Here is a 60,948-nt window from a genome sequence, read left to right as displayed (position 1 = left end):
AGCTTTAATAAATGATTTGGCACAGGTGAGTTAAAAAGTTATGTCAGCATTAGGCAGAGTTTAATCTTGATGGATGCGTTCGCGGCGGAGCGTGAGGCTAATTGACAGATGTTAAATGATGCTTTCTGTTTCTGGCCACGCACAAACAGGAGCTCCTTTTTGTTAGGGCTGATTAAAACCCTGTGCTTCCATTGGCTGGGTGGAATTTTCGTTTTCCCTATGAATCAAGGGGCTGGTTGTCACCAGGAAACCTGCCATGGTGTTCCCATTGGGGTTGGTGCTTGGATACTCTTGGGTTATTTGGTCATCAAAAGATTACAGCCCTATAGGATGAGAAGTAAGTGGCCTTAAGCTGTGGCAGGGGAGGTTCAGGAGTCACCGTCCCTGGAGGTGTTCAGGAAACATGGAGATGTGACACTTGGGGACGTGGTTATTGGGCATGGTGGGGGTGGGTTGGGGTTGGGGTTGGACTCAGGGATGATCTTAGAGGTCTTTTCCAACCACAATCCTGTGGTTCTATGGGCATAGAGGGGGTGAGCTGATGGTTGGAGCTGATGACCATACTGGTCTTTTCCAACCTTAATGGTTCTATGATTCCTAGAGTTTGTCTTCGTGCTAAGAAAGGATAAAGCCCAACTGCAAGACTTGGGCATCTCCCTGGCATCGCTTTGGGCTCTTAGGGCAGAAAGCAAACCTGGGAGCAGTGCTCTGGGCAGTGCTTTAGGACCAAAATTTGGAGGCCATGGTGACTGAGATTAAACTGTGGGATTGCAGGAAGATTAGGGGTGATAAGAACGTGTTTCGCTCTTCCTTTTGGGGGAATGGTCACTTGTATCATGCTCACCAGATGAAGAGCAGTTAACGGGATGATGGATGAGTGATGTGGGAGTGCTTGGTGCTGGGGACGTAGGAACAGTGATGAGCAGTGATTTGCTAATGGTGACATTGGTGCAACATTCACAGTAGATATTTGTTTGAGAAGATGGTGGTGATTTCATGGCAGAAATAGGAACTAGTGAGAAAAACCAAACCCAGAGCAAGGAACCGACTGAGGCAGCTTGTTCTTAACAAAGGTTCTGAGCTGTTTATTCCAGAGGACAGCACGCATCGGATAAAACAGTATCAAAACATATGTACAAAAAATAGCAACTATTTGCACTGGGCTTTGTATCAGCAAAGTTAAGTATGGAGCATTTGGGTGCTGAAGCAACAAAGGGATGTTTTAAGGGGCTGAAACCACACGTGGAAAAAAAGCTATGGCACAAGGAGGACAAAGTTTTTCGCAATGAGCCATTCAAGAAGTTGAGTTGAAATCTACGTTTCCCATCGATGACAAATGGGTTCAATTTGGTCCCTCCCAACACAGCAGTAGATTTTTTGCAGCATCAACCCCATCCCATTCTTTCTAAGGGTGCAAGCATCGTGTCCCTGCGTTCAGCAGCACCCCAGGGTGGATTCTGCAGGGTGTCCTCCCCTCGAGGAGCACAAGGACTCCTTTGTTCCAAGCAAAGTGGATGAGAGCAGGGCTGTGCAGGAGCCACATTGCAACACAGCCTGAGAGCAGGAGCTGGGAGAAAGCGTTATCAGCAGGTAGGAGTGACTTTGGGATGGTTCAGACCGCTGTCCTCCAAGCAGAGCCAACAGCTTTTACGGCGTTGGCAACTGAGTATCCACCTCAAGTTTTGCTTTGCACATTCCCTGCCCCATCCTCCTACCCCGCAGCTCCATATTTGCTACGTGCGTGCGTGAGCTTTGCAAGCAGAATTGTCACCCTGCAGCCTTGGCCCTGGGAGGTTTGTGGAAGCTGAACTCTTTGAGCTGTTGCTATTTTAACCAGACTGTATGTGAGCGTTCCAGCAGCGGCAGCACCCGGATATGCAAAACCCATCTGTCACTGTGCTATTGTCCCCATTCCTGGAGCCTGCTGGCACGGATTCCCACTCTGCAATGGCACTGGTGGCATCGGGCAGCCCCAGCAGCACCTCTGTGCCCATTGGGAACCTGAGGGGCTTTATTGCTTGCAGCAAGGTGGGGCTGAATGCCCCCTAAAACCCAACACATATAGAAACCTTGGAGAAAATATGCAATGGATGGATTGGAGATGGAAATGCAGATTTTTTTTTTTAAAGATAACAACTAAAAATCACATGATGGAAGAGCTGGTGCATGGGGTGAGCTGTTGTGCTTCCCCCAGTTGGTGGGGGGGAGGGGGAGGGAGCAAAGAATTGCTTACAGAGGGATGGATGGGGAATTATTTCTTTACAGGCATACACCATTTCTGGCTTTCTGCCCCCAAAATCATGCAGTGTTTGATCACTGCAGGTGCTGTTAAAAGCTTTGGGGACGTTTAGTTTGTAGGGCTTGTTGTTGCTCTGGCTGAAAGCTGGCAGTGAGAAAGGATGGTGATGCAGTGAGAGGGAGCTGGGCATCGCGTGGGATTCTTTGCTGCAGATCGAGCCTTTTAAAAGCTTTGGGGTTTTATTATTAATAATAGCAACAATAATAATGGCAATAATAATAATCTGGATTTTTAATTTTTGATAACTTCTGATTCTTTGGCTAAAACCCTCGCGATGACAGAGGCTGGTGCTGTACTAGAGGACACAGAGCATCACTTGGACTTGACGGCGCATCTCTGAATCAACACGGCCAAGGGCAACATGGCAAGAGGGGGTGGGGAAAAAAAACACAACAGCATTTGAGGGGAAAACACAGCAAGCACGGCGCTCACCAGGCGGCAGGGCTCCAGTAACACAAGCAGGGCAGGCAGCGAGCGGCCAGCAGTGGGGCTGGGGGCAGCACGGATGCTTTGTGAGTGGTCCCAACCTCCAACCCGGAGCCCCCCGCTCTCCTCTTGGTCTTGTAGCGGCGGTTCTGGAACCAGATCTTCACCTGCGTCTCGCTCAGCTGCAGGTTCTGGGCCAGGTGGGCTCGCTCAGGGGCTGACAGGTATTTCTGGCGGCTGAAGTTCCTCTCCAACTCCAACACTTGGCTGTGGGTGAAGGCTGCCCGCGAGCGCTTTGCTGGCCGGGGGGGTCGGGGCAGCACCTTCTGGGGGGGGTCACGGCTGCATGGTGGGGTCTCAGCATCTGTAAGGGGAGAGGACTGAGCGTCGCCCGCTGGGAACTGCCCTGACCGCTGGGTTCTTTGGGTTTCCATCACCCAAATTGCTTCTTTCCTCAATATTTTCACCACCCAGACCGCCAATTTCCTCCTTTCTTTCCTATCTCTCCCCATAGAGTGAAGCATTCATGAGCCACTTTCCTCCTTGCTTTCTAGTTGCCCAAACCCCTCATCTCCTTGCTTTCAATCGCCCAAAATCATTCATTACCTCCATTTTCATCACCCAAGTCACTTGTTCTGTCATTTTTCCATCACTGATTTTCTCACCTTTCTTGTTTTCCATTCCCTTCCATAGAGCAAAATATTCACAAATCACGTTTTCTCTTGCTTTTCACCACCCGTATCACTCATTTCCTCTGTTTTCGTCGCCCAAATAACTTGTTTTCTCATTTTTCCATCACCCAAATCTTCATCACCCCACTTTTTTCCTTTCCTATCCCTTCCACAGAGCAAAACATCCCCACTGCCCCGGAGATCCTCCAATTTAACACAGTGAACTCTCTGCTTGATGGAATTACTCTCATCCATTTGGGAGCTGTTTTCTCCCAAACACCCCCCTCTCTTAGTTCCTACAAGGAAAAACCAACCCCCAAAAGGGCCATTTTGCACTGCTGGTGACATCTTGAGGCGCTGCTGTTGCATACAACGTGCTATTGGGATTTTTACAGCATCACCTGTAGCTGTGCAAACCTCTCCAGCCCTTTATTTACACCGTAATTCTTTTCCTCCCAATGGATTGCAGCCAGTTTTTGTGTTGGTTTTTTGCTTTTTTTCCCCCTCCTTTTGTCACTTCTGAGTCTATTTTCTTAAGAAGTGAACATAACACTCGAGATGGAAAAACAAAGGGCTGAATTCCAGCCCCATTGAAATCCCCAAGCTGCATTCTGGGTGATTTCCAATGGCTTTTAATGATTTTTCTTAATAGCCACCTGGGAGGATGTTTCAGAACTCACTTTTGTAGGAGCTTCTTTTAATAGAGGCGACACAGAAAGCCCAAATTCCCCTGGCAAGGTCTCCCTTAGCAAGCTCCATTTTGCTCTTTGCTCCCATTGCACAGCTCAAAGCTGCATTGCATCTGACTTTTCATGCAATTGCATGCAATTTGCAGCACCCTGCTTCTGCAAATTTAGCCACTGCATGCTAAAAGGAGGTGCTGCTGGGGTTGCTTCTGTAGTAAGGCTGATATGCATAATGCACAGTATGTGCAATGCAGCAGAAAAGAGCAGAGCATTGCAACTGGAGCTGAGAACCAGCATATACAAACAGTCTGCAATGCAACAGCTAGGAGCAGAGCATTGCAACTGGTGCTGAGCATGCAGGAAAGCAAACAGCAAGCACAGCAGAGCCCTGCAATCAGTGCACGGCGAGTGCAGCTGCAGCAGCACCACCCAACAGCAGCACCAAGGGTTGCATTTGCATTAAAGGGAATCTTAAGCTTGATATTGCAGAAATGCACCCTCTGGGCTTTTTATTAACCAAAGGTGCAGGCAGCTCCTGTGCTTTGAGTTATCTGAAGTGCCTGAAGAAAGCCTTGCATGCAGTCGCCATTTCTCTCAAATGCTCCTTGCATTTGAAGCCTGGGTAACTTGGTTATGCGTGGGTTATTGAGGTTAAGGGACTTCAAAACTGAACCTTCATCCTGCCCTGAGGCTGAGCATCCCACAACACCCCCCCTTACCTGGATTTGCATCGTGGGGCTGTGCTGGGGATACTGCAGGGCCATCCTGCTGCTCCCCATCCTCTGGTATCCCGCCTCGATCCATCTGTGCTCCCCTCTCAACCCCATCCCATAGGATGTCCTGGATGAGGAAGGACGTCCGAGGTCTGGATGAGGTCTGTTGGGGGCTGCTGGAAGCTCTGTGCCCCCCAGGGCTCAGCACCCCGGTGCTCATCCTCCTTCTCCTCCTCCTCCTCCTCCTGCTGCCCGCGGGCTCAGTGCCTCCCCACCCTCCAGCTCAGCATTTATTGGGCCCATGGCCAAACCTCCGGGGCCTGATTGGAGACTGGGACGTGTCTACGCCCTTTGCTGGTGTCCCAGCTCTGCAGGATTTCTGCTCAAGCATGGCAAAAAATCCCTTCTGCTGCCTTGCTCAGGACGCCCATCCCCATCGAACCCTGCTGGGATAACCCCAGGGCTTTTATTCTCCTCTTAATTCTAAAGTGCCCAAAGGGAATTCATCTTTTTGGGGTGAAAGCAGGGTTTTGGGGTTTCAAAATAGAGTTGTTAGGATATGATGGTGCCGCCTTGGATGGGTGAGCAGAACACTTTTTGCATCCCCACCCCAATCCCAGTGGGATGATGCTCCATGTGCTTCGCTTCTGGATGCGGTTTACATCCAGGGCAAACCCTGGAATGCTGGAGAATGGGGAATGCTGGTTGTGTATTTTGAGAGTTTTCTTCAAAGCCCTTTGGAAAAAATGGCAAACAATGTATTTTAATCAGCTTTGCAAAGCGGAGGTGCAACGGAGAGATCAAATCGTTGTGCAGGAAGGTGGGGAAAATCAACCCAAAACCCCAGGCTGATTCCTCATGGGTGTGGACCATGAGTTGCAGAGCAATGCTGATGTGAAATAAATGTAATGATGGTAATGATCATAGTAATTAAAAAAAAAAAGAGCAAAAAGCTCAAGAATAAAAACTCAGTAGGTTTGCAGAATACTGTTATGTGATGTTATGTGTTATCATGATTGCATTCTGTTGTTGGGTGGCTCCTTGAGTTGGACCCAAGGAGCTGCATGGGTTCCTTACAACTTGAGATATTCTGTGATGTGATGGTGTGACATTGAAGAACATGCATCTTCTCATTTTGGGCTCTTGCACACACGAACAAAACCCACGAACCACCCAAAAGCTGGGCAATGTCCCACTTTCCAGTGAGTCCTTTTGTTCCAGTGATGCTCATTGCGTTTTCCTGCAGCCGGACCATAAATCCTGGTGATGTTGGAGCTGTTCATGTGCTCAACTCATCTGTCCATAGGTCTGTCCTCATTGCCTGGCTCAATCCTCTTTTCCTTTCACTGCTGACTGCAGAATAACCCATAACACTGGTCCAAAACCAGAGGTTTCGGGTTTGCAGTGACAGGGACCCCCTCATGGCCATTTATTGCATTAAATTTTGGCTGATTTGGGTTTTGTGGGAGAGATCTGCCTCATTTTGCAGTTGAGCAGTTTCTAATTTGGGCAAGAAACAGGAGACATTCAAAGCAATGCTGGATGTACAGAGCAGAGCAATCCCACAAACATTGGGATTTTAAGCATCTCCTGACCTCAGCCTTTGGGAAAACCACGATACACAGGACTATAAAAGACATCTTAATACTTCATAAGTCTCATTCCCAGGCTTAAATACATGTAAAGAGAGATGTACATAGAAATGTACATATTATGGTCCTTTGGTCCAGCAAAGCATTCAGTGCTGGTCGGTTTGGGTCCCTGCTGGCTCAGCACCAACACTTTTTTTGCTTCAGATGTGATTCTCAGATGCAAATTGTGGATGGAGAGGTTAAAATGCTGAAAGGGAAAAGCTGAGAGATGGGAAACACGTATTCCCACCTTTTTTTTTTCTTTTTAATTGCAAATAATAATCATCATCAAGACAAAAATGAACACCTGCGCTGGTAAGTCATTAAGAAATACGGATATCCCAAAAGATGAGAGGAACTCAAAGCCTTAAATAGAGCGTTCATGGAAAAGCAAAGGCACGGTGGTGTGCCTTGTTTCCTTAGGAAGAAGAGCAGCATCCCATCCCTAAGCACCCCACAGGAGCATCCCTATAGGGTGGGATGGGATAGAATCTGTGTTTGTGTCCTAATAAATAAATGCCTCTGGCCCTGAGGTCCCCGGATCTGAAGCACCAGAAATCCCTTTCCTTGGGCTGGTTGGTGGGGATGGAGGCCCCACATCCTGCTGTCCATTATGGCTCCAGATGCCCCCATCCTTTTCCTGGGCCACATCCCAACTGGTGCTGAGCCCAATCTCACGGTGTGAGCACCCCAGCGTAGCCCACCCCATAGCTCACCCCATAGGCACCATAGTAGGTGCTATAGGAGTAGGGGCTGACGGTGACCCCATAAGGAGCCAGGTGGGGTTGGGATCCCCCAAAACAAGGATTGCCATCTCTGACCAGCACCGGAACAGCCACCCTACGTGCTGGCAGTGGGTAGGTGGCCATCTCCAGGGATCTATCCTGCCTCTGCCTCTTGCATTTGTAACGCCGGTTCTGGAACCAGATTTTCACCTGGGTGGATGTGAGCTGGAGCACGTTGGCCAGGTGTTCCCTTTCCAGAGCAGAGAGGTATTTCTGCTGCTTGAATCGTCGCTCCAATTCCGACACCTGAGTTTGGGAGAACAAAACACGGGGTTTGCGCCGCTGCGGTTGCTTGGGGTGGTGGCAGGGCTCAGTTTGCTGCTGGTCTGTCTGCAAGGGTTGGGAGAGCAGATGTTGTCCTGCAGAGGGAAAAGCCCGAAGCAAAGTGAGACCCCAGCATGATTTTGCTGCCAACAGGGAAATAAATTGGGAACGGGGCCCCGAAAACCCAAAACGTGATGAGATTCCAACCCAGTCCTGCTGCCTCTGAGTTTCCAAAGAGGGAGTCAAATGGGGAAAGGGGCCCCCATTTAAATGAGTTTCTCCTATGATATTTAGTGGAAATTCAAGAAAAAAAACCCTTTATTTTTGGGATCTGTTGCATGAATTTTGGGTAATGCCTCATTTCTGTCTTTCTCACCAATGGGTGCTGCACCCGTGGCAATCACAGCCTAGAGAGGCACAGGGAACATTGGGTTTGCTGTAGGACAATGTACCCCAAACCTCAAATCCTCTTCCCCACATCTTACCCATGGGCATGGAAGCACCCACAGGGGTGGGAACACCCCGAGGGATGGAATCACCCACACACAGCCTTCACCTCCAGCACCCCAACCACGTGGATCTCCGAATTTAAGCAAAAAAAAAAGGATCTGGGAATGAAGGAAGAAAACCTCAAAGATCTAGAAGAAAGTGGAATTGAGGAGGTTTGACTGGTATTATTATTGCTGATGTTATTATTCTTATTATTTTGCTGCTCAGTGATTGCTGTGCAGTGATTCCTCGCTGCTAAGATGCGCTCAGATCTCTTGGAAACCGTATTATGTTTTGGGGAGATTTGGGGGGTCTATGGGCAAATGTGATGCTGGAAGGCTCCGAAGTCCTTCCCTGCATGTTCCCACCCTTCCCATCTCTCTGCTGCCTCATCCCAGTGCCTCCCAGTCCTCGAGCTCCTCTCTTAATGGTTTTCCCGTTAATTCCACTCCGCAGCCGCCGGGCTTTAGGGAAACACGAGCAAAGGAATCCTTGCCCGATTTAGCCAGAAGGGAAAGAGGGTCCCCATCCGATTCACCCCCTGAGCTCTCAACCTCCGAACACCACAGGACGGAAGGGGGGAGGGGGGGGGTGTCCCTTAGCGCAGTTTTCCTTTTCTCCCCTCGGGGACAATTTAGAGCGCATCGAAATAAAGCGTTGTGTCAGCACGAACCGCTCCGAATTGGGATTGTTAGGCAGGATCAGCCTCAGCGCTGCCCGTCCGGGGGGGTCGGGTAGATCTGGGCATGCGGGGGTCCGGGGGCGACGCTGCAGTGGGGGAACGGGACAGGGAGAGGGGAGAAAAGGGTGCTTACGGCTCCCCCAGGGGAATGGGATGGAAATGGGATGGAGATGGGGCTGCTTTGTGCCCCCTCCCCGTGGTGAGTGGGGTGGGAAAAAGCCCTGAAAGAAAACCCGAAAGAAAACGGAAGGGGGAATAAGGGGGAAAAAAAAGGAAAAAGAGGGAGGGGAAAAAAAAGGGGGGGGGGGGGGGGAAAGAAGGGAGGGGACGAAATGAAAAGGGAGGGGGAAAAAGGAGAAAAAAGGGGGAAAAAAAGGTAAAAAGGAAGGGGGAAAAAATCGGGGGGGGGGGGGGGGGGGGGGGGAAGAAGGGGCAGAAAACGCCGTTATCTCCCACCGGCAGCACGGAGAGGTGCCACCTCGTCGGGGCTGAGGTTCCACTGCCCTCAGTTTGTCCGCTCCGGCGGTGTGTGGGGGCTTCGAGGGTCCCGCGGCTTCCACTCACCCGACTGCGGTTCCTCCTCCCCGGAGGGGCTGCGGCGGACCCCGGGGGCTCCGGGAGCGCTGCTCTGCTCCAGGCTGAGGATATCCTCGACGGAGAAAGGGGTGGGCAGCATCCTCCGGGGGGGGATCGGTGTGAGCTCCCTGCCTCTGCCCTCCTGTTGCTGCGGCTCTACCTGGGGGTCCCGAGGCTGAGGGGGGGGTTAAGGGAGGGCGGGTCGAACCCTTCGGGGGGGGTCAGGATGATTTACCCTAAGCTGGGCCGTCCTATAACCCCTTTTTACACTCCCCACTCAGCTGGGTGGGAAGGAGCTGGCCCCCTTCCCCTCTGTATTTCCAAAACAAGGGGAAGCGGGGAGGAGGCAGAGCTGCAATAAAACAAATCGAGGCGATTTGAGCTCCATTAAGGTCACATTAGCGAGTGGCTCGGGGAGATAAGGGCTGATAAGGCGGCGGGGCGCAGACCACCTCGATCCTGCTGGTGGTGAAGGGAGGGGGATGCTGTGTGAGCCTCAACCGCTGCCGAATTCCCATGCACAGCCCCAGTGCCTCCCAGTCCATTCCAGTGCTGCCCTGATGGGACTGGGCTGGCAGCCCTGCCATGGGTCCAACACGAGCAGCCCCAGTGTGGGGAGCGAGGCCAAACCCTGCCCCATGTGGCAACGGGGTGATGCTGGGCCTTATCTGGGCGTCCGACTCTTTCAATTAAAATTCCTGGGGCTGGTGTTTGCTGATAGCCCTGACAGAGAGGGTGGCTGGGCTGGGCCGGTATCTCCCACACCCAAACCCGTCTGTTTGGAGGGGCTGGACAAAGAGCAGCCCCAGTGCAGGGCTGGAATAGGAGGGAAAATAAATGCGGTGGGCTGGGGAGAGAGAGGTGCTGCAGGTTCGTCCTCAGCCCTGTGTAACACAGGGGTTTGTTCCATCCCTCATTCAGAGCTTGGCATGCATCCATCACTGTGGGACAGCCCCACCACTGCTCTATTTCCCAGTGCAATGGAAAGGTTTGAACTGGAACTATTGGGCTTGCCTTCTTGTGAGGATTTGACAGTGATAAACACCGGGAAATACCTGGAAATGCTTCTCCCTCCTTTTTGTTTCCCTGCATCCCAAATGTTGCAGTCCATTCCAGAGAATCACAGAATCATTAAGGTTAGAAAGACCACTAAGGTCATCCAGTCTAACCATCAACCCATGCCTACAAGCACTCTAAATCATTTAAACCAACTGAACCTCCTCTGGCTGGGGGCATCCCTGGATTGTCCTACCCACGGTACCCCGTGGCCAAGTTTGCTGCTGCCCCATCCCCTTTAACCCAAGGAACCTCAGCCCCACTGCGCTCATTGCCACGTCGAAATGGGACCCAAAGAACACCACCAGGCAGAGCAAACAGGCAGTAACATTACACCTTGCCTTGTTGATGGCAGGAGGCAGCCGGCGCCAAGGTAAAATGCTTGGCTGAGAGCGAGACGAGCAGGAAGGAATTGGGGTGAGAGCCTTTATCCGCCCCCAGCGAAGGCACCCAGCAGAGATTGATGGCACTTGGCTGGATGTGCTCTCAGGGCTGCTGGCCTGGAGGAGAAGAAAGGAAAACAGCAGGGTCCCTGCTCCTCATCCCATTCCATGCTGAATTTTATTGCATCCACTCAGGGATATTGATATTGCCTCTTGCTCTAACTAGATTAAGTGAAAGCAGGAAGAGGATCCTTCTGGCTCATCTGAACTGGGTTCCTGTGGAGCTTGCTCATGTGGTTTCTGCTTTCTGGTGTTATCATCGGGCTCATCGAGGTGCTGTTGTGCTGCCGGAGCGTCTGAGGCTCTGGAAATGAGGCTCTGGAATGAGGCAGGAGGGTCTGCGCTCAGAGCAACGTGGGGATGAAACTGCAGAAGGCTTTCAGTGGGCTGAAACCACAGCCGGGCAGCGCCGGGTGGTGAAATGTGGGCAGGAGGGGTGCAGGGCTGAATGCCCTCTATTTATCTCTCCCCAACCCCCAATTTTAGCCAAGTTGCTGAGCCAAACCAGAGCTTCTCTGCTGCTCCACGGTGCCATCACTCAGCGGCTGCGGGGCTGCTTCTCATCACCACCCTTTATCTATTCCTTCCGGATTTTGGGGGGTGGGAGGGGAAAGAGGGGGGGAACCTGTTGAAATCAGCGCGATTACGCAGACGGATGAGATCCCAGAGCCGAGGAGCGGCGTTGCCCGAACTTTTGGGCAGCAGTGCCCTCTGCTTGGCCGCTGGAGAGATGCAGCTCCAGCCCTGCGAGAGCTGAGCAGCGAAGGGAGAAGGGACCAAAAATCCTTCCCTCCCTCTCCTCCGGTGCTCTTTTCCCCATAGGAAATGAGGCTGCGGGGTTTGGGAATCACTGAGCTGCACTCAGGAGATAAAAGCACTGCTTGCTGATGGAGAGCAGCGAGTTCTATTTAAACGGGAGGTTTTGGTGTTAGCATGAATAATTCGGTGTGCTGCTGGATGGGAAGACTTCAAATTCCCCTCTCCAAAAATGACATTTTCAGTGCTTGGGAGATGAGCAGAGAGCAGAGCTTTCTCATCTTTGCTTTTGCTGTGATTAAACCCCGTTCCCGAGGACGCTTGCAGTGCAATGCAATGCAGTGCAAGGAGGGGAGGAGGGATGGGAGCTGCAGGAGGCAGTGCTGGGTGCGAGCGCTGCTGCTTGTTGCAGGCGGCCTTCAGTCGGCAGATGGCACAAGAGCTGTGGTGGAGCGAGTGCGGCAGCTCGGGGAGAGCCTGATGCAAAGGGGGGAAAATGGGGGAAAAAGGGGTAAAAAAAATTGGGACAAATAGGGAAAATGGGAAAAAGAAAGGGAAGAAATGGGGAAAAATAAGGAAAATGGGGAAACGATAGGAAAAAAAATGGGAGGAGATGGGGGGAAATGGGAGAAGATGAGGAAAGTGGGAAAAAATGAGGAAAAATGGGGAAAAATGAGGGAAATGGGGAAAAAAAGGGAGGAAAGGGGGAAACAATGGGAGGATATGGGAGAAGATGGGGAAAGTGGGAAAAATTGGGGAAAAAATGTGCGTGTCCCCACAGCTTGCTGGAATTCAGCTGGGATGCTGGGATGATCTCCATCCATGACTTATCCATGATACAAAGCCTTTCAATTGTATCTCCTTGGGACTGAAATCTCTGCATCCTCACTTATGAACCTGTGGTACAGATTTACCCCAGTTGTCCCCTTGCGTTCCCATTGCTCCCAATGCTGTGGTTGGCAAACAGTGAGTGTTGTACAAGTGTTTGTCACTGGGGTTTGCTCTCTGCATTGGGACAACGAGGGGTTCATCACATGTGTTTGGTTTGCAGGACGTTTTGTTTTATTTTTTCTTCTTTTGGTAACCGGAGATATTTATTTAAATCCAGAAGAGAGCATTTGGGTGCTGAGCCAAAAAGCAGCTGAACGAAGGAGAATTGCTTAATTCTCTCTCTGATGTCATCCGCGGAGCCTCCAGGAATGACAGCACTGAAGTGAAACTCTGCTTCTTGTAACTCACAGGGCAGGGGGAAATGCATCATGCATTATCAGCTACTACATGTCAGAGATTTCCTCTCTGTCGCCCTACCCACCCTTAAAGCACACAAAGTGGCTGTGAGCAACTTCCTCCGGCGCTGGGAATGGGTGAATCCCTGCAAAGCGGCTGTGCGGTGCTCTCTCCCTCCTGGCATCTTCTTTGTGATCCCTTTTTAATTGTTCTCATGGTGATTAACAGCTCCACCAGCAGCAGTGCCTCCTTCGTCTCTGCAGCACAAAGGCTGCCAAAAGGAAGATTCTCCTTACGAGCACAAGCGAGTGGATTGTGCACATTGGAAGCTCCTGCATCTGGGACCTCTGGAAGCAGAGGGCCAGGGATGCTGCAGGTCCTTTAGACTGATGCTTCCCACAGCAGTTTCACTGCGTTTAGTTTTGCTTTTCCTATTTCTGTGGCCTGGGGAAAGCAGTGGGGCCAGGTTACGGGATGGATCTTTCAATGTCCCACAGATTTCCCCATCACCCCCCCCAAAAAAGCCCACTGGGCAAACTTCTGAGGGCTCAGCTCACTTAAAAGACTTTTAAAAATATGACCAAAAGTTTCTTTACATTATTTAAAAGCCTCTTTAAAGAGCAGCTGCCTCCTATTAATACCTCTTGGGCCGATAATCTCTGCTCGGATCTATCTTTAGAGCTCTGCCAGCATTAATGGGGGCTGGAGGTGCAGCTGAACACACAGCAGAGGGAGGAGAAGCAAAGAAAACCATGGTTTTTGGGGTGGGTTTGGAGAAATCAGCCCCCTGCTTGCACAAGGAACCCCTGGGAGCAAAGGTGAGCTATGGTTGCCACAACTTCCTCCCCTTTCCCAGGATGGGTTTTTGGCAGGGAGAAGCACCGAGCCAACAGAGCAATGCTCAAATCCCAGACTTCTGAGATCTCATCAATAATTGTCTTAACCCCAAATTTCAGCAGAGCTGGAGGTCTGAAATGCTTTGCAAGCATAGAGCAGAGGCTGAGCCCATCACCCAACAACCAGCCCCCACTGCCCATCGCCCATCACCCATCACCTTATTTTCTTTCCTGCAGTTCCTTAAATGACACCCATCCTTGGCTTGGTTACCTTCATCCCAAGGGCAAATGTGGGGATTCAGGGAGCTCAGATCCCAGCTGGGCTCTGCAGTGCAGGAGGTGGCCAAAAGCTGTCCCGCGTCTCCTAGCGCTGACTTGCACAGCTCATGGACATTCCTCTGTCCGATGGCTTCTCAGCATGGGAAGAGCTCGTTACCGTGTTAAAACAGCATCCACAAACTGTACGACAAGCAGCCAAGCACATCCAGGGGTGCATGTTAACTTAGAAAACCGTGGCATTATTCATCCCTTCGTATCGTGCCCATCAGGGATGCTGGAAAAGCTCAGGCACGTCACGCCAGGTCCCAGCTTTGCCTCCAATGCCTGCTGGAAATACAAGATACAAGAAAGATGTTTTTTTTCTCTCTAGATGGCAAACAATGCAATTTTCCAGCAATTTGAGAGCTATTTGCTATGTTCGTGGCAGATGAAACATTTCAATGGAAGACCTTAAAGATGAGCCAGGTGCCAACACACGCAGCATTTCCATGGCATGATAGTGCTTGGCAGTGATATTTGGGAGGTGCTGGCCCTTGGCAATGCCATTGTGAGCAAATGGGACTGGGGTGATCGTTGCAGTTGGCTTTGGCCAATGGGGGTTTGCTCTTTTAGTCTTGCTGGATACCTGTAGGCTGAGAATTTGCTTTTATCAAGGGGGACAGTGGGAAAAATCCGATGTATTTATGGAAAATTCCTCTGGGTGCTGCCCTTAACCAAAGCACCGATGGTCTCTGAGCAAAAGGTCTCTTGTATTTGACCCTCATTAATGCTTAATGATGGTGCACGATTCAGGCTCCCAAGACAGAATCTGGCTGCACAATGCTGGGAGCAGAGCAGGACACCTTTCCACGCCAAAGAAAAAAACCAACATTGTCCTTCTGGTAATCTCATTTTTTCAGCCAGCCAGTACCACTCCCCATCCTTAAGGGAAGTTTGCTCCTTGACCTGGGAATCCAGCTGCAAGCTGTGCATCCTCAGGGGTGGGTCTGCCCTCAGCTTTTTCCTCTGATGCCATGATACAATTTCTGCTCTCTGTCAATCAGAGGGGCTGCAAGTGTGCCTGGCCCCAGTGACGAAGAGGAAAGGGCTCGTGCGTCGTCGGGATGCTCCTGACTCACCAATGGCAGCTCCACCTACATGGTCTCACATTTTCCCATAGGGATTCGCAATGCTGAGCAAAGAACCAGCGCTCGTCATCGGTTCCTCTTCCTGAGAACAGTGCCTCTGCTCAAAGGAAGGAAAGATTTCCCCCCTTGGACAGGAAAGATCCACAGCTTCATGGCAGGATACGGCAGGCTGAAGGGGGAAGGAAGGGGTTTTCTGTGTGAAAGCAAAGAGAATGTGACAAATCTGAGCTGAAATCATGGCATTTTTGGTCTGCGGTAGAGGTTGGTGGGCAGGTGCATGGGGTCAACCTCAAGTATGGACCTTGGCATGGGAGCAGTGAGTGAGGGCATGGGAGGGGGGATAAACTCCATAAAACACCTCAACTCCTCTCTTTTTGCCCAATAATTGTTTAAAATGGTTATTTTGGGGTGCTTCGATGCAAGGCCATGCTCTACCCTGTGGCTGTAGAGATGTATACTAAGTATATAGGGATAATTCCTATATATAGGAAAGGATACGGAGGACCTCACATAGGTCATTAGCCACAAAACCTGATTTGCCACAAATATGAACTCAAAGCCCACAGATGCCACATTCTCATCAAAGTCATAGCCAGAGAACATAAGTGAGGCTGAGGAGCACATGTGGAGCTTTAAGCAAACACTGCCATATTTTGAAAAAAAAATAATATATATATATATATATAAACTTAATCATACCAGGTTTTATTATGAGCCCATAAATAAGAATAAATAGTCATTTGGACTGCTTAAGTTCCCCAGCAGAGAGGAAAATGGTGTTGGGCTGATGGCTGCATGGAGCCCTGGGCCAAGCATCGCGTCCGGAGAGGAGCAATGATTTTGTTCTGTAGCAAAAACAATTAAGCTCCAAGCCTTGAGATGAAACAAAGCCCTGAAGGAAACTGGTAGGAACCAACATGATTTTTCTCCTGTCTTCCATAAAATGGGGTTTTGCTTTTAAATCATCATTGTGAACAGCTGCCTTTGTGCCCTGAGCTGCAGCATCCATCCCATAGAGGTGTCCCCATGGCCTGGCTCCTCCCCCGGGCTACACTGGCATCTCAATCTGCCAAAAAAATGAGAGCCAAAGGGGAGTGAAATGAGAAAAAAATTCCCATCTGTGTGAAAATAATTACATCTCCCCCATGAGCTCATTCTGGTTTTACGAGTTTTTCCAGCTGTGGGCTGGAATACAGCCTGTGCCTATCTCAGGTATTTTCTGCCTCAGGTTCTTGAACTTGCAGCACGGATCCCTCTGAATCGTGGAGATAAAAGGGGTTCACACCAACTTTATCCCTCATGGCAAAGGCAGTGTTTTCAAGGGAGATGCCAGCATTGGAAAACAGAAATCTGTGGGCTGTCAGCACGGTGAGGAAGAGGCATCTTGGTGGAAAATGCTGATATACTGAAGTAAAGTAATTTGTGTGAACAGCTTATCCTGCTGGATATCTCCATCCATGAGTTAGAAGTGCTGGGTGTCCCTCCCTCAACCACATGTGGGATCCCAAGGGGATGTAATCCCCCAAACCCATCCCCAAGACTCTGGCACTGAAATACATTAAAATATGTTGGGTTTCTATAGCTCAGCGGTGAGTTCCCTACGTTTAACCTGCAAAGCCTGCATCCATTTGCTTTTTTCTGCCTTTTCCTTCTTCATCTAACCTTGCACGATGGGAACAACCAGTGCAGCTCAGTTCGTTTGAACTTTGGTTATATTTTTAGCATCCCACTTCTTTCATATTCCCAGTCGTACCGGCTGAATCACGATGGCAAAGACAATGTCCTTTATTATATTGTGGAAGGGTGGTTTTTTTTTTTCTTCTTTTTTTTTCTGCTCTTTATTTTTCTAAGCTCGCAGGAGGCAGGAAGTTCCCAAATTTCACTCCCAGCCGCTTCATACGGTGTCACTCCAAGTGCCAAAGATCACACTCCTTCTCCTCTGCTCCCAGTCTTTCTTTCTCTCCCCTTTCTCAGAACAGCAAAGCAGGAAGGGTGAGGGCCAGGAAAATCTGAAATGATTTTCCCCTTGTTTTGTAACGAAACTTAAAAAACAACAGCGAAAAAAGAAAAAGGGACAAGACAAGAACATCAGTCAATCATGTACCTTGGGCCTGGGCCAAATCAAATTAACTCCTGGGCAGTTTGTTCCATGCGAAGGTGACAGCAGGACTTCCATGCGCTACGCTCGCCATCGCCGCGCTGAGATTTCCTCTCCTAGGATCCATTTCTGTGCAGAATTTCCACCACGGTGATGACTTGGATCAGACCCCTGTTGCTGGCAGCTCTTAAAATCAAAGCTCTCGTTATTAGCACTGGTCAAAACACATCTTTTTAGGTTTTTTGTTTGTTTGTTTTTTTCTGAGTAACTGGTGAGAAACAGTTGCATTTCAGAAATATTGCTGCAGTTGGGGATAACAAGGTAGAAATGTCCCATGAAATGAAATTTTCAATGGTAATAATGATGATGATAACAGTAATAATAATTATAAAACATCAAAAAGCTTGATTATCTCCTTTATTCTTTGGAAGAACTTCACTTGACTCGTGCTGCCTGCTCTATACACTGTGTGAATGAACTGTAGACATTTTTTACCTATAGGATACGTAGTCCCACCAAGAAGTCAACCTCAAATTGAGGAGAGGAAAGGAAAATCGGTGTTACAGTGCTGCAATCTCTTGTGGAGAACAGAGCATTGTGCTGGAGAGCTGATGTGTAACTCACCTCTTCCATTTGGGGCTGGAGTTCAGCACTGATGACTTCGTGCCCTCATTGCCTGCTTGAAGTCTTCCTGCTGTGGGGGGCAATTATTGCAATAAAAGAGACTTTCAAGCAGAATTTATTGGGTAGGGTGACTCCATCCATTCAGGTGAGGTGCTCTGTCCCTGTAAAACCTCAATTCTCTAGGAACAATTTCATTTTACGGGTGTGGTTTGTGAATGAGAAAGCCTTACGGGCTGAAATCTACGAACACTGCATAAGAGTAGTACTCAGTATTGGACAGAAATCATTTATAATGGTTACTAATTGCAAAATAGCTGTGAAACTCAGCTTTTAAGTGTAGCATCTGTGGTACTCCCAAAGCTTTACTCTTGCAAGAGCAGAAATGGGAGCTTTCTTTTTGGAAACGTATAATTCACTGTTTATCTGCAATTTCTTTTTGGTCAGTTCAAATTGAATGCTGCTTCCTTTGTTGCTTTGGCTCCTAGAAAATGGAGTGGGTGGGTTCATTACTCAGTAGGTGCACGTGTTCAAAGTGCTTTGGGGGATTACTACTTAAACCAAAATGTCAGACAGAATCATTAAGGTTGGAAAAGACCTCTATGATCATCAAGTCCAACCGCTGACCCATCACCGCCATGCCCACTCATAAGTCGCTCAGGTTGGAAATGAACTCTGTGATCAAGTCCAACCATCAACCCCCACCACCACGTCCACTAAATCATGTCCCTAAGATGGTGACACCCAATCTCCACTCCCTCTTAGTGAGACAACCAAAAGGCACTTGGACAGCCAGGTGCAATGGTGTGCTTGTTGGGCATGACCATGATCACAGTGAGGTTCAATGAAAGAGCCAGACACAGAAAAACTCCTTAAATTTGACATTTTATTTCATTGCAGAAGAAAATCCAACATAGGCCTCATTATGTTATGCATCTTCAATTATAAAAATAAGCAAAGAAAATAACTTGCATCTTTCTCATTACTATGATATGTTTCAAATAACCTTTATATGAACACACTGAGCTTTAAAAATGTAATTTAAACAATAAATAATGACATATACCAGATATGCTCACTGTTTATTCCAGTACTCAGCAAAAAAAACAAAAACAAAAAACCAAAACTCTCTCCCCCTTCTAAGTATCTTTAAATTATAAATACATAATGCAAATTTATAATGGCACAAAACATCTAAAGTGCAAACAAATCACAATGAGAATCATGCAAACATTTCTAGATAAGCCCCTCCCCGCCTCCGAGAGAAATCATTTCTGCAGTGAACGCAAGATTAAAAAAATAAAGCATCAGAGATTAAATAAAGTGTGAAATAGCTGGACTTACTGTTGAGAATCATTCCCCATCTCCAGGGGGATTTCTCTCACCTAATTCAGACCATACCCATGGGGCACCGTTCCCAGTCGATGGGAAGTGCCACCACGTCCCCCTCTGCTGATAAGGGAGAGTTTAAGTGACCAGCTTAGGCTGAAAGTTTGGCAAGGTGAACCCCAAGTCTTTGGATTTTTTCTGTGCTTGCAGCTTCCTCACTGAATCATTGATGTTGGAAGACCACTAAGAGCATCTGGTCCAACCACCAACCCATGCCCGTGACCTCGTGACAAAGCCAAACAAGCCTTAGGTTCCCATTGAAAAAAAAAAAGAAAAGTGAGGAGAACCCAAAAAGATTGGGTTTGGGCTCCCAACCTTAAATCAACTTTGTAAAGCTTTGGGTTTTCATAGAAGCGCTGCACAAAGCAGCAGAGAAACCAATTGCCACCAGAGCATCTAGATGAGCTCATTGAGCTCTACTGGCATCAGCCCATGGGGAAGTCAGCTGGGAGCTGCTTTCTATTGCCCAGAGCCATCCTGCTGGGACACTCCAACCAAGTGACATCTTTTTGGAGCCACTGCCCCCCCCAAAATACACGCACTCAATGCACAACCCCAGCAGATCTCCCAGTTGTGGTGTAACGCTGCACAGCGCACAGCCCCAGGGCTAGATCTTCAGCAAGAGCCAAACTTTTAGGGTCACGGTGTTCAAAGGGACTTTGGTTTTCACCTTGCAAAACTTTATGGTGTCGGACTCTATATACACCTGACTTTAAGAACGAGCAATATTGCATCTTGTTTGTCCTGGACTGCACGATTCTGAGTACTCAAAAACAAAACAAAACGAAAACCCCAACCCTCTACCGTCAGCAACATTTTTTGCTGCTTACAATTTCACGACAGCACTTTTGGGCTACATTTAATGAAGACAGCAGTATGAGAAATGCTGCCACTGCATCTGGTTTCAATATATTAGCAGCAAGTTATTGTTTAAAGGCTTTGTGGTTAAAAAAAAAAAAAAAAAAAAAAAAAGGAAAGAAAGAAAAAAAGAGGAAAAGAAAAAAAAAAAGAGTTATATTGCTTTAGATTTCGAAAAGAAAAAAAACAGATACCTCCTTTATTAGCTCTCTAACTAGTTGAGCAAGAGTCATCCACGCCGCAGACAGGCTCCAGCGGGACAGATTTTGGAGCTGGCCGTGCCGATCGCGTGCCACAAAGGGCTACTGTGCAGAGAGCGGCGTCGGGGGAAGGCCCCCATCCGCGGCCGTGGGACCGGCCCTGGTCCTGTTGGCGGAGGCTGCGGGAGAGACGGGTGGGAGGAAAGGCAGGTCTGAGAGCTTCATGCATGCGCCTTGCTTTGCTGCAGGAGCTTACGATACTTTTTTTCTCAAGATTTCTTTTCCTGCCTTTCCCCAGAAATGGCCTTTCTATGGGAAGTTTTGCCTTTGGGATCCCAAAGAACCGCCTGGCGTTCCCCCCAGCAGCTCTCCAGCAGCCTTGAGTACAGCTATGGCCACTCTGAGCTCCTTTTGCTTTTCTCTTCCCCATTTCAGCTACGAAGAGAGGTTTGTTTCTGGCCAAACGTTTTCTCTCTTCTGTTATAAAAAGGCCACAGAGTAGAAGGTGAGCTCTCAAATATGACAGAGATACTATTTCCAGGAAAAAAAAGAATAGCTAACTTACAAAACTAGGTTTATGCAATAAAGTTATTATATTCTGCTCCTGTCAAGCAGACTCTCATGGAATTTATGTACAGTACATGACAGATTTTAAAACTATTTATACCACAGTTAGAGCAAGACCTTTAATACTCTTGTCTTAAGACAGGGTTTGTTTTTGTTAACTTCTCTTAAAGCTTTAGACAGTTAAATACAGTACATAGATGTTAGCTTTTAAATACAATGCAATATTATGTAACCTTCTGACTAGCTTTAACCATAGACTGGCACCGCTTTTAATCATTTCCGTAGTACAAAATGTTCCTTTCCTGATTTTCTGTGTGTCGGGGGAGGGGGGGTCGTTTGGGCTCATTTTGCACTGTGGTGCCAGGTCATGGTGATGAGAATCACCCACAGCTAGTGAGTTTGGTAAACCAACCAACGGGTTCGTAAACCAACGGGTTAAAGGAGCTGTGTTGGAAGAATTAGGGACTGCATGACGCTAAGAGACCAGGAATATGACATTCATATTCGTCCATGGCCAGCACAGATTCATAACACGAATTCCACTGACATCATTAGGATGTGCAATAGTTGTTAGTGCATCTATCGTCGCCTACCAGCTTGCTACGAGCGAGAATCGGCGATTCTCCTGGGTGCCAAATCTTCAGACCTCAATGGTGTTAGTGCTACAGTACTTTAGGGTTTGGTGTCTGAAGGCCTGACTGCTGCACGGTTCTACTTGAGACTAGGATCGTTTGGGATCACTTTTTGTGGGGAAGAAAAGAGGGACGGAGACATTTTGACGGCGGGAAAGCTGAGACACTGAACACAGACCCATGCAAAAGTTGGTTGGAGAGGAATAGAAAATATCAATGACTAAATCTAAAACCAGTTCCTAGTTGTTATTAAAACTAGCTACAGTACACTTGGTTTGGGTGCATTACTCTTCTAGAAGAGAGACTTCAGCTTTGGTAGTGCTTAGCATCCCTTACACCCATCGCGCGGCCGAGGCGTTACGCGCTTTCGGCAGAGCTGCGCTTGGTGTGGGCTGGGCTGGACCCCTCACCTCGGAGGTTCCTGAAGTAGAGTTTGAGCTTCTGCGGCTCGGTGATGCGTCTCCTGGCGAAGTCCGTGCGCGGGTGGCCCTGGGCGCAGTGGTCTGTTTGCAGCAGGTGGAAGAGGCTCGCCATGTTGGGCCCGATCTTCTCCATCAAGCTGTCCTTGATGGTGCTCACAGTCTCTTCGTCGCACTCCAGTAAGCTTCTCACCAGCTTGTTGTAATACCTGCAGGACAGACTCCGTTACTCAGTCTCCCTATGGTGTGACCATAGAAATGAGGTATGAGCTGATCCCAAGCCAGCAGCACTGCCCATGCAGCAAGACTACGGAAAGCAGAGTTTTAAGTCGTTCAGGATATGTTCATAGAAACACAGGGGCTGGAATCATAGCATCATAGAATGGCTTGGGTTGGAAGGGACATCAAGGATCATCAAGTTTCAACCCCCCTGCCACATGCAAGGCTGCCAGCTACCAGATCAGTGCTAGATCAGGTTGCTGAAGGCCCCATCCAACCTGGCCTTAAACACCTCCAGGGACAGAGCATCCACAACCTCTCTGGAAAGTTCCAGCACCCCACTGGAGTGGTTCAAGATGTGTTCATAGAGTCAGAGAGGTTGGAAAAGGTGTTAAGACCATAGAATCATAAAAGCTTTTGAGTTGAAAGAGACCCTTAATGGCCATCTGGTCCAACCCCCCTGCAATGAACAGGGACAGCCGCAGCTCCATCAGTGCTCAGAGCCCTGTCAGCCTGACTTTGGCTGTCTGCAGGGATGGGGCATCCACCCTGAGGAGCTAAGTCGGTGTAACTGGCTTAAGCATGTGTTTTATTCTGCTCAACACCTGAAGCTTCTAAAGCTTCAGAAAGAAAAATAATCGCTTCTTTCCAATAGGCAGACACAGCCAGGATGGCCCTTCCTACAAAGGAATCCACCCCTGTGCTTCCCAGTACCTCTGAACAGCTCTGGTCCCATCCCCTTTTCTCCTCCCTTCCCTTCCATATAGAGAAGGACTAGAGGAGGGAGAAGCAGCTCAGCTCAGAGCCCGACAGATGTGTGCACTCCCTGGGGACAGATCTTTGGGACATACAACTGCCACTTGCGGTGAGCTGACTGTGCATTAGACCACACGCGAGGACCTTCTGCTTTCCCCTGTTGCATGCTTGCCTACTGCTGCCAACTCAGCCCCAAGCACACGTTCTTTGCAGGAGAAGGGACCCAGGAAATTGTGCTGATTTGTTTCCCCAGCACTGCTTGAGCTGAGCGGAGCATGGAACTATGGCAGCACGCAGCCCTGCGTGCACCTCATGCATCTCGCTTACAGGCAGAAAGTTGGGAAAAGAGGGGCAGTCCCATATGTTCTGGGCCACTTCTGCCTGAAAGGACAACGGGGAACTTATTTTAAGCCTTTAAGGTCACCGTGACATTTTTCCACGGGAGCAGAGAAGAGAACAACCTGCAAGAGGAGGAGGGGAAGGAAGAGGGAAATGGGACTTTGCATTCAAGCTCCTTTCCTTGTGTTCAGCTCTGCCCTTTAGAGCTGTCAGTGGAGGTCAGGTGAGGTTAAATTTCTCCTGCACTTGAAGTACAAAAGGAGCAGAAGCATGGCAGTACTGTCATTGGATCACACACAGATGATGGTGAATGCATCTGTGCAAACCATACAGGGCACGAAAGACAGATCCTACCCACTGCCCAGCACCATGCAATCACATCAGAGTGCTTTCCACTGCTGGAGCTGCAACCTGGCGGCTGCTGATGCCTCTCTAGGCTGAGAGCAAAAGCAGCAAGGCTTTCCTCTGCCCATGCCATGAGATTAAATCACAGGAAGATGCTATGACCTTTAACTACTTCCTCCTGGTGTCCGAGGCCAAGTGGCACATTCTTATTCTGACGCTATGTTGGGACAGGGGCTGGGAAAGCAGGATGCTTTAGGAGACCTTCATGTAAACTATTAGCTGGGAAATCCTGCTGCTTTTGTTACTCAACATGTCATAATATCCTTTGGCTTCGAGGCGGGCTGGCGGTGGTGGGGGAGGCGTTCCCTCTGCCTGGGGACAGAGCAGCTCTGCGTTAGGCATGGGAGGAACGTCCCATCCACATGCAGCATCACTGCTGCTCCCTCTATGGTTCTTGTCCCTACGTCCCCCTTTGCCCCACTGCCCCGCAGCCCTGCTATCCCTGGTGCAAACTGTGCAACGTGCTGCTGCTCTACATCCCAACTCACATTTATCTGGGGGAAGAAAGGAGAAAAAGCCACACTGGAGCTCCTGGCTTGGTGGACAATGAGTTTGGTCACCTACCAACTCCCTCCTTGCTGGAGGAATTGCCTTCCCCAATATATGATTTTCTGGATATCTACAATGCACTTTTCAGTGATGAGTTCATCCTGGACAGAGATGAAACACCTATATATCATCATCCCACCTATGCTCACACAGGTCTGAAGGCTTAGTATGCTTCTTGATGAAGTCAAACAGCCATCCCAGAGGAGCTCCAGCAGCTAGCCAACGCATTATATTGCAGCTCGGTCTGTTTGCACTCAAATTCTAAGAGCATATTTACTCAAACTGCTCAAAAAGATCCCTTTTATCCCAATCACAAGACTCAGCACTGATTGTTCCAGGATTTAGAGGAAGAAATCCCTGCCCTTGCAGCGTGACTGCGCAGACTGCAGCAGCTCCCTGAAGCCTCTCTGTCCCTTGTCCTTGGAGATGGGGACAGGTCAGGTCTGTGCTCAGATAAAGCACAGAGAGCAGCGTGACGTGGCCATTCCTGCAGGCAGCCCTTGCTAGCAAGGAGGAACAGGGGTGAAACAACCCTAAAAGAGATCATTAGAACACCAGACTATCTCTAGAATATGCTCTACTGGCTCATGCCACAATAAGGTTATAAAATCTGTTTACTGGTTCCATTTCAGCCTTCCTAATTCTTCATATCTGGACCTTCATTTGACATCAAGCTCATTTGCCAGGTACCAGAAAACCAAAAAAGAAGAGAATGAAGTTGTAATAGGTTGAGTAGCTCTTATGTGCTCAATCTGATGGATGCTATATTAATCATGCTGGATTGGTACTGAAAAGGTCTGTTTGCCTTCTGCATTCAATGAAAAGTCTTCTGCATTCAAACCAAAAGAACCAACATTTAAACCAGCTCCAGGCATTGAAGCAATGTATGTCAATGTCAATTTTACAGCTCTCCCCCGGAGGTGTTTATAAGTGTATTTATCGAAAAGAGAGTCAGAAGAATGCTGGTAAAAATTAAGGATTTGAAAAGGCACAGCATTACAGAGGCTGAGCTGCATTAGGGCTCATAAGAAGTCAGAAACGTGAGGAATCAAATTGACCTTCTCTATGCTTACTATTTCTGAGTTGGATCGCATGAAGGGTTGGGTTGGAAGGGACCTCAAAGATCATAGAACCACAGGATGGGATGGGATGGAAGGGATCTTAAAGATTACAGAACCATAGGATGGGATGGGTTGGAAGGGACCTTAAAGATTACAGAACCATAGGATGGGATGGGTTGGAAGGGACCTTAAAGACCATCCAGTTCCAACTGGATTTTCGTGTTGGATTTTGTGTTGCATTCTGGCCACGTACCGGTTTGAGAACTGATTTGGGAGCTGCACGACCTCTGTGATGGCTTCAGGATTCCGCTTTGCAATGCCACACATGTCCAGCTTGCTGTAGCACTCCTCCTGCACTTCGGAGATCATTCTTTGGAACGTGGAGCACCTCCGGATGGCGAGGAACACCTTGGATGTGACTCCATTGGCGATGCATTTCAAGCTTTCTTTCACAAAAGCTTTTCCCTGCAAACAGAAGAAAACCCTTAAAATGCAATAGATTTCATAGAAAGGGATGTAATAACAAACGCTCTGCTATGGCTGGCTGCTATTAATTACCCTTCCTGCAATTACAGACCTGCTGGAGGCCTCTTACCAAGCATGGCAGGGAGCTGGGCCACAAGTGCTCTGTTATTGCAGCGTAGTTAGGAGGCAGAACAGCGAGCTCCTGTTCCCAACAGCTTTAAGCAATGGAAGCACTGGTGTGAGCAGCCCACAGCTTTGGGAGTACCAGCACCAGGGATGGACCTAATCCTGCCCTCCACTCTGTACACCAGGGGCTGGATGCATGGGAACACGTACACTTGGGGATGGAAATGATGGAAAATAACCTTTGGCAGAACCATAGAGCTGTGATATTCTCCTATTCATCCTGCTGCAGCTCTGGAGGGGCTGATCTGGCCGTGCATTCCCAGACCCAGAGACTTCCAATTCAAACCCCAGCCCCGTGCCAGGTCCCACAGTCAGAAGACTCACTTTGTTCAAAGAACGTTTATATTTCCTCCTGAAGAGGAAACTTCGCTCTCCGCCCCACTCAACGCTCCCTGCCAAGTCCTCACACATAGAGTACAGTATGTGGAAAATGCACTGCAGAAAATAGCCCTGAAGGATGCGCCTGTGGCCAAAACCCAACGCTGTGGTTCAGAGGAGCGGCCAAGAAGAACTGCAAGAAAGGAAGGGTTAAGCCTGCACAGAGGAAAGAGAAATGAAGGCGTACCATACCTGAGTGTCAAATTTAGCAGCGCTGTAGAGGAAGGACTTGCAGATGTCGTACATTCCATCCGTGTCACACGTGGAGTTCTCCAGGCAGGCAAAAGCCCCACAGCCCACCTGGAGGGCACTGTTCAGGCAGCGAACCACCTCGGCTGCGGAGAGAAGCACAAGGTTAGTGCCCATCACCAACACCGAGCTGTGGGCCGTGTCATGCCCAACTGTTGGGCAACTGTTCCTTGGGATGGGGAGAGAGGGAACAAAGAGAGGCAAAAGGCTCTGCAAAGCAACAGAAATCGTGGAACTGCAAACTGAGGAATAGAGCCTTCAACTACCAAAACATTCAGCGGGTTACTGTGGATTAAAAGAGAGGTGGGAGCTGTTGGTCTTTGGGTAGATGGAGACTTGGAGGTCCATCCTAACCTAATTCTCATGGTGTGTGCACCCATAAACTTTACTCAGAGCTCCCATGGACAAGGGAGAAGCAAGGAGAATGTCATCCCTAGGGTGATAATGGAATCATACAGTGATTGGGTTGGAAGAGACCTCACTGATCAGAGAGCCATAGGACTGGTTGGGTTGGAAGGGACCTTAAAGATCATCTACTTCCAATGCCCTGAGGTGTTAATTTTCAGTGCTACAAAGGACTTGAACAAGGAGCTTGGTGCTAATATGGTACACAGCAATGCACAAGCGTAGCCGAGAAAGGTTATGCAGCTGAAGATCTGCACAGAGAAGCGACATGTGGGCACAGAAAGTTAAGGCAATGGAGATGACCATGCATAATTAACATCTGTGAGGCAGGAGCCGGTCTGTGCAGAGGGATATCCATGTCATCTCATCTTTTTTAGTGCAGATAGTATGCATTTTAACAATGAATCAGCAGTATTGCCACATGATTGCCCCGAAGTTAGTAGGGATTAACCTTTTTTGGTAAACTGAACATCTGTCCCCTTATGTGTCTGTGCAAGGCATATTCATTACTTTCGCAGATCATGTTACCAGACATTCTTTAGGAAGAAATGCAAACCCAGAGTCTCCCATCGAGATCCTAGGTGTGGGAAAAGTGAGGGTTTGCATTTAGTGGAAGAGGAAACACCTTACACAGAACTAAGTTGTAGCCTAAAGATGTATCTCATACCTAGGAGAAAATAAAATTAACAAAAATCGCCCAATTAACCCCTCCTCACGCTCTGCTCCTGCTTACATGCCTGAAGGGAGAAATATTTGGTAAGATCATCCTCTTCCCAGTTCATAACCTCACAAGTCATTCCCATAATTATGCTTCCACAGGTTCAAATTATAACTTTGCTTTCAGCAGACTTAGTATGCATTAAGCTTTTATTGTTTTAGGCACAGTGCAATAGTGAGACCCTATGTTTCTATAGCAACCAAATACAAAAGGAAATTGAGCAAACACCCTAGTATAATGCTGCAGAGCCTTGCAGATCTAAAATAAGACATCTGTTAATGAGCTCCGAATTAGAGACATAATATCTTTTCAGTATACTTAGAAGAGAGATTTTTAATTTCCATTGTTCAAGACAATGTGTCCAACTTATCTACGCATCTATAGTGCTCAAAGTGGAGAGACTCCAGTGCTGACTTGCCAGCAATTTTTTTTTTAATCTATTGTAAAAGCAACTTTGCTAAATGTCACAAACGTATTTTTACAGTACCATCTAACTGATAGCAATCAGTTTGTGGAAATAAATGCTGGCGGCGGACAGTTTCTAGGTTACTGCATTCTTCAAAGTCACACATCTCCCCCCCTCTCTGAGCAGACAGATGTTTGGCAGAACAATGGTTCAGCCAAATTTCCACGGATTTTATCAACTTCCTAAAAAGCAAAGAATTTCACTGCAGGGGAGTTGGACCGGATGACCTTTAAGGGTCCCTTCCAACTCAGGAGATTCTGTGGTTCTATGGATTTAAAGTAGAATTGCGATGGGAGAAGAGAGAGATACATGCAAGCAGAAGGGGAAAAAGTGCACAGAACTCATTTAGTAGATGGGGGAGGAGGCGAGAGAATGAATTACATCCTGCAAGCAGAGCACACACCGGTTCCTGACCCAGCTCTGAATGAAGCTATGCACCAACATCATCCTCAACCAACCCCTTATGTTAATGCTTGCTCCTACCAGTTTATAAGGAAAAGAAAAGCCAAAAACGAAATAGAGGAGAAGATAAAAATAAAAATCAGCAGGAGATACATCTGAAACAGTGGAACCCATCGGGGCTGAGGCTCAGAGCCCTCCTTCTGGCTGTTACCTGAGTTCTGGGCTGCAACCCTGGGCTTCCTGGGGCTCACAGAGTCATTCTGTTCAGCTTCGTAGGACGCGGACGCACTGATCACCAGCAGCAGCAGCAAACCAGACTTTAGGAGCATTCTCTGACAAGTTTCCGCTAAGTGTGGCTTTTTGGCTTTTTTTTTTTTTTTTTTTTTTTTTTTTTTTTGGTGTATGTGTTCTTCCACTCCGGCTCGAGCAAAGATGTGGAGCTGGATGGGAATGCAAGGAGCGAGCCCGGGCTTGGGGGGGGGATCGCTGCCCTGCAATGCGTGGTGACCCCTCCGGCTGCGCTCAATGGGGGACCGGGAGCAGCGCTGAGGGCTTTTATAGCCGCCCTTATCGGTCCCCCGCGGGCTGCCGAGCCAATCGCGAGGCGTTGGGCAGAGCCAATGGCAGAGTGGACTCATTCAAAGCCCTCCGAAAACTGCAACTTCACAGGAAGAATATTTTCCAGCCCATTAAAAGTACCTGCCAAACGACGAGCATCAAAAAGTTCATCGGTGGGAAAGGGGAAAAGGGAGAGGGGGGTGGGGGGGATGGGAGGGCACTTCCCATGGAGGATTGAGCTCAAGGAAATGACAGCGCGGCCCGAAATCTTCCCCCACTCCTAAAAAGTCACCTGCCCTTTAAGGAAAGATATTTTCCCATCTGTTCGCAGCGATCCCGTGGAAAGAAGGAGGGAGGGGGCTCCGGGCAGCCCCATGGCAGATCCGGGTCCATGGGTGTAGGGAACGGCATCGCCCAGTGCTGTGCGCTCACCCCAACCCCACACCCCCCGCGGCTCACGTAGGCACATGCAAATACCCCAAACCCTGCTCCCCGTGCTCAGCGCTCCTTATCTCACACAATTATGTTAATAAAATCGCGCGTTCAGCTCAGACCTCAACACGATCCTATAGAGCTGCTCCTGCTTCGAAGCGAAAGGATTTGGGGGGGTTGTTTGGTGGTTTTCCTCCCCCCCTCGCTCAAGTCTGTTCTTCTGATTTCATAACGGGAGGAGGCAGCCTGGTGCCTGAGTTAGGCTTCGTTTTAATGGGCACATAATGAGGATTAGCACACGACAGAACTGATTATCCTATAGCAGAGACAATTTAAGGCTCTGAGTATTTAAAGGATGAAGGTATGAGCAGCAGTCAGGCTGAAAAGAAATCCTGAAGGTGCTTGGAGACAGATTTATAGATAAAAAGTCAGAAATTCCGTCCACTTTCAGTAAGTGAAGGGATTTGGATACCAGCTATTACTGATCAGAGAAGAGACAAAATACTCTCATCTCTACAATGGCCGTGACACAGATCCAACAGATTGCTACACGCATCCGTGCACAGAAGTCACATTCAGCTCGGAGGAGCTGACAAACCTGCCTTGAGCAGAGGTGCAAAAACCCTTTGCCTCATTCATGCATCCAGGTTTATGAACGGCTCGATGGAAAAGCCAACGAGGAAGGAGCAGAAAGGAAAAACCTGGGTTTGACAGCTCTGCTCGTGACAGTGGGGAACACTCTGGCTCCGAGCACTGGTGACACTGTTGGTGTCAGCTCCAGTTGGAATAGGAGCAGGAGCGAGGTTGTGCTCCTGCCTTGGGGTCAAAATAACAGCTGGGCCAGATGTTCCAAGAGTGCTCCAAAGGCACTGAAACAGAAGGGTTTCAGGTTTCGGCTCAGCGTTGTGACACTGAGCCAATTTCATTAAATTAGAAAAAAAAGAAAAAGGAAAAGAAAAAAAAAAAGAACACCCAAAAACAAAAACACAAAAACCAGCCCTGCAAAAGCACTGTGGTTTCTCTGTTTAATAGGACCAGTCCAGTTTGCAAGTGAGAATAATCCCATGGGGTTTGATTCTGATTAAATCAAAAGCAACTCTGGCATTGACTTCAATGGGGGATGAATCACCACCCTATCTAAGTCCTATTTGGAGTGGAAGCATTGCATTTTCCACAAAATTGAATTTCAAATTCAAAGCCCGATTCCTCCACCCCTTCACCCCCAAGGTGAACATTCCTCCTGGTCTTTTTTCAGTGTTTTGATCTGAACTGGAATAGTTTGCAAAGCAAAACAGATACGTATACAAGCACGTATACATCCTGATTGGAGTCCAAGCTACGAAAGAGTTCCTATAGATCCCATAATACCTCCAACACATTTTCTATTCTTTCTCCTATCATTATTCCAGGGCTGACTGACTCCTTTAAGGCTATACATGCTATAGAGTTTGTACCTGCTGTAGATTCCCAAATCAACCCATTCTGAGGATGAATAGCAATAGAAAGAGATGAGATGCAATGGCAACAAGCTCTACAATATGCAGAAAAACTTGCTCAAATCTCCAACCTATGAAGGCAGCACTTTCCCTACTGCTTTAAGAAAGCTGGAAAACAAATTTGGGAGTGAAGGACCCACACTGAGTTGCTGTAGTAGAAAATTATTTGTGTTCTTTAATACCAGAGTGCATTTGCATTGGTTATTTTGCATACTGAGGGCAATGAGGATTGTAAATCCCCATGAAACTTATATTCTGCCAATGGGGATTGGCTTCTCTCTTGCACTCTGAGCTCCAAGAAGACTTTGGGACACAAGAAGAGTATCTATTATGGAATATTTAAATGTGGAATATTTTTTATGGAATATCTATTATGAAAGAACATTTTCCTTATAAGTCTTCCTTCCTCTTATTAATACCTGGCCCAGATCTGAGAAATGCCATCAGGAGAGAAAAAGCCCCTCAAAATAATAATAAATATTGTAATTACAGGGGTCTGACTCAGCATTTCTAAAGGCTCAGTGTAACCTGCTGGAAGGATTTCCTCCTTCTCTTCCCTTTGGATAAACGCTGCCCCAAAGCAGAAGGATTCCTATTGCAAACCTTTCTTTTCTGCCTGATACATGTAAGGGGAAAAAAAAAAAAAAAGGCACTGTTAGTCCTGAGCAAAGCAGCCCCTCCGTGCCGTTCCCATTCAAGAGATCCCATTAAATCAAACACTACTCCCCATTGTACCACCCTCTGCCTATTCCCAAGGTGTTATGATTTTTGTCCAACCTCACAAAGAAACACAAAGGCAGCAGGGAGGAGGGTGGGGGGGGGGGGGGGGGGGGGAGGAGGTAGGGGAGGAAGAGCGAAAGACGATGAATAAAAGAGGGGGACCCAAAGCCAATCATCCCCCCTCACCCCCCCCCCCCCCCCGCTTTGTGCTCAGCTGCCTTTGTGTAACTCGATGCCTGCCCACCTTTCAGCCCCCTCCCCAGCCCGGTCCCATTGCATTCGCTGCTGCTCCGGAGGGACGTGAGCAACTGCAGCACCTCGGAGTTATCCACGCTCGGTTGCGTCGGCCCCGCACGTCGGCTGCGAACGGCACGGCGACACTTTGGCACACACGTCCACAGCCACCCCACCCTTTCCTCGCGGCTCGGCCGGCAGCCGGCTCGGTTACGGTGCTCCAGGGGACGGCTGCGGAGCCGCGTCGTGCTGCGCTGAGCATGCGTCCTCTGGTTTAGATTGGATTATTAAGAGGGATTTCCCAATGGAGATGGTGATCAAGCATTGGGATGGCCTTCCTAGGGGAGTGGTAGAGTCCCCATCCCCAGAGGTATTTAGGAGATGTGTGTACGTGGCACTAGTGGACATGGTTTAGTGATGAGACTCAATGGGTCTCCAACGAGACTCCGGTCATCAACTCAGCTGAGTCACTGTCATTTGGGTTCTCCTTCTCTTCGGTGGCCAAAACGAGGCAAAAAAATAACCCACATTGGGCATTTTTGTGAAAAACACAACTCCACGGCACCCAATTTTGTTGGGCTTTTTTTTTGCCTCATTCTGGCCACAAACTCAAGCTGATGGCTGGAGTCTCACTGGAGACTTATGGAGTCCAACTCAAGCTGATGGCTGGAGTCTCACTGGAGACCTATGGAGTCCAACTCAAGCTGATGGCTGGAGTCTCACTGGAGGCCTACATAGTCCAGCTCAAGTCGATGATCGGATGAGATGCTCTAGAAGGTCTTCTCCAAATCCAACAATTCTGTGATTCTGTGCACTGAACGTCATGGGAAAGGAGCAAACTCTGGGCCTTGACAGCTCGCCAGCCGCCCGTGCACATCTTGCCAGACCAGCTCCTCAACAGGTGCACATTAGGCTAACCGCCGAATTCAATATTCGCCCTTCATCTGCGCCATCCTTCTGATGCGTCACTGCATGCTGTCTGGATGCGATTCCTCGTTGTGGAGTTATAAACCAGGAGTAGCTTCAATTACACGGGCAGTATAAAAGCAAAGTAAGGGAGAGGCTAAGCAGAACCTTTTAATCTGCTTAGCCCAAATGAATAACCCTGACTGCACCGGAGTCAGTGATGTCAGAACTTGTTCCAAGAGGCAGGATGCAAGTTGAGTTACCTGGGTGTCTGCCCCAACAAAGCTACTGGGATCCGACTCGTTGGCCTTCGCTCCACAAACCTGGCAGCGAGGAGAACAAAAAAAAAACCAAGAAACAACAAACCTGCTCGCAATTTTCCTGCTAAACAAAGGGATTTAATAACGCTGGTTTATATGCAAAAAGTCAGAATAGGTTTAATTGGGTTGTGACCGCTGTATGTTTAATGTACAATTGCTTAATGCCCAACACAAGGTTGCAACTATTGTCTTGTGCTGCATTTGGGTTAATTGTTAAAGCAAGTTAAAGGTGTTCTCATGTTGCTGTACTACATGATTTATTCACTCCATACAATTTGATTTTTTTAATAAAAGCAATTATGTATTTTAGTATATCTCTGCTAGGCTTGTTTTATATCTTGTAAATGCAGTATGTACGATGAAAAGCGATTAATAATAATAACCCAGCATTACTTGTAATCCCATTCTCATAAATCCCAGCTGCCTGTTTCAATGGGATTTTGATTAAGCCCGGATGTGCACTATGCATTAGAAATAGAAAACTTTCAGCACTCAATTCGCAATACCTGGCTGTGATTTGGCCACTGGAAGTACCCTTCAATGGAAGGTAAAACCAACCCCCTGCCTGCACTGCAGACAGCTTTCCTCCACTATTACCAAGCGTCCACAGCCACCAGCTTGGAGAGAATTCTGAAACACAGAGTTAGTGCAATCCTTCCAGCCCCTCATGTTTGCTTTCCTCTCTTGAGCCCAAATCCACAATTCATTTAGCTGCAGCAAGAGTTAATCCTAACCCTGAGTTGAGGGACCCCCACATCTCCATGTGACCCCCATTCTGCCCCAAACCTCACCGTAAATCCTTCCCCCTCTCTGCTCCACAGCCTGATGACACCAGCAAATATCCAAATAGTTTCTTGCAAAGGCTTGCCTTAACCAGAAAGAGGATCTCTCATTAAAGCATAAAATTAAACACTTCAGAACAAAGATATTGGCACATTAATATGGAGATTCTGCCTCACCCCCCCTTTCATCAAAATGTATTAGCCCTTCATGTGCAATTTGCATTGGAAAGCGTAGGAGCCACATAGCATTAACAGCTGTGAAATTGGTGTCATTCTTAAAGGTTAAAATAAACCCAGCTATTCTCTAAAGCTGCCAAGCATTTCTTTGCAAGATCTATGGCCAGAGCCTTCATGAATCATGAAATTGCTTTTTCTGCATGATCCTTGGGAAGATCTCTCCCCTGTTTACAGGCAGGCAGGAGCAATCCCTGCTCGGCTTCTTGCAGGGTGTCCTCAGCACAAGGTGTGAAATGAGGCAGGCAGGAGTCAGCCAGCAATATACATTTCAATTTGCACAACAGCTTTTTAAAAAATAGGGGAAAAAAAAAAGAGAAAAAAAGAAGGGAATGACATGGCAGCATTCTCACTTCGCTCTTGAGAAAGTCTCTTGAAACTTTTCTAGTCAATAGTTACTGGAATTTGTTTTGCAAGAGTGTCATTTTGTAGTTTTTATTGCTGTAACAAGTTACAGATCCTAAAGTTGATATATTAAACACGCTGGTTGCCCTACTGACAAGAGCATTTAACATGGGAATCATTCTTTCCCCACGATTTTTTCAGAAGCTAGAAAAATTATTCTCATGGAAAAACCATTAATTGCTAAGCCCTAAAGAACACAGTGCTTGTTAAGTAATGGGGAGATGAGTGAGTATAATATAATTCAAAACATATAGAAGCAAATGGGAAAGACCCAATGGGGATTACGGCCCCGATCTCTGTGCCAGGGGCTGACTAGCAGCCAATGCAACCCTAAGGCTGGAGGTCCTTCTGGATTTGGGGCTCATCAGAGCACAGATTGCTGGTTGTTCCTTGTCCCAAATGAAAACCACAAAGGTTTTCCATATTTTCTCTGAGGTTACACACGAGCAATAAATTCTGCTCCTTTTAGGGCTGATGGTAAAACCACGAGCTCAGAGGCGGTCTCAAAAAAAGACAACCCCTATATCCCCACCCAATGTGAATTCAGACCCAACGATGCTGTCTCGTTGCCCATGGAGACTTTGAGGGACACAGTTTAGTAGGCATGAGTGATGGTTGGATCTGATGATCTTGGAGGTCTTTTCCAACCTGAACAGTTCTATGATTCTATGGGAATGGTAGGGATGGGTTGACGGTTGGACTTGATGATCTTAATGGCCTTTTCCAACCTTAATGATTCCACAGCGTTATGATTCACCATTGAACACTTGTTAAGCCACCTGGGGGAAAAGGCAGCACCATCCTCCTCTTTCCTCCCAAAACCATGCAGAGAGGATCGGGGCTGCTTTGCCCTCAATTCCCCCATTGCCATGCAAAGTCCTGAGCACAGTGTAACCCCCGTTCACCCAGGAGGTTAAACCCAAGCAGAAACACAGCTCGTTCCCAACTCTGCTCTGCCTGCAGTGCCTACAATCCTTCCCATCTGCTGCTTTGGATGGCAAAACCTGAACATTGCTAAATAAGTAGGGCTGTGAAGAGCTGAGCATTGCCTGGCTGAAGTTCATGGGTTGGCCTCCAAGGGAGATGCTAATGAACTCAGCACTCAAACTGGGCATCGAGAAAGGCTGGGCTATGTCAGAAGTAAGCTGGCTTTGAATCATGCAATCATTCATGTTGGAAAAGACCACTAAGATCATCAAGTCCAACTGTCAACCCATCTCCACCATCCCCACAGAATCACAGAATTATTAAGTTTGGAGAAGACCATGAAGATCATCCAGTCCAACCACCAACCCACCACAGGGCATCCGCAGCCCCCCGTCTTCAGCCCTGTGGGCAGGTTCAGCTCCAGCAGTGCTTTATCACTGCACCTCACACCCAGCAAGCAGGAAAAAGAAGCAGAGAGCTCTGAGTAACGCACTGTGGTTTCCAAGCTGATTCGTTTTTTTTTCTTCCCCTCTCTCCCCCATCCTCTTTTTTTGATCAAAACTGAACTTAAAATAGAAGAGGAAAAGGGCTTGCATAAATATCTGACAGCTGCTTGGAGCTTTCTGCAGTCACCAGGAAAGCAGGGAAGAACCTGAATTTTTAGCTTAGTCAGAGAACCTGCTCCAGACTGGAGAAGGTGCTACCAAGCAGATGGATGATTCCTAAAAGAAACTGAGACCTGGGGAGCAGAGCAAATGGGAGAGAAAAGGATAAAGGATGCTAAAGAGCAACAGCGATGGAGAAGATCTGAGGATGTCCCCTACCTGCAAGGGGAACATGGGTAGTGTCACCTCTACCCAATTCCTAAAGGACCACTTCTGTGGCTTCAGTTCACTTTTTCCCCGTTGTCCCTCTGCCCAGTGATGCTGAACCATCCTGCAGAGCCCATCCAACGGCACAAAGGCTTCACCCCCAACTCTTACACAGCACCACAGTGCCCATTTCGGCATCAAATCAACTCCTGAGCCAGAGATGGAAACAGAGACATCACTAAATGGGACAATCAATTTGCACAGAAGATAACAGCCCGGACTGCAGCACGTTATCTTCTGAGAGAACAATCCCTTTGTAGTCCCAAATTAAGATTTGTCTTCCAGATTGCTGCTGCATCAGATGGGAACTAAAACCAGAGCAGCCACAAATTGATTGTCTTTTCTAATTGTCACTTATCTGGTGTTCAGCCATAGGAATATGCATTTAAAGGCCTCATATGAACTGGGAGTTTGCCCCAGTTCATGCCAGCACATGGAAGAATTTGGCTGGGATTTCTCATTGACATCTGCCAGCAGAGCAGCAGCTTTGTCCATCACAAACACCTAAAGCTCAGGGTGTTTTTCTGGGAAACGTCGCTGTCTTAGCTCAGTTTTAATTCTAAATAGAACAAAGGAGTTCTTTTATCCCCATGAAAGAGTTGGGAAACTGATACAGGCACTGATACACAAGCGGACGGTGAATATCAAGCAACCAACATCTCAGCTAGAGCATAACACGAATAAGTCAGGATGTTGGTCCTGCTCTGCCTGCACTGAATGAGCCACGATAATGCCCACAATCCTCATTTCAAGATGAGCAGAATTTTATCGTGCATGTTTTTCATTCCAAACATCCCTATAGAGCTCCATATAAAACAAAAAGCCAAAAAAACCCAGACAAAAAAAAAAAGCAATACTCCCCCTAAAAATAAAATGAAAACAAAGGAAAATTCTCCAACCCACTAAGTTAATAAAAAAAAACAATGAAGTTCATAAAGCCTGCCATGATTTTCAAATCCATCCTTGGTAATTTTAGCCTGATTTAACGAGGTGACTTTTCTACAAACACTGCATATGCATGGGCATGGGCACATTTCTGATCATTTTAATTCCCTCTACACTTTCAGCTGTGTACGATGGAGTTCCCCACCACCCCAAATTTGTGGACAATAAGTGGCAAGCAAGGATAGCTGTTGGAAGACAACCCTACAAACCACTCCAAACCTACAGAACCTGAGCACCCCATGCTGGATAGCAGAGCTCCGGGGGAAACATGGGGGAAAGGAGAGAAGGAAGATGTCAAAAGCCCCAGTTGTGGGAAAAGCTTCCCTTGCAATTAACAATTGCCCACACGACACAAATCTGTGGGAAACCAGGCTTTGTTAATCCCTGTGCTCAAGGAAATATCTCTTCATACCCTGAGGAAGGGGCCCATTTCCTGCCAGCTGCCTTCCCACTGACGGGACCTGCTGGGTGTCACCACGGCACCATCCAGCCATTCACCAACAGCTCACTTCAGTTCTAAACATTGAAGACCTGGCTGGGCACGTTACACACATAACTTGAAGCTTAATCTCTTGTGACATCCAAAACATGGATGGACAAAGGCTGGGAACACTGGAAACCAACCTGTGCTATTCAGAAAGGTGGGTTAATGACTGGATAGACTTGACCAATTTTATCCTTCTTCCACCTTTCTGTCATTTTGTTGGTGAAGTCCTACTCTCCCTCCCTCCCAAACTCTCCCCATCCTTCACTTCACTGCTTTTGAGCTGGTGGCAATTCTTTGAAATCTCCAACGTTGCAGATAAATGATGCCATGACGTGTGATGGAACTGTCTACAAGATGGGTCTACAATGGCTCTACAACATCACAGTCATAGAAGAAGCTCTGATTAACGCCCCGTCAGCCTCAGATCCAGAGAAGTGCTACGTGGTGACCAGCGTATCCTACTGAACAGCTAACCCCAAATGCTCACCAAATCTTTGAAGAGCTTTTAGCAATCTTGTAGCAGAAAGCTCCTGACTTCCCAGCTGAGATCGTCTCTTCCTATGGAGAAATCCCAGCGGTGGAGGAGAGCTGTTTGCAGGTATTATTTTAAGGGTTTTCAGAGCTGTGCTTACCAGATAGCACTAAGGAGAGAAAAAGGAGCAATTTGTGAACATCGCTCAAATCTTTTCCAGAAAGTGCAGGCAAGGAGAAAAGTTTTGCTTTGAAATTAGAGTTCGGGGGGAGTCACCTTCCCTGGAGGTGTTCAAGAACCGTGGGGATGTGGCACCGAGGGCCATGGTTAGTGGGCATGGTGGGGATGGGTTGGATGGACTTGTTGATCTTAGGGGTCATTTCCAACCCTATTAATTCTATGGTTCTATGAAATTCCACACCTGCATCCATGGTAGAAAAGATCTCCTCAAGATTTGCAATGGAGACTAGCTGATTAGCAGCAATTATCAGAGTGCTAGAAGTGTTGTGGGTGCAACAATGTAATACAAGAGCCCTTGTCACAGAAACCAAAAATCCCTTCTCTGGGGCAGTTCAGCTTTTGGGGCTAAGCCTGGAGCAACAGTGCAGCCCAAAGCAGTGAACAATAGGGGGAAAAAAAAATTATGAAGGCAGGAAGCTTTTGAGAATGCTCTAGTTCTAAAAATAGGCTGGAGTTTTGGTTATTTTAGTGTACAATGCCACCAGGCAGCCAGCTCACAGCAAAATCTGCAAACTCATTCCCTTCACACCAGCTCTGCACTTCAGCGTGGCTTCCGGGAATAAAAGTGCAAATTTGGGCAAGGATGCAAAGAATGCAGAGTTGCTCAGCTACTCTGGTTATGAGAAGCAGTGGAAGGCCCTAATACAGGCACAGAATCCCATCTAAATATATAGACAGAAACTGAGAATAGCCTGAGACAGCCCTGCTCCAAAAGCCCACTCTGAGCTCTCGGAAAGCCTCTCTGACTTCTGCAGCTTTGGGTCATGCCCTGTCCATACCGAAGGGCATGTTAAATTGGGTGTACAATAGCCCTTTTCCATCCGATGGGCAGGCAACGCCTCCAGGAACCTATTGACTTTTCAGAGGCAACGAGAATAAAATTACAATTTGGAACCGAAATCGCCGCTGCGACTGTGATGGAGACCAGAGCTATTTAGGGATTAGATTAACACAGAGACTTTATGAAGCATCAGCTGTATGGCCGTGTGAGTGAATCAGCAGGCTGTTAGCCTGGGGACCAACTGTTAATTGAAAAGGGGGGGGGGGAGGAGAAAGGCTGGAGTTTCATATCTAACAGTTAAATACATTTCAGTCGCTGGTCCAAACTCTTCAAAGGATTTGCCAGACTTGTGCCTGCCTTCCCATCCCCCCCGGCGGCCTCAGCTTTCTCATTAAAAAGGCTGAATAGAGCTGCACTTTTTTCTTTTCTTTTCTTCTTCTATTTTTTTTTTTTTTACACTTTTCTGTCTGAAAAGGCAGCACCAGCTCCAGCATCCAGACAACCCTGCTCCCTTCCCAAATTCATCCATAGGGTCTTCATCTGCGTGGCAGAAGGCAAAATGGATCGTTCATCTTTGGATGGGTGGTGCTGCAGTAAAACTGACCCTGACACCTAGACTGCGTATTAGGAAAAGACTGCACTGAAAGAGCTGCCCAGGGAGGTGTGGAGTTGAACAACTGGAATGAACAACTCCAGGAGTCCCTGGAGGTGTTCAGGAACCGTGGAGATGTGGCACTGAGGGATGTGGTCAGTGGGGATGGGTTGCGATGGGTTGAGGTTGGAATTGGGGATTCTTGGAGGTCTTTTCCTTAGTGATTCTATCATTCCATGAGTGGCCATGGTGGGGAGGGGTTGATGGTTGGATCTGGCATTGTTGGAGGTCTTTTCCAACTCTAAAGACTCCATGGGCACAGTGATGGGTCAACGTTTAGACTTGGGGCTCTTAGAGGTCATTTCCAATCTTCACGATTCTGTGACTATGGATTGCACAGGATGTGGGCACAGGTGTCCTCATCAGAATTAAAATCTTTACACTGACATTCGGTGATGCTCTGCTGTGTTGGGTATTCTCCAGGTGACCCATTCCCCAAGCAACCTATTAATGGCAGAAAGCAGTTAGCACACTCATTTTTTGCACGTTAGGGAGAATTTTTCAGCACGGTTATGGTTAGAAACAAGAAGCACCAAACAGGCTGTGAATTTCTGGGCAAGAGATGCCTTGCATAAAGTTTTTCTTGCAATATATTATGTAGCTGCCTGAAGCCTCTAAGGGTTATATTAGAGCCCTAGACAGTTGTCTGACAAATTCCTGGTAAACAAAGAAGACAAAGCTGGAACTCAAGCTATGTGCAAGTCTATTTATGTTTGTTAGTTGCAAGTTATTTCTTTAGTAAATGATTCCTGTTTAAGAAACATAGAGATTTTTAGTTCAGTGTGCCTGCAGCAGAGTGCCCTTGTACCCTCACTCAGAAAAAGCAATTGTCATTTCCCAGGTTATGTTGCTCAGACGCAGCCCTTCTCATATATCAGAGGTTTAAAATGAGTCTTTGAGAGATCTTATCTGCAATATATGTATTTTTTTTAATTAAAGAGGCCTAACCAGAAGTTACTGCACCAAATATACTTCCAGGAAATTGAAAGCACTCATCATTGCAAAGTTAAGCTCTCTGAGAATAATTCACTTTCAACTTAGTTATTACATAAATGCACTCTGTGATGGACAGTTGCTATTGAGAAATAAACATACATAAGCTGTGTGATATGGTAAGCACATGGTTCTGCTGAACATGCAACAGAATTTGATTTTACCCTATTTGCATTCAAGTGCTGATTCAGTGTGCCTTATTATTTCTGAGGGGATAAATACAAGCCAAGTTAACCTTAACCACACGGTGGAGAAGACAAGAAATAAAGAGGTCAGTATCTCCAGATAAAGAGGTCAGAATAAAGAATAAAGAGGTCAGAATCTACGATTCTCCTCTCCCCAGCGCTGTTGAATATATTTCATGAATGAAGTTCCACAAAACTTGTTTCAAGGGGAACCTTCTGTCCATACTCCATGGAGGCGAAAACTGATGCACAGCTGTGACCAGAACTCAATGAGGATCCGAGCATTCTGCTCCATGACTGCTCACCCACTGATCAAAATCCATTCCTAGAGCCACAAACAAAACCCCACAGCCCCACTCCCATGTAATCACTGCATCCCTTTTGTCCCAGCACTCTGCCATCCCAACTTCTGTCTCTTCCCCCTCGCCCTCCTGACAGTGCTGCTCACTGGATGAAGCAGCTGCTTCATCCTTATCAACTCCAAAATCATCTTCGGTGACGTTCTAACAAAGCTGTTTGCCTTTGCATCCATGAGCACATAAGATGCAACCCCTCCCACATGCACTTTTGTTCCGAGCCAGCCAATATCTAGGGGGAGAGACAGCTCTTCAGCCTCCCACCCAGAGTATTGCTGTGGTCCCAGCTTCCACACAACATAACGGCATGAAAGGAGCAGGGAAGCAGCTCTCAAAGGCTCCGCGCCTCCTGTGTCAGCAGAGCTGTGGTGAGCCACATGCCACTGCTTCAGTTCAAAGCATCCTCGCCGGGAGGAGGGCCAGCAGCATCCCAAATTGAAACCACGTACTTGATAGCGAGCACCCTCATCAGCTGCATCTCCAGCTTTAAAAGAGAAAGAATATAGGAATCAAACAGGCTCGTTTCTTGGGTAGCTGGATGAAGGCCATACACCAAGAAAATCACTTTCCAAGGGCCCCTCTCACAGAGGGTCCTGCTTTCCATCAAACTTTGGGATCCAGAGGGTCTGCATCCTTTACTGGATGATGCTCACAGCTTGAAAGATCCTTCTGTGCACGGCTGTCCTTCTGTTCTCCCTCTTGGGCAGGGCAGGTTTTGGCAGTCAGGCCACTGAGTGCTGCACGTGCTGCTTATTAAAGGCAGAGTGCTTCTCACCTAATCGCTTCTAGAAGGTTTAGAAATAAAACATAAAAGCCTTTTCATTTTTTATCTCAAGTCTTAAGGAAATGTGCCAACAAAGGACAAAACACAGGTAGGATAACAAACTGCTTTATGCAATATTTCTTAAGGGATCCAAGCAATGCAAAGTATACATTGCCCTGTCCCCTTCAGTAGAGTGGGGCTGGAGCATATCCTTCATGCAGAAGTGAGATGGGCTTGGAGGAGCTGCATGGCGATATGGGAGGTAGAAACACACCAGCTGTGAATTTGAATGGAGCTGCTTTGCAAGAGAGCAGAACGCTGCTGCTATATTTGGCTAGTCCCTGCGAGATTGTGCTGGGAAGGAGCATCTGTTTCATTTGATGCGGTGCCCATCACCCCCGAAATGACAGCATCTTGCAACCAGCCACCACCAAGAGCTGTTCAAAAGGGGCTGACCTGTTGCCAGTCTAAGGGAAGAGACAGGGACTGTAGAGAATGAGGATGGGGATGCTCTTGGCCAAATGGGGATGCTCATATTTGCATCACCACCTGCCTGAGATGGAGGAATGACTGCAAGGCAAAGCAATACAATGCATCACACCCACAAGGCAGGGTGGAAAACTCTGAACTGTGCCTTATTCTTCACTGGGACAAAGACATGAGATAATGGCAAAACCTGTTTTTCCATTGGCTTCGTGCTGTGATGAACGTGCAAGCGATACCGTTCCCTGCTCTACCTATTTCATCTTGGGGCAGATCCAAGGTGCTGAGTGTCTTTAAATTACAGCAGAGAAGAAAGGAGTAGGCAGCCACCTCCAGAAACCTGATAGTCACAAAGCTCTCAACCAGGGCACGCACCACGTGCACACAGCCTCTCATCCCTGGGGCCACAGGTTTGTCCTTTCTGGTCACCATGTGGTTGGTTGGTTGGTTTGTTCCTTCAAAACTCATTCAAAACAGTGATGCAGAAACAGTGCAAGGGGTCAGAATTCTATGGAGCATTCAAATTTTAAGTAGCATTGCCTTCAAATGCTTCCTATATAACCATACTTACTGCAATCACTGCACCACAAAACTGAACTTGATGGAACAATGCCAACACCTGGGAGTCCAGAAGAGAAATATGGGGCTGTTCATAGATCACAGAATCACAGAATATCCCGAGTTGGGATATAAGCAGCGTGTGCAGAAGGGGCATGCCCTAAAGCACTACAGCCTTGAAGATCCCACAACAAGGAGGTGATGCGCTCACCACGGTTGGGGTTGGACATCTCAGTGGGGTTGGACATCTCAGTGGGGCTGCACATCTCAGTGGGGCTGCACATCTCAGCGGGGTTGCACATCTCATCTCAGCAGGGTTGGACATCTCGGTGAGAGCAAGCTGCTTGCTCCCAATAGATGGCAGCAATGCATGGAGGAGCCACGGGCACTGCTCCCAGCGCTGTCCGGCCTCAGCTGCAGGTGAGCAGCCCCCTGCCTTCCTCCTGTGCTGCCGTTTGTGTGCTTCCATCCCAAAGCCCTCCCGTCACCCTCCCCTGCTCCATCCTCCGCTAATTTTGTCCCTCTGTTACTTTAGAGGCTATTAAACGCCGGCCGGTCGCAGCAAGCACAAGCACTAGATGTGCTCTGAAAATAGACCATGTCAATGGAGCCGGGGTTTTGTTCCTAAGTGTCCCAAATCGAACTCTTTGTGACTTAATCACACTTTTGGCAGTGGTGTTAAGAAACAAGGAATGAATCAAGTTATTGTATTTCCTGGATTTTTACTCTGCTATTGTCGTGCGCGACCCCAGTGAATTTCCCGATTCCACTTCTTCCCCTGGGTTAATTCCTCCAGCCAAAAGGGTTTTGGACAGCACAATTTCGTTAACATTATGCGGTCCATAATGGTTTGAAAATCCCATCGAGAGCTGCTAAATCTCTGCAGAAGGAACAGGGGGGAGAGCAGAAAGGGAAAACGGAAAAGGTTCAGACATGTTGCAAGCTGGGAATCCGGGGAAAGAAAAAGCAGCAAGAAGTTGCTTTACAAATACAGGCCTCCTACTTTGTTAACACATTTAAGTAATGTTAATTACAGTGCACTGCAGTATAAAGAGGCATTTGTAATTGATTAATCTATGTTTGCCATTTTCTAATTAAAGAGAAAAGAAACCCTAATTATTCCACTCTGTACTAAGCAGCGGAACAGTCATTATAGAAGAAGCAATTTTCCCTCCTTAGACATTGGGTTCCCCTATTCTCCCACGTTATATAAAACCCTCACTGCACCACGGCTGATTTCTGCTTGTTAAGCACTGCAGCGCTGCTGAGCTGCTCAGCATCCCACTGTGCAGGAGCAGGGGGGAAGGCCAAAGCTCCATCCCTCACCAAGGATGGCTGTGTGTGGTTATCTGAGCTCCTGATGGAAAATTAGATCAGGGAGAAAGATGAATATGGGGACTTGGTCCTGTCACTGCATGGTGGAAAGAAACCAAGAAGACCATTAAGAGGACCATTGTCCCTGTTCATTGTATGGCATTTGGACTAGATGATCTTTAATTGACTAGATGGCCACTGACTGCATGATCATTGACTGGATGACCTCTAATTGACTAGATGACCAGTGATTAGACAGCCATTGACTACATGACCTTTAACTGACTACGTGACCATTGACTACATGACCATAGTTGCTTCCAACTCTAATATTAGAGTCTTTCATTCTATGATTAAAAATAAAAGTGTAAGCCCTAACAGAAGGCCTGTATCAGGTACAAAGAGAGCACATCAAGCTTGAGCTGCTGCTTTGTTCTGCCTCATTTGAGCAACAGAGAAAGGCAGAAACAGCATTTGCTGTCCTAAGAGAGCAAAGCACGATGTGTGGTCCATGGTGATGGACTCTCACTGATGGAAAAAGCCGACAGAAAAACAAGCTCTCTTCTCCTCTGCTTAAACAAGGCAGGATGGAACATTTTCTCCTTAATTTGGAAGACGTGCTGGTAACATGGTGCTGCTGATAAATCCTACGCCATTGCCTGCCTTGAGGAGCTGGGAAGATTACAATGCACTAATCTGCTGCAATCACACACCTGCTGCACATGTCGTGGTCATCTCAGAGCTCTCCTCCAGAAATGGTTGAGCTGCACCACTTTGCATTTGAAACCAGGACTCAGCATAAAGCCATACACTAATCCCTGGCTTTATTCAGCTGCCCAATGCAATATGTCTGTCTGTGCCTATAAGAGGATGACGATGCTCACTCACCGGAGCAGAATTAAGAGTTCTTGCTGAGGAGGTACTGTGGGGTTGGACTGCGCTTTTTTTTTTTCTTCCCCCCTTTTAATGACTTAAAAAAAGCCTTGAGAGAGAGAAAAAAAAATCCATAATTAGACAGTGGGATTCATTATTCCAAGATATTGTTGAAGACACGTAGGAGGATTTTTCAAAAGAGCTTAGACATGAATAAAGATAAAGAATATTCAGCATTAAGCCAGGGAAGGGTTTAAATGGGAACATAAAATCCTCATGCTTTAAATTGAGACCCATTTTTAATAATTGGGGGCTGAGAGGAGTACTATTTTCTGCCGTGCACCAATGTTCCTCTCTTTGCTCGCACATCTTAACAAGTGGAAGAAAGTTTTTGTCAATCTCACACGGAATCATAATTCCCAGCCTCAAAGCAGACCCAATGCAATTACATTACACAAAGGGAACAGAAGTGGCAGAATGTTTTAAAGTGAAGCCCTTTTGGGGTGCATGAATAAAACATGGTAAGGCTGTTTGTGCTCCTTGGCTGGAGCAGATCCTAAAAAGGGATTTCAGAGAAGCCAGAGGTGCAGGCAGATGCCAACGATGGCATCAGCACAACTTCAAGGCTCAGCTTTCCCCACGCTATTATTGCAGAGGTTCCAAATAATTGCAGGTATCTGTTGTGCTAAGTGCTGCACAACCTCCAGATGCTGCTGATAAGATTATTTTAGTGCTTACGGTGAGTTGCACAAGCACAGGAGGTGCTGCTGCCTCCAAGTGAGATGGGCCCGGTTCAGGCACAGAGATTGAAGATCCAGTTCTCTCTATCCATACATGTGTATTTGATTTTAAGCGTGAGTAATCCTTTAAATCACAGACATTAAGGAACCACTCATGCTTAAAATTAAGCACACATGTACGTGCTTGCAAGGTCAGGCCTGGAAGATCATTCGCCTCAGTTTCCACCTGTCAGAGGAAAGTCCCTTGTCAAATGGGTCCCTTCCCACTTGGGATACTCTGTGCTATTCCCATTTTTGCCATTCAGCTCAGTTTTGGCTACTTACTGCCCCTGGAGGTGTTCAGAAAACGTGTACATGTGGTACTTCAGGACATGGTTTAGTGGGCAATATGGGTGGTAGGAGGATGATTGGACTAGATGATCTTAGAAGTGTTTTCCAACGTCAGTGATTCTGTGATTATATCTTGCCCATATGTGGTACAGCAGCTAGGATATGCTGGTCCTTGTGTTGGGGCCACAAGAGGTTTCCTTTATACAAATAATGCAATTAGTCCATAATCAGTAATCTCCTGAAGAAGCAAAACCTAAAATTGAAAATGCAGAGAGTAAATCCAATACAGCCTCCACCATTCTGATTCACTGCCAAAAGAGCTCTGAGGTGAATCCGTGTTGGACACAGATGGAGGTTGTGGCATCACTCCAAGGATCAGGGTAATCAGGAAAGTGGAAAGTTGAGGGTTAAGGGAAGACCAATGCCATTGTCTCACTGTTGGAGGACTTTAGGGCTAAGTATCAGCACGAAGCACCACCTCTGGAGGTGGTGAAGAACCATGGAGATGTGGCATTTAGGGACATGGCCAGTGGCATGGTGGGATGAGTTGGGGATGCACTTAGAGGTCTTTTCTGATCTTATTGATTCTATGATTCTATACTTGCTTTTAAACAGCAGAGGAGATGATGGCTGGCAAACTCCTGCTTTCTGTGTGTGATGGTATGCCTGAGAACAGAAGCAAGATTGCTGCTTTGTTTCCTTTTTTTTTTTTTGCTGAGTAGCAGACCCTTAAAATAAAAATTCCAGCTATGACCTATTAATGGAGCTCCCTGCCCTGCTGATAACACAGCCAACCTCTCTTCTAATGACTACAACGGCCCTTTATCATCTCAGGCTGTTAATATTACCTGCCTTCCCTTTATGAGCAGACTTATGTTCTTGTACTTCAGATACATGTATTTCATAATCTCAGCCACACATTCTGGCAAATGTAGTATCTGAAGACCAGCCAGCCCATTAGCAGTACATTTATGGTTAACTACATTCAGATAAAGGGTTTATTTGAACTGAAAATTGAATTTTATTTGTTCCCAAACTGAGCCAATGTTTGCATGGAAACAAAAATATCCCTCCCTTAAATGAGACATCAGAATATTCACGCTGCAAAAGTCACATTTAGATCCACACCAGGCAGCAGCCATGGGGCTGTAAATATTCACACAGCTCACCATCAGTATTTCAGAGCAAGACAAGGCATTATGAGACCCATGGCCTATTTCTCGCCACACTGCACATCAGTGGGCAATTTATATCATTTTTTGCACCTTTGTTTTCTCTTTCTTTCCTCTGTCCATCTTGTCTATTCGTAGTTTAAGGTGTTTAAGAGGAAAATGCATTACAACAGCTCTTAGAGGTTCTCACCTGAGCTCAGGGCTAAATTAGACCAGACCCCAAATGGGAAATCAACTGGTCTGGGGCCAGAGAGGCAACAGGACAAAACAGGACTACAAACAAATCTTTTTAGAAGCCATCTCCTTTGAATTCTAAACTCTAAACCTGGTAGATCTCCATCTCGCTGCACCTTGTGAAGCTACAAATTAATATTTTGCTCAAGGAGTACAAATATGATAGATAGATAGATGGCTAACAAATCTGGGTAATGTAAGTGGAGGAGGAATTCTATGTAGCAATTGGGGATGTTAGCAAAGAAAACTGTGGATACACTTGCTTTAGCATTTAAGTAAATGCACGTGGGCATTCTTATGGCCATTGGGACATTGCACTGATCTTGGAGTCGTAGTTCTTCAGTGACATTGCCATGGGAAACATCTCCAAGGGGATTGATGGGTGAGTGGACAGTGGGTGCCCTCTGGTCTTCCTAATGGAGGCTGTGCTTTAACCTCTGGACAAAAAGCCTCCAAGTGTCTTTAGAAGTGTGACAGCTTTCCTTCATCCCCGCTGGATGTGCACTGAACGTGTGATGGAATCTCAGCCAGGTTTTCTGCACGGTTCTTCATTTACCCTCTGCTCACTGCCACAGAGACTGCCTGCCCTTGCCCTCTCACTATGCAAAAGATGCAGGAATGAAGGGGGAAATAACGGAACTGCTGTCTTTTTAGTGATTTATGGAAGGAGAGAAACTGTTGAAATCTCCCGCTGTGAAGCAGGTGATTCATCCCCTAGCTGTCAGCTCGTTCCATTTCAGGAGGATTCTCTGCCCCTCTGCCTTTCTGCTTCATCCCATGAGCAGATGTAGCCCCAGGTAGAGCAATGGGATCTGTCTGACTCTGCTCCACAGCCCTGAGATGTCACCAGAACACAGTTCTCTGCAGAGGGAACTAACTGAAGGAAACCACCAAGAATTTGGCTCCACATTATCACCCAAATCACTAGTAAATTATCTACTTTGTTTTAAGAAAGGAGTACTTGGAGCAAAGAAAGACAAGGAAGTTCATCCAAACCCTTGATCTGAATCCCCTTTGGGCACAATAAAAATATGTTCTGGCTTTCTATTCCTTTATAGATTGTAGGCAATGAAAGCTTCACATTCACCAACCCTCCACAGTGCTTGGCTTCAATCAGCATAGATGGTATCTGGGGCTTTTGGGAAAAAATTAAAAGGGCTGGAAGATGTCTGCAGCTCTGACACTATTATTTATTGGCCTTCAATGAGTTTGGCTGGAAAAATAATCAAGAGTGGGAACTAAGGGGAAAAAAAGCAAACAATGAAGCTCTAAATGTTTCATTTTGCTAATATAGGGCCCCACAAAATTAAGAGGCTTCTGACCCTCTGTAGGGTTCGCTGCAAGATTGTAAGAAAGGAGGTGACAGACTCTTTATAAGGGTCTGTTGTGATAGGAGAAGGAGAAGTGGTTTTAAACTAGAAGAGGGGAGAGACAGACTGGATATAAGAAATAAAAGCTTTTTTATGATAAGGGTAGTAAAGCACTGGAATGGTTTGCCCAGAGAGATGGCATGGAGACACCCAAGGTCAGGCTGACAGGGCTCTGAGCGCTGATGGAGCTGTGGGTGTCCCTGTTCACTGCAAGGGGGTCGGACCAGACGGCCTCCAAGGGTCCCTTCCCACTCAAGTGATTCTATGATCACTGTGTTTAAATGTACAGGCAGGGCTGGTATCTGATCAAAGGGGTAGATCTCATGGGCATGGTGGGGATGGGTTGACAATTGGGCTTAATGATCTTGATGGTCTTCTCCAACCTTAATGACTCAATGGTTCTATGATCCCAAGAAAAAGAATCCTTGGTCGCAGTGGGAGCAGCAGTTATTGAAGCAGGTCAATCCTTTTTTTTTTCCCCACATATTTTAGGCAATCAGAAGATGTGCCAGGCCAGTATTACCTATGTCAAAAGCACAGCCCATAGTGAGCAGTGCAGAAAGCCTGAAACTCCAACCAAAACGGCGGCAGACACAGTCTTGTGCTCTTCTCCTCCCTGGAGATGCATCTACCCATGGAGAGAACAGCATCCAAAACAGCAGGATTCTTCCCATGGTCTCAAAGCCTATTGGAAGTGGAAAAACTATTTTAAAAAAGCAGATTTATGGCCTCTGCTCCAGCAGCCCTTTGGGGACATCGCGTTGAGTCCCAGACAATTTATTCTGGAACTCTATGGGTTGTTCAGAGCAGCCTCATGCTTTGGTGAGGCTGAGCACTGAGAGCCCGCTGAGAAGGTGGTACTGATGGTCCTTGTAGAAGGCTGGCAAAGCTCTGGCAAGAGGACCAGCAGTTACCCACTTGTGGGGACAAACTTATATGGGATCCAGAAGTTTTCTCATGCTTCCACAAACAACTGTCCATATCCAGAGCTCATCTCTGTGTCACACTGAGGTTTCTCACCCCCCCCCCAGCTCCCCCAACATGCTGAAAGCAGAAGTGAAAAGGTTACACATTCATCTTATTTCTTCGTCTCCCGGGACTTGTCTTTACTTTTCTCCTATTTCCTCAGTGCAGGGGAAGAGAAGGAGAGAGAGAGAAAAAAAAAAAAGGAAACAAAAAAAAGTTCTCCATGGAGAATTCAATTCAGCAGAATTACACTGCTCTTACGTCCGCTTCGAGGCTCTCTCCCACGCACAGCCTGTGGCTTCCAGCACAATATCTGCTCAGCCCCAGCACTGTGTCAGCTTTGATAAGAGCCCCTGTGTAATCAGTGCAGTACCAGTTATCCGGCTACAATACCGTATGATTTCCTCTTGTGGCTTCTTCATTCCTGTTTATAATTAAAGAAGGACTTCTTGCCATGCCAAAGGCTATATAAAAATAAGTAATAAGTAATAAAGTGATGGCATGGAGCCAAGAGCTTGCTGCTGCCGCTCTTATTCTTGCGACACGGTAATACCCAGTGGTGGTTAACAGTGTTAATGTTTTGGTCTTTGATTAGACCATTTGTTTTTAGGAGTTACGAAGGATGGAGTCAGACTAGGTGAAGAAAAGGGCTGATGTGGTTTCGGGTTACTGGATATTTAGCCTTTATATTCTGAAAAAAGTTGGGCTTTCTTCATGGTATTGTGTTCACTCTGCTGCAACCAAGTTGGCCTAAAGTCATGAGCAGGGCAGGTGGTTAGAAGCTCAGCTCTGGAGCCAGAACTTGTTCCATCCATTAATTATTTGTGTTGGATAATTAGCACGAGCGCTATGGAAATCGTGGCTCCATTGTGTAAATACATATGGTGCCCCCAAGAGCTTCGGATTTAAATAGACAAGAGAGACAATGGGCAAATTAGCCAGCACTACACAACAGGTCATCCAGAGCCAGCAGTCCCACCCGACTTCCCATTTTCCAGGACAAAGTGTTCTCTTCATTAGCCCATGCAACTTCAAAGTGCTCCAACTCGGCCCCTTGCTTACAAATTCCTGCTCACCCCCAAATGCCTTCAGTCCCTGTCTCAGTCAAAGGGACACAGGGACGAGGAGGACACATCCTGGGTCACTTTGTTAAGCTGTGCCATACAAACTCCTTCACAAACCAGTCTTGCTCTGGTTGCATGTGGGAGAGGAATCCTCTCTCCCAGCCATGTTCATTTGTGGGGTGTAACTGTTGTGCAATGCACTGTTGTGTATTCTTTGTTCTTAAGTAATTTTGGAGGGCTGTGAAATCAGCACTAGGAACGCTGACACCAGGAGGTCATTTCTCCAGGGCACTGCAGGTGTTGCCACTTTGCAGATGAGGGTGTAAGATGGAGCCATTTGGGATGGCTATGGAAAAAAAGGAGTCCTGGGGTACTTAGCACCATAACCACAAGACCATTTCACTGCATTCAGCAGCCCCATGATGTAAGAGAACCGAGCTCAGAGCAGACGCAACCCAGGACTGACCCGAAAGGAGCATTTAAAACACTTGTGTGAAAAACCCAGGGTGATTTCTGCACCTGTCTCCAATATGTTTTATCTGCTGACCTCACTGGGATGAACTCACTCAGGGAGTTGCAAAGGTTTCCAAACAAAGGCTCCTACCCATTCCGGATTACACATGAAAAACATTGCTCCCTGTCCCTCTGAGTCACTCCTGGCTGCAGAGCCAAGCGCAACCAAACCCCACCAGCACAGCTTGGGGAGGGGGTTCCCTGCCTTTGATGTCTTTGGCTGCAAACAGCCTTCCCTTTTCTTACACCTGAGAAAACATTCTGCAGAGAATCTCTATTCCTTTTTACTTTGCTGCTGTTTTTAAGGCTCCTTTTTCTTCCTTCGCTTGGTCTGCTTTCCCTAACAGGAAAGTAAGTGCAATGCTGCTGTGTAACTCTGAGGATCTCAAAATACTTAATGAAGATGGATCAATTAAATTTATAATCCTGCATGACATAGACAATGTGGAACCATCTCCTTAGAGCCACCTCCTATTGCTCTGCAGAAGGACCGTTCCTCATGCACTGCTGGCATTATGTGGGTTGCTGTGAGCTCCTAAACGCAGCTCATCTCAGCTGTACTTTGGGACACTCTTCTGATGGAAGTTTCCCTCTTCTGAGGGAAGTTTCCCCCTGTTTGAGCAATTTGAGGAGTGTAACATGAAAAATTCTCACATTCCTTCACAAACGTTGCATAGGGTCTCCACACACACACAAAAAAAGGTGCTTTCTAGGTACATTCCCTTTTTAACAAAAATTGCAGTCATCCAGGGCAAACAGCAGGCAGAAGGGACTGGATGAGACTGGTAACAGTTGGGATCATGCCTTTAGGATGGCTCTTATTTTATTACCATTATTATCCCTCTGCTTCCGCGTGTAAAAGGCTGTGGAGTATCAGGTTGCTCAGAAAAGTTTCCATTATTAGGCCTGATTTTGTACTCATTTAGGAAGACACAATGCCGAAATTGTTGGAGCTGCATTGCTGTAAATACTTCTGGAAGTTCAATTCAAAGCCCACTGTGGTCAAAGCCTCACCCACATCGATTTCAGGCTGCGTTGGACCAGAGGTGTGATGGGGACCTACTGGGGCTTCTTGCAGGACTTTGACGCCCCATTCGGCAGCTTGTTTCCTGCCTCCAACTCATCCCTGTGCTCATGTGCTCAGCACCTCAGTGGTCAAACAGGGGCTGCAATTTGCCCTTGGCAGATCTCTTTGGGAAGCTGTCAGTGCAGGCTGCTTCTAATTTCTGGGCTTTGAGTAAGACTTGCTGCTCCAGTGTATCCAGCTTGAATGAGAAGATAGATGTCAGCCGCAGCCTCTTGTGGTTTCCCAAATGCTTTGGTTTGAGACTCCTTTTCCTCCTCTGCCTGCAAAGATGCAATTTAATTCTGGAGACATGGAAATCTGCAGCGCAAGCTTCTTAAAATATCAGATTATTTTTGCTGGGGATGGTGGTAGAGTGAAACGGATCCTTATTGGTTCGAATGAAGCTTTCCCAACTGAAGCCAGCCACAAATATGCAGTTGCCTTCCTGTGAGCACAACCTGAACAAGAGTGGACATGTGGATGCAGCCACTCAACGCCCTGGCCAAACAGAGCACTTACTGGTGAATCACAAGCAGAAGTTGCATACCTGGTTGCCCACTTCTCACTTGTGTTTGCTCTCCACTTCTCTCCCAGCCAAAGGCCAAAGCAATGGCCAGATCCAAACCTCAGTGAAACGAAGATGAATAGTTCCTCTGTTTTCGCTGGTTTTGGGGATGTGGTGCGTTTGGTTTATCAACTATTTCATGTTTGCCATCTTAACTTTATGAATCCGTCCTTGAAAGAGGTTGAAAATAACAACTCAGAGCTCCAGGTGGGATTTATCTGTCACGTGGATTTACTTTGGCATCTGAATCACAGAACTACAGAATCATGAGGGTTGTAAAAGACCACTGAGATCATCTAGTCTAAAATTTGACATCCCAGGCTTTAGCCATATATATCCTCACATCACCCAGACTAAGGCTACGGATGTCCTCCTGCTCAGAAATGCCCTCAAGATCATCTCGATGTCAAATTTTCTCCCTGTTCCTCACTGCTTACCTGTTGCTCACCATCAGACCTGTTTTTGGGTTGTTTTAGGGTGGAAAAGCTCCAGCAACACCTTTGCACTTGACCCCAGACAAACTGCCAACCATGATAGGAACTGGGGCGCATAAACCTGCTCCTGAGCTTGATACAGCCTCTAATATTTGAACAAAATCAGAGTCTTGACAGACAAAGCAGAAGTCCAAGGGAAGAATCTTGTTCAAAACGAGAAGTAATAGTGTTAGAGCCTTTCTAACAGCACAAGCTCTGCAAGGAAGCACGATGAAAGCTGTGTTAGATCAAGCTACAGTCTGACCTCAGGCACTTTGAATAATGCAAAGGTAATGACACGTTTTGTCTTTTTGACCATGTTCCTTTAAATCCCATCCAGCTGTGCAGATAAAGATGATTTATGGCACATTTCACTACTAATATCATTTATCTCGTATTCCAAGAGATGATGACATATTATCTTAAGCCTTTTTTTATACCTGATCACTGCGTCTTTCAAACAGATGAACTAATGAAAAGGTTGAAGCTGATGGATCTGTAAGCAGATGGGTGACAGAAGCGTAGAAAAAGTGATAATGCAAGAGGAGAGGCTGTAATTTTGTGCTTTGATTCAGAAAGATACAGATTCTATTCAAAAATCAGGAATTGCCTGGAATGAGGGGTTTGTCACCACTTGCACCGCTCGGTAACAGCATTTCAGAGAGATTAGAGCTTCGCTTCCTTTATCATGAAATGCTTTTATCACGTATCTGGTTTCAACAACTGTGTTTTCAGTGAAGATGAAACTAAGCGTTACTGGCCAGAAGAAAACAGAGTGATTATGGAACAGAAGAACTATCTAATCTGGGCCTTGTGCAAAGGCAAACAGAATCTGAACATCTGCTCCGTTAACTCTGACCACTGCGTAGGTATTTCCAATGAGTCTGACATCACCCCTTGCTTTAGCACTGCAGTGCTTATCATGAAATGAATGAACAAATCGGAACAAATCTGACTCTTCAGCACAACGAGGAGGGTCAGGAAGGCCCACCTTTAATTCTTTTGTTATTAAACATGAAGCAAAATGCCACTTCCATATCTCACGGACATGAACAAATTACAGCTTCCTCCAGAATCTAAATCACAACAAGGTCCCATCTTAGAAAGTGACTTTATGTTTCACATGTGATGTTATAGATCACGTCGTATGACACAATGTCAACGTGGTAGTTAATTTGATGAGTATAAATTATATTCTATAGAGGAAGAATCCATGTTCTTACATATATAGTATCTCCTGTGGGAGAGGCCTCATCTAAAAAGCAACCTCGTCGTGTCTGGCTTTTATTATTTATTGAACAATGCCCCATTGAGTCTCAGATCCTCTCCAGACAGCTCATAAACAAGGCCTGTAGTGCAAAGTTTAGACAAGGACAAAGATTTCTGCACTCTGAAGCATAACACAGTGCAGTGCGATTACCCACACCGGAAGGAATGGATAGAGCTGGAATTTATAAAACAGAAATGCAAGAAACGCAAAGATGGATTTTCTCAAAGAAAATAAATAATAATTCTATGAAAACTTCGGTTGCACTTTTTTTTCCCCTCTTTCTTTTTGTACACTTGTTCCAGAAGTGTTTCTACTGCACTCCTTAACTCTTGGTTGTTCCAAAACTTCTTGCCCTGAGGAACATCCAGCAGATTTCTCTTGGACATGCACACATTTTTCATAACCTCTGGTAGAAAGTTCTCCCCATGTAACACGAATCTCACTAAGGAGGGTTCTGTGCAGATTCTGTGACAAAGTCAATGTCGTTGGAGGCATCACAGGCCTGAAGAAGATAACTGTCCCAACTCGGTGCTCAGATTTGAGATTCCCACAGGCACCATGTATAAGCTCTGAAATTGGCTCACTTGCTTGGAAGCCAGTCCAGCTCCTAAAACCAATGGAACAACTTTTGTGGCGGTCACATCTCCTTCCATCCAGCTGTTAAATCATTTAAAGGCAGCTAAAACTACATTCAATTCCCCCTCATTACCGTCACTTCCCACGTAAGCACACTGCTGAAGCTGCCTCTCTTTCCAGTGGAAGGAGAGGTGGGGTCCGTGGGATCATGTTCTCTGCAGAGAATCTCAGTACCAAAACATCATCCACCCTACGAGAAGGGTTGAGAACCCCTTGGCCTCTATGAACCCTGGAGGAGCACTTCCAGCAGTGGCTCCCTCTGTTATTTTGTCCTATCCTGGCTCTTGTTCTAGTTAATGATTGTCATTTCTAATCTTTTGGCAACGTGCATGGTTCAAAAGAAAAAAAAAGAGAGAAAAGTTCCTCTGAGTTGGCTGCATCTCAGCTTCCTGGCTTGAGGGGTGAACTGCTCTGCCCCAGATCCAGCTCTTCTTAATATCCAAAATATGCTGCAAGAAAGGTCATTGGAAGGGAGTGGGCTAATTCAAGGCACAGTTGTACGGGACTTAAAAATATGAGGCTGATGAACCTATTTTCCACCTGATTTTGTGGAAGTGTTACAGTCCCACTGAGGATTCTGTACAGAATCCTCATAAGCTTAATGACCAAACGTCATAATTAAGACTTAATATTGCATTTTTTTTCTATGTCACTGATATTTTTTACCTTGCTTTCTGTTCCAACCTGGATATTTCACCCTCTGGTGTCACCCAAGAGGGCCACATTCACAGCTGACCTCATAGCAATGCACTCTATGAGTCCTGGCTAAAAACATGGCACACTGAATGGAAGCTTCTGCTTGATGGGACATGAGGCACGCAGGGACCGAGAGGAATTTGGCTTAATTACTTCATTGCCTAAGTTTCCTACTTCTGGTCTGGGCTTTTAATCAGAAGCAAATACATTTCTCTTTGAAAACCCAGTAATTTCTGTGCCATCCATGACATCCAGAAGGTCATTCTTTTATATGACACCGAAAAGTACGGCGTCGTCTCCGTCTTCAGAGCACTCAATGCTGTACCCTTACATGTTGGGCTTTGAAAATGTGCTTCAAATTGGCAGGAACAAATGCCCCAACAACTCCAGAGGAGATTTCGTAAAGCCTTCAGGGTCAAAGATTTCTTTCATATCAAGTAACAACACCAGTATGTGATGATATTCATACCCAGAACAGCTATTTCATTTCAAATGCAAAATGGACTGTGGTCATATCTGAAATTGATGCAATTATAAAAACTTCCTAGTTATCCACTCTTTTAGCATGATTATGCCTCCAATCGGAAATGGTTCCAGATACTTTTCCATTGCTGGATTCAGAATATTCTGGTTTCTCAGCTAAAAACTATAATATTGAACCCTACCAGTCTCTAGAATTCACTTAGGCATCTGGGTCGTGTTTGGGTTTTGGCTTTCCTTTATAGAATAGCAAAGAGCAGCTGGGAGGAGAATGGAAATCGTTGGGATTTATCCCTTGCTTCAAGACAATGAAGTTACATAATAAAACAGGAGATTTAGCAGGCAAATTGTCAGAAGTCAAAAACTAGCTTCATTGCAAAAATGAGAAGGGCCAGATACAGATGTAACAAAAACAGCAGTGTATGTGGTGTCCACTAATGACGTAGCTCCATGGACATACATCAGCCAAAGATGTCGCCCGTCACTGCTGATTCATTGCTGCTTATTAATGCTGAGACACCCCTCCTTCTCTTCCTTGTGACATCCACTGTAGCACTGTGCCTGGGCCCATTTTGCCACTCGCTAAGCACGGCCTCTCTGTGTCTCCTATCCTAGTTAGACTCAGTGAGATCCTCAGGAAAGGAACCAAAATCAAGAAGAGGAAGGAGAATTTTCCCTGCTGTCCAGTAGAGAATGCAGAGACGCCTGCATCTCCCAGAGCAGAAGATTCTACCATGACACTATTATCTTTAAGAAGCTGTGGATAGACTCTTGGCAGGAGCATCTTCTGTTATGTAGGATTAAAACTAGAGCTTCCTAATGCTGTAACAATGTAGATATCTAGGATGTGACTACAATGGGTGTATGTTTACTATCATCATACCTACTTATTAATCTTAGGAGGAAACAAATCCCATTGAGGCTGGAAATGCTGTTTCTAGTTTGTTTCATAAGATTTCCTCTCAGAAGGAAACAGCACATTGCAGCCACCACATACTGAATAGATGAACACTTAGCAGCACTCCTTTGAGATTCAAGGAGAGCTGTGCCGCCATGGCTAAAACAGGCAGTAGCACCCAGCATCTCCCAGTTCAAATAGCAGCACTTGGAAAACAGCAGCGTCTGAGCAGCTCTTGACAAATGCAAGGTCCAAAAAACCGCCTCACAGCTTTCCTTAGGCAACAGCCTGAGCAGGAATACAAAGATCTCTGCTGGAGGACGAGCTGCGTTGTCATCGTGCAAAAGAAACGTAGGTCCTTAATTTGGGCGATCTGGCACACGGCAGATGCTGGAGGTGGGACACGCTGTGTAAAACCTAATCTGTTCAACATATGCTTGGGAATAGTTCCTGTGAGAACATTCAGAGCGTGTGTGTAGGTACGAGTGAGCGCGTGTGGTCTCTGCCTCCCCACCCAATGGTGGATACGACACCTCCAGACCAAAATATTTCAGCCCCTGCAAAGAGAACTTGCCATCCATCAACTCCTGCTCTCTGTTACTCTTCCAAGTGTTTCTCGCTATCTTTGTGGGGTTCCAAGAGTTTGTATTTGCCCAGCTACTCTGATGCACAGAGGTGTAATCCTGCTTTGAGTGGTATCCATGGCAAAATTCCAGTTCCATTAAGTGAAATGTATATTTATGCAGGGAGCTTAAATGATTCATTTAAACCTAAGAGAAAAGGAGTTAATTAGGATGTGCAGGGCTTGTGTTGACTAGCTGGTTTTAATCCTTTCAGTGTAGAAAGGATAATACGTAATGGGAATTTTTCATTTAGTTGTTTGAAGCTTTGAAAAATGTTAGAAGAGCGATGCTATTAGCGCTGCTTCACAGTCCAAAAAAATGTCATCCATTTCTACTGCTAAAATAAAAAATCTGCTTCTGAAATGCAGCTATATTTAGGGCCATAATCTGGTATAAGGACTTAAGCTAACATCTAACAGGGGAGTCTGGGGAGGAGATTCCCTGCAGGCTGGTTGTTTCAGAGCTCCTCAGTGCAGAGCACGCTTTCTTTTGAAGCAACTGCTACCAGCCATGAAAGGAGTTGTGCATCGTAGAATCATTAAGGTTGGAAAAGACCTCTAAGATCATCACATCCAACCCCAATCCATCACCACCACGCCTACAGAATTACAGAGTCATTAGGGTTGGAAAAGACCACCAAGATCCCCAAGTCCAACCCCAAGCCATCACCACCATGCCCACTAACCATGACCCTCCATGCCACAAAGTCTGCTCATGAGGACAGCTGAGCCAGCCTGGCCCTTTCTCTTATTTATATGCATTTATCTGGCTTGGTAGACCTTGGGAGACTGAAGGATGAGTTTGTTCAGCTCACACATGAATCTGCTCCATGGCTGCAGAGTGCCTAGCACTCCTTATCAAGGCTCCATCGTACCAAACATCCTGCAATAACCAAATTTTCCACCCAAGGCTTTTGCAACCAAAGCTTTCTCATGCACTGAACCCAATGCCCTCCCTGAAAGAGTTGGTTTGATGGGCGCTGCTCCTTTCACCTTCAGGACTGTGTATTTGGAGATACAGCAAGTTAAGAATTTCCTTATTGCATATTAATGGCCTTTAATGTGCTTTGAACCTTTTCATTTTAATTACATTAGTTGCCATTCTATTTAAAGTTCCTACAATCTGGTTACTCTTATTCAAATCAGGTTTCCGATTCTCCACACTTAGCTGCTGTTTTTCCGCTTTGCTAAATGCAGAGCTCTTTCTCCTGCGACCTTAAAATCAGCATTAGCACCTTGCAAAGGACAAATAGGAAAAGATTACCCTCATTCTTTGCAGCACAGGACCTGTCCTATTCCCATTCAAGCAAAGGAGGTGATATTTCTCCCATGAACGTTCATTTTCCTGATGTAGATGGGTGAAACTGAGGCAAGCATAAATGCATGTTGCAAATGGGAGCCAGCACAGGCATCTCTCATTCCCTCAGCTTCCTGGTGGCAGTAGGTAAGATGACAGATTACTGAAGTTTTACCCTGCTGCACTACAATGGACTTGGTAGGGGAAACAAAAAAAAAAGCAATTAAATAGGATCAGCTGCAATTAAGCAGGATCAAAATAGCTCCCCTCCCACTTAAACACACAAATTAAGGGCAAATTTCTTGCATGTGCCCATTTATCAGCTGTTTCTATGGTAACACTTGTTTTCTTTAATACTGTGTCTGGTTTGTACCGTGGTAACACCCTGTAATCCTGGTCCCATTGTCCTGGGCTCAATGACAAGAGTGTCCTTTCCTCTAAAGATCTCACTGTCTTCTCGCTAACTTTCACACTGGTTTGCTTCGCTGCTACAAATCCAGAATGGTCACTCTTATTTTGGTTGCAGTGGCTTAACCCAGCATAGGCAAAACATTCCCCTTCTTGGCCTGAAATGAGCTGAAACAAACCTGATTGAAGTTGAAGAATCAATGTTTACTCAGCAATTTGCAACCCTTTACCTAAATGGGTTTAGAATCACAACTTCAATAAAGTGCTTTAGCTCCTTTGAGCTCAAAGCTCACCACCTAACCTCATATATGTGCTTCTACCACGCTCAGGTTATAACTTAATGCTTTTTGTCACAAACCTGGTGTTTGTTGCAGGCTGTTGGGGCTCTTTCATGGTGTGACTGACTGCCACCAAATGGACCTCCCATGAAAATCCCTCTTTGAAGCACACAGGGATACCTGGGTGCATCCTAAGGACACATCCCATTAATGCCCAAAGGTGTCTGATCTGCTACACACTTCCTGAAGATTAATGGCTGATTGAAGGCTATGTATCACAGAATCAAAGAATTCTTAAGGTTGGGAAAGATCTTCAAGATCACCAAGTTCAACCATCTGCCCAGCACAAGCATGCCAATAGAATCAGCAGATCATTATGGTTGGAAAAGATACTCAAGTCCAATTCCAACCCATGATCACACGCCCCCTAAACCGCATCCCTCAGTGCCACATCAACCATCGTGCATTGGTGTTTCCTGTTAGCATCTCTCAGCGAAATTAATACCACAACAAGGATTGCACAGATGCTTTCAAATGACAATTAATTATATTCA

General features: G+C 46.7%; 3 protein-coding genes across 3 annotated transcripts; all 3 read right to left on the bottom strand.

Moving 5' to 3' along the window:
* Positions 1–1,342: 1,342 nt before the first annotated feature.
* Positions 1,343–5,068, bottom strand: NKX3-1 (NK3 homeobox 1). The gene is made up of 2 exons (XM_048928290.1): positions 4,802–5,068; positions 1,343–3,089 (listed from the first exon to the last, which is right to left on the bottom strand). The coding sequence occupies exons 1-2, from the start codon at positions 5,013–5,015 to the stop codon at positions 2,728–2,730; spliced, it is 576 nt and encodes a 191-aa protein (XP_048784247.1). The 5' UTR covers positions 5,016–5,068; the 3' UTR covers positions 1,343–2,727.
* A 2,032-nt stretch (positions 5,069–7,100) lies between these two features.
* Positions 7,101–9,322, bottom strand: NKX2-6 (NK2 homeobox 6). The gene is made up of 2 exons (XM_048928236.1): positions 9,211–9,322; positions 7,101–7,570 (listed from the first exon to the last, which is right to left on the bottom strand). Exons 1-2 carry the CDS (start codon positions 9,320–9,322, stop codon positions 7,101–7,103), a joined length of 582 nt encoding a protein of 193 aa, XP_048784193.1.
* Positions 9,323–18,555: 9,233 nt separating this feature from the next.
* STC1 (stanniocalcin 1) lies at positions 18,556–28,704 on the bottom strand. The gene is made up of 4 exons (XM_048928210.1): positions 28,540–28,704; positions 26,281–26,423; positions 25,313–25,524; positions 18,556–21,939 (listed from the first exon to the last, which is right to left on the bottom strand). The coding sequence occupies exons 1-4, from the start codon at positions 28,655–28,657 to the stop codon at positions 21,669–21,671; spliced, it is 744 nt and encodes a 247-aa protein (XP_048784167.1). The 5' UTR covers positions 28,658–28,704; the 3' UTR covers positions 18,556–21,668.
* Positions 28,705–60,948: the final 32,244 nt, after the last annotated feature.

Source organism: Lagopus muta, chromosome 27 (assembly GCF_023343835.1).
Source record: "Lagopus muta isolate bLagMut1 chromosome 27, bLagMut1 primary, whole genome shotgun sequence".
NCBI lineage: Eukaryota > Metazoa > Chordata > Aves > Galliformes > Phasianidae > Lagopus > Lagopus muta.
The sequence above is the reverse complement of the archived record's forward strand: the minus strand, read 5'-3'. Positions and strand labels throughout refer to the sequence as shown.

What these genes read in the sequence shown, in the direction of transcription:
- NKX3-1 (XM_048928290.1), bottom strand. Translation starts at nt 5,015, where the DNA reads ATGAGCACCGGGGTGCTGAGCCCTGGGGGGCACAGAGCTTCCAGCAGC. An exon ending in GCCCCACGATGCAAATCCAG is followed by an intron (nt 3,090 to 4,801) that starts GTAAGGGGGGGT and finishes CTCCCCTTACAG; the next exon opens with ATGCTGAGACCCCACCATGC.
- NKX2-6 (XM_048928236.1), bottom strand. Translation starts at nt 9,322, where the DNA reads ATGCTGCCCACCCCTTTCTCCGTCGAGGATATCCTCAGCCTGGAGCAG. An exon ending in GGAGGAGGAACCGCAGTCGG is followed by an intron (nt 7,571 to 9,210) that starts GTGAGTGGAAGC and finishes TTCCCTCTGCAG; the next exon opens with GACAACATCTGCTCTCCCAA.
- STC1 (XM_048928210.1), bottom strand. Translation starts at nt 28,657, where the DNA reads ATGCTCCTAAAGTCTGGTTTGCTGCTGCTGCTGGTGATCAGTGCGTCC. An exon ending in GGTTGCAGCCCAGAACTCAG is followed by an intron (nt 26,424 to 28,539) that starts GTAACAGCCAGA and finishes TTCTCTCCGCAG; the next exon opens with CCGAGGTGGTTCGCTGCCTG. An exon ending in CCAAATCAGTTCTCAAACCG is followed by an intron (nt 21,940 to 25,312) that starts GTACGTGGCCAG and finishes TCTGTCCTGCAG; the next exon opens with GTATTACAACAAGCTGGTGA.